General features: G+C 41.0%; 1 protein-coding gene across 4 annotated transcripts; it reads left to right on the plus strand.

Moving 5' to 3' along the window:
* Positions 1 to 7,833: 7,833 nt before the first annotated feature.
* On the plus strand, positions 7,834 to 43,473 carry EHF (ETS homologous factor). 4 transcript variants are annotated; one of them, XM_039866819.1, is made up of 9 exons: positions 7,834 to 8,053; positions 27,068 to 27,167; positions 30,832 to 31,077; positions 33,304 to 33,366; positions 36,075 to 36,143; positions 36,264 to 36,332; positions 41,367 to 41,426; positions 42,698 to 42,893; positions 42,997 to 43,473. In XM_039866819.1, exons 2-9 carry the CDS (start codon positions 27,071 to 27,073, stop codon positions 43,094 to 43,096), a joined length of 900 nt encoding a protein of 299 aa, XP_039722753.1. In that variant the 5' UTR covers positions 7,834 to 8,053; positions 27,068 to 27,070; the 3' UTR covers positions 43,097 to 43,473. The 4 variants fall into 4 exon arrangements, with proteins under 4 accessions (XP_039722753.1, XP_039722728.1, XP_039722747.1 ...); XM_039866794.1 differs by having other exon boundaries at positions 7,843 to 8,053; positions 41,364 to 41,426; XM_039866813.1 differs by lacking the exon at positions 7,834 to 8,053 and adding an exon at positions 8,156 to 8,175 and having other exon boundaries at positions 41,364 to 41,426.
* The last annotated feature ends 28,616 nt before the right edge of the window (positions 43,474 to 72,089 follow it).

Below are 72,089 nucleotides of genomic sequence, written 5' to 3' on the forward strand. Positions count from 1 at the left end.
TTAAAATAAAAATTATTATTTGCACTTAAAATCATCTTGCATATCACCTTCGGTAGGTGTACTTCCCTTTGAGAAACACAGATTCAAGGAATGGGAAACTGGCAAAGATTCTTGAATAAGGGAATGATCTAGTTGCTTTTTGAGAAGGCAGCCAACATGAGGAATGGGAGTGTGTCTATAAAGTTCTGGTATAGCTGTGACTAAAATGGTTAGAAATAATACCCAGGTGAGGTTTTTTTTTTTTTTTTTTTGGTGGGGAGCATTTCTATAGTCTCTCTTTAAGGGCATCAGGATAAAATGTGCAGAAATTGCTCTCTCTCTCTCTGTCTCTTTCTTTCTTGGTCTCACTTTACCCTCTTTCCCAGCAACTCTGCCTACTGCCTGGTGCTTCCTGCCAACAGCTCTGAGGAATGCAGGAGGCCTGCAGTTAGAGAAATGAATCGTCCACTCTATGGGCCCTGCAGTGACCCATCGTGGGTCTGGATGCCTGGCAATCGTGTCCATATTGTCACAGTGCAGTGGCTTCCTAGGTTCGTCCTACCTGGCTGTTCAAAAAATGTTACCCCCAGCCAAGACTCAAATTCACGGAGCATTGACCTATCCTCTAGCAAGTCTATTTTTTCCCAGCTGTGCATTCAGCTTCCAAGTTAAGGTGACCTGCCAAGCTGGAAATAAAATGGATTAGCAAATATTGGACATTTGTCAAGGGTACCCCTCCTCCACCACAACCACACACAATTGTGAGATCTAAGGTTGAACTCCCTGAGGTTTTCTGCTCTAGTGGTCTTGGAAACTCCTGGAGAACCACAGACTAGTGAATTGGAGAACTGTAAACCCTGGGTAGAATTTGAAGTCTTCTGGTTTTGATGAAAAAGGTCCATCGACGTCGGACTTTGGCGTGGATGAAGAACGTCCACAGCAAGCTGACCATGCCCTTCTCACACACTCCCCTCGCCGGGGGTGGCTCCCTCTCCTTGTCCTCCATATCCACTTCTTTCCAGCATAGCAGAGCTCAAGGGCCTCCAGGCTTTCTACTGTCTGAAAGGGATAGACTGCGGCTGGTACCTTTCTTTTACAGCAGGCCTATCCTCTCAGGAGTTTTCAGATGAACCAACTCTGCAGGTTTTGTGTTCTGTTTGCAGAGAAGCAGTTCCTTATTTCAGTTTTACTGTACACTCACATACACAATATTTTTTGGTTCCCAGAATTTCAGATGTTAACCTCCAACCTTAAATCAAGATTCTCATAAAACTTTCCTGAGACACTGTCATAAAAGAAACTAGGTCTCAAAATAGGACTGTTTGGTATACAGCTCTTGTCCGGAAAGACAGATTGACTAATTCCAAACCCTAAACTCACATGTGGTTGCTAAGAATGGGGGTGGGGGAGAAAAAGGGGAGAACAGTCATACACATGCCATGATACATGTGAATCATGATTTCACCTGGATTTCCCCCAAATATAGAATTATACAGAAAAAATTGCAAGGGCTTCTTTCTTGACTTTTCACCAACATGCAGGTGCATATGTTTTGAATGGACTGAATGGATAATTTATTTTTGCAAATGAGTTTTTTGCATAGTCCCAGGGGATGTGCTTGTCAACTCTCAGATATCATTTCCAGGAGGTTTCTAAATGCATTCTTTCTAGAAGCATGAGCAGGTCTAGAATCCCTAATCTCTATGTGGAAGGCATTTAGGAACAGAATCTGGTTGATGAGCACTTTACATTTTCTTGAGGTACTCTCAATTGCTTATGAAACATGGGGATTGAGGAACTGATTTGATGGGGGGCAACTCTCACCCCCAACTAGGTTCTACTACTGCCTTCAACCTTCATATTTAATCCTTCATCATCACTCCAACCCTTCGCTCTATTCTCTACCGTTTCTGGATCCGGATGCCTGTTTCTCACTGTGGTATTTAGCTTGCCTGGTGATTTAAGGCCTGGTGGATGGCAGAGTGACCTTTGTGTTTAGAGAGTCTCATGAATTCCCAGGCAAGACGAAGTCACAACATTTTCCAATGGGTTTCCCCTCACTTCTTATTCTGAACTTTTAGCTTTTTAAATATTTGGTATTGAATGACAGGGGCTGAATACTATTCTTTAAAATCCACACCTTTTTGCCTATTTCATACTTTGTTTTATTTCAACATTACGATCTCACTCTTCTGAGTGAGAAACATTAACGTTTCTAATGGCCTTCCAGAACTGAGTTTGCTTTTCCATGTCTATGTAAGATATTATAGTCCAAATTTCAACAAGCTTTTAAGCTTTTCTTTTTTGAAGAGGGTCGTGGTTGAGAAATCTTCTTTTGGAATCATACTGACCTTGGTCTGAGCTCTGGTCACTTGTTTGACAGCGTGATCTTGGCCAAGTTACTTACCAGGCTTCTGAGGCTCAGTGTCCTCATCTGTAAAGTGAGAATAGTAATAGTGCCTTTCTTGTGGAGTTTACTGAAGATTAAATGAGATGTGCAAGTTAAATCCTTAGTCTAGTGACGGGGACATGGTTAAAACTTAATAAACGTGAAAGGTCATCACTGTCTTTTTTTCCTATAACTTTTCCAGCTTCACCCCCTTCTCCTACTTTGTGTTTTGAAACACGAATAGTTAGTTCCCTGATCAGTCGTATGTAACTTCATATATCATTAAAGGGGTCTCTTGGAATTCAAGCTTAGAAGCAGGGGTAAACATTTTCTGAGAGCCCACCAGGTGCTCTGATGCTTTATACAACTTCTCATTTAACTTTCCAAACAGCTCACTGAGGACATTTATATCCCCAATAAATAGATGAGGAAAATGAGTTTAAGTGAATGTGACGAGGTTGTCCTGGTCTGTCTGGCTCCAAAATCTATGTTCTTTCTACTACACCAGGCTACTTCTGAGAAAGCTGAGCCATCTTGATTTTTTTAGGGTGAAGGAGTAGGTTCTGAATGCCCTTAGTCTTCCAATACCACAGGTTCTCCCAAATAATTAGACATTTAAATGGTGATTTTACACATTTTCTAGTCGGGTCTCAAAGTTTGCTATTTCTCATGGTCCCTGGGCACTGAGACCCTCACCCAAGGAGCGCTCCGTTAGAATTTCTCCTTGGACAGTAGGTACTGAGTCTTCTGGTTTATCATTAGTGGAATGATGTGGGAGTCCACAAAATATAAATGGATGGTGATAGATGCAAAATTGATTATTGTCTCTGCTATCACCCCCGGAGGTGCCAATTCGGTAGAGGTAAGCAGAAACTCAAGAATCTGAACTCGTAAAGTTGATTCTGATACTCCATTGGCTTAGAACAAGGACACAGAGTCGGTAGGATGATATAGCAGAGAAGGCTGAGTGCCTGAAGGTGAGGGGCAGGGCAAGTGATTAGGGGAGGCTGCAGCTGCCTTGCTTTCAATCCTTAATGCAGCAGCATCTCTTCAATCTGTTTTATATTTGGGGTTCCATGATAGTGGAAAAGAGTTCTTATGCTAAAATAATGTGTAAAAACGACAGCTCTAATTATAAGAAACACTTCCCCACACACAAAATACTGGCTGTGAGAGGTTGCCTGGAAGTGGCCAGCGTTCACCTGGTCTTTCTTCCTGCTTTGAGACTGAGAAATGAGCCTTCTTGAAGACCTTGATGGAAACACTGTTTAGACTCCCAAGACAGTTTGATTCAAGAACCAAAGTAAAGTTGGCATCAAGTCATGACACCATGTACAGCTATTTGTGAGGAAAGATAAGGCAAAAAAAAGAATAATAAGATATAGGTAGGTGGAATGAATAGAACAAGAGTGAGTTAAGTCAGGCATGAATGAAGGTTACTCGAGAATAATAAAATATAAAGAGGAGTTTTGAAAATTCATCTTTGGTGCATAGGTAAAATTGGAGATATATTGAGATGTCTGTGTGTGTGTGTGTGTGTGTGTGTGGTAGGTGGTCTCATGCTGCTGCTGCATGCATGCATTTGTGTACATGCATATATATATGCAATGGATCATTCTTTCCAGAAACAGTGGGCCATCCTCCGCTACTCTATCACAGAGGTTGTCCCTCCACCTCAGCAGTTCAGTTGTATGTGCCATTGATAGTGCATTTGCTCAGTATGTAGGCACAGATGTGATGGCAAAGATACAATCAGAGGGTGCTATGCAAATCTATTAGGACAGCTGTCGATGTCAGACCTCCCATGCAGAACTCAAGTACCACCTTCAGAGGCATGATGCTACTCTCAAGAGGATTTGGAGATCTTCAAGAATCTAATCTAAGCCAAAATCTAAAGATTTTGGAAATGCGGCTTTTAGTGAGGACTAGGATAAGAGGCAAGATGATATTTATTAACCTTAATTCTTTATTTGACTCTGTCTAAAGTAATTAATGATAATATTCTGCTCTACGTAATCCCCTCCCCAACACTAGACAGAAGTTCTTGGTCCTGTCAGTCCTACAGTAATATTCTCATGTGGCTCTCACTAAATAGTTGTCTTGTTCTACCCGGGAGGTAATTCATGTCATCAGGAGGGGATGATAGACAGAAACATATATAAACACATACTTGCTTTCAAAAATAAATATAGGGCTTCTAGTTCAAAGGCGCTGTGTAAAATAAGCAAGCACCCTCTTTCTTGCAAAGCAAGCAGACAGCTCTTATTAACCTTGTAACCACAGCCTGTGTTGGTATTAAGACTCAGACCCCTTAGGGCTTGATACTTGGCTTAACGAGATTCTTTGTCTTGGCTTTGATTTGAGAATTAAGGTCCCTGGGCTTCTTTGGTTCTGTGATGTCTATCTTCTAGTTGGCAATCCAACGAAATGCAGGGTCCCCAGGCTGCTTCACACGACCTGGTCTGGTTTGCTCCATTCCCTTTTCCTCCATGGAAACCAGCATCAGGACTCCATTCAAATCCTCCATGTTTTTTTGTGCTGGTCTGAGACAGTGATAGGGCCTCGACCTGTAGGGAAGACCAGGAAGATTTCTACACAGCGCAAATGAAGTAGTGTTGGTTCCAGTTCCCAGTGTTATCTTGATTTTGACCTGAGGACAAACTGCTTTGCCTCTAAGTCTTCCCTTTCATAAAATCCAGTCAGCATTGTCTCATCACTCTAGTCACTTCCTTCCCTGTGTCTTTATCAGTCTCTCGGAGAACTCTGGAATCTTAGAACAAACGGAATCTATGCTACCCTTGGAGGTCTGACTTGACAACAAGGTTCTTGCCTGATTCCCACTTGAGAATGTTATGACTTTTAGGAAACTAACAATATGTCTGTATAAAGGCTCTGGTGTGTTTGATGTTATTGTGGTTACACGTTTAAAATTCTTATTGAATACTTGAGGTTCTTGCAGTAGAAGGCCTCAGTGTCAAATCCAACTTTTAGCATCCTCATTTAAAAATCAGGACATCTATCTATTTATCTGTCTCTATCTATCTATCTATCTATCTATCTATCCATCCATCCATCCATCCATCCATCCATCACTTCCATTCATCTATTTCCATTCATTCATTCATTCATCTATCTATCTATCTATCTATCTATCTATCTATCATCTCTATCCATCCTTCTAGTTTGATGAAAGAGCTGTCTTGTTGAAGTTGACCATAGGGTAAAAGAACTCATACATACACCAAAAGGAATTTTTTTTATGCATGCAACATTCCTAAAAATCCAGCTTTTTAGGAGATTGGGTTGAGGATGGGGGAGGAATGTTGTCTTGTTTTTGCTTTTCTTCTAGAAGTTTCAATTAAGTCCCAAGTAAAGAAGAGAATCGATACTTAGTAAGGACCCACTAAGTACCATACACATTGTTAGCTATTTTATATACATAAAAACTCCATTAATACAGTGGCCGGTGAGGATGAGGTGATATCGTTCCATCTCCTTTCACCTCCACCATCCCAGAATGACTCTTCTCTGGAGTGCCTTAATGGATCAGTCCTCAGATATAAAATGGGCAAGATAAGATGGATAAAGGAATGGAGAAGTACCTGGAACTCTTCAGCTAGAAATTTAAGGGCCTATAATTAAAGGTGGTTGGGACTGGACCAAAAAGTGATGTCACTTTTGGGGCTGCTTTTGAAGTTCACCACCTCTTGACCACACAACCCCTGCCCACTTCCCCACCTCCCTACTTTCCCACCTCCTGTCTTCAGGTTAATCTCAGGCAAAATTGTGAAGGAGTCCCTCTGGCACTAATCATACCCTGTCTCCCCAAGGCACACGTGTACACACGCACACACGCCTGCACAGCCTGTAGTGGGTGGAAATGCTACTTCAGATTGCTCCTGATTCATCACTCAAGCAAAAGAAAACGTCACCAGGCCATTCCTTCAGGGCCCTTCTCTCAGATATGGAGCTGATAGACTAATTGGGGCTAATGTGATAATAGGCAATAATGACATATACTGTTTTTACCAGACATTTGCATTTTAATAGGGCCCTTGGGAAATACATGGTTGAAGAGAGAGAATAGAGGGAATATATAGTAAAGAGAAGGAGGCAGAGGGGCTTTTTAGAGCCTCCTTAAACTGTACTCCCAAACCCTCAAAACCTTCCAGACCTACCTGAGTTCCCAGACCCTTCTGGATCCACCCCTGCCCTCCCACCAAGTCTTCCCCGCCTTCAGAAACCTCTGCATTTATGTCGCATAAACTAGGAAAACAAGCAAGAAAGGAATGTCACTACTACTCACTCACCTTAATAATACAACCACTTATTTTTTGTTTGATTCAGGCTTTGCCCATATACAGACTTCTTTTTCTACACAAAGAACTTCTTGATTTTGATCGCAAAATCTTTGTCCTTTGCCAAAACTCAATTTCCCTTTCCTCTCCCACAGAAGGGAGGCCTGGTGAGTTAAAGTAATCTGCTTAGATGCTTAGCTCATGCCCAGCCAGTGTCCAGGAAGACCAGAGAATAAGTTAATGGTTAGGGGAGGGTGCTTTTCCTTGCCAGGAGCAGTATTTCACCTGTGCGAGTGGAAGTACATTGGTGGCCCTGTGAAGCGGGCCCTTAGCCCAGGGTAATGGAGATTGCATGAGTATTTGGAATCCATAGAGCCTCCCCAGGATTCCACCTTCTTCTTGCCAAACTGTGTTGTTTTATTTCCAGTTTCAGCATCTTGGTCTCTCTCTCTCTAGCTCTGACAGGAGTGTCGATAAATAGTAAAAGAGACCATGTAAATGTTAAGAGGAAGTAAAGACCCTGGATAATCCGCCAACAGGATAGTCAGCCTTGGCACTGTTGAGAGTTGACTGTTTCACCTAACAACTCAGAGGGGACCTCTGTCCTGGAACCTTCCCTTCAAACTTTCTCCCAAGGCCAGAGGAGACTGGCTTTTCAAAGTCCATTGAAATTGCCAAGGGTAGCTGTCAAAAAAGCAATCATGGTGCCTAAAGAGAGAACCTATGTCGTGGGCCACCTGGCTGAGAGCCTCACCAGAACCTGGTACTCGCACAGCCGGGGCAAAGATCTTGATGCCAAAGCAGAGTGGACTAAATATAGATTAGTACCTGAGACAGATGCCACTCCTCTATACCATCATCTCCTCCAGATTTGAATTTCTGCTCACTTTGTTTCTACATTCTCCCTTCCCGGTGGTGTCTTGGGGGAGCACGTATGGTGTTTTTCACCTGAAACAGCCTCTAAGCCGAAAAGAGCAGTCACCACCAGATCAGTTCCTCATCCATTAACAGGTTGTCTCTCTGTTCCTGAGGCACAGGCATAACCTGGTTAGACCTGTTTTGTTTGAACACTAACGTGTGAGTTGGCCAAATGCAAATGAGCCAATGTTTGTAATCCTTTATTTTATTTTTTTAAAGGGCCGGGCAGCCAATCAGAAGAGGGGGAAGTGACTTAGGGAATTCCCGGTTGGTGGCTTATTGCTTAACATCCTACAAAATGATTTAAAATTATTGTCATATGTATTTATCTTCACTCTGATGAAGGCTCAGATGTGATAACACCCCTGGTTCCCCATCCCTGTAGGAGCTGGCGTGAGGGCTGCCTGCTGCCTCTCCTCCATTAGCCACAGCTATTGGATTTCCCACCCAGAATCGTTAGGTAAATGAGGTAAGTCCTTATTTTTAGACCTTCTTTTGAATCTGGAATTCAATCACCTGAGTGGAAAGAGAAGCCTGCTTTGAATCAGACAGACGAAACTAAAGCAGACTCCTGGAGGCAGCAGGCAGGAAGTAAGCTCAGTTCACTTGTGCTTACCTCACTGGGTCTTATTAGAATTGTGTTTTGGGGGACAGCTGGGCTACTTTGGATGTCATCTGCATTGGGTCTGAACTTCTAGTCACTGTGAATTTAAAAGCCCCTGGTTTCTTTCCCTCTATTTGTGTGACAAAGCCACCCTGGGTTGAATTCTGAACCGAAGAGTCAGCTAGGGATAGGTGATCCTGATAGAGCTTGGTGAAGAACCGGTTGGCTCAATAGCTATTGGGGCTCAGAGCACATGTTCTCACTTTCTAGAGATATTTTTGTTGGTTATTTTTACTGATTCAGTTGTAGGGAAAGGCAGATTCATTTTTAGCATATTCCAATGTCGGAAAATGGCTGGAAACAGGCTGGGGTGTTACGCATCCACACTGGAAAAAATGGTCAGGCAGACAGGTAGGCAAGGGCATTGGGGAAAGCTGCACACCTAAAAATGACTCTGTCCAGTTTTGGCGAAGAGTTTTGCCATATTGCAAAGTGACAAACTAACTCTTTGTTCCATAATGGGGTACTATGACCATGCAGACAGACACGAGTCAGCAGCACCAAATTTCTTCTAAAACAGGTACTCTGTTGATTTTGTTTGGATACCATGGAGAAGTGTTGGCCCCAGGGTGGATGGAACTGGGAACAGTGGGGATTTAATCTTCTTGTTGGTAAATAAAAACACTGAGTCAGGAAAGTGACATTTTCACCATCCGTCTTTGCTGAGATTTAGTATACTCTCAGTATTGTGGGAGTGTGTGTCTTTTAAGATGAAGCATAAGATTCTGTGAGCCTAAGTGCACACAGGTATCTCTGTTGGTTATTTCCACTGACCCTAGTAGCAGAATGAAAATGAGTGAGTGTTTGGATTCTGTGAGCTTTCTGATGGAAGGTCTAATTCAGTTGATTCTGCAGGCATAGGTGTGAGGTTGTGTTCAGATAGAGTCTTTCGATGTATAAAAGGGTAGGTAGTAGGGGATCATGACTGGCCATGTGCTAATTCCACTGAGGGCAAGGGAAAAGTAAATTTTCAATAACAAAGACAAAGTCATGTTATTAGGATAACCTTCATGGAGAAGTGATTCTATCAGAAAAGGCTCTTAAGAGATTTTAAGAATGGCTTTAATAGCTATGTTCAGTTTCCAGAAGGCTCTGCTCGTCTTCTTTTGGAGACCTAGAATTCTGTGTCTATGAAATAGCTCATCAATTCCATCTTCTTTGAATCTGAACTTGTGTAGAATCACGTCACTTCCACACCAACTGCTAATGGCTCATGTGGATAGATTTGAAAAACAATGATGAACATGAAATGAAGGTCATTTGGAAGTTTGTAATTACATTTGAAAAATAATAAATATGATGGAGACCCTCCTCCTCCATGTTGCCAAAGTATTTTACAGAGGCATTTTAAAAGAAAGTAACTTCGAGGGAACAACTGTACTGTAAGTTCTCTTGAGTTACTCTTCAAGATGGCGGCATCAGTCAAAACTTCTTTAGGGTGATTGTGGATAGGGTGATACATTTGATCCAAATCTCAAATCTAAGTATATTTTTTCTTTTGTGTTAAAAACCATTTATTTGTTAAATTCAAACAATCCCTTTTCACCCCCATTTTTTAGTATATTGTGAGCTCCCAAATATGGAAATAACTTGGGCCTTTGTGGACCTCTACATTAACACTTAGGATTCCATGTTTATGCTCCCACTAATTCACTCCCACTAATTCACCCAGTTTCTTAGATCCTCTTTTGATATCTTTTTGAATCCTTGAGAGGCTGAGACAAAACGAAAACTGAGAGAATAAATATTTACTCAAATGCATTCAATTAGTGAATTGGAAACTAGAAGAGACTTGTTATCAGGTATCAGGTCAGAATTGTGAGAGCTTTAGGCCAAATTTCACCTTGGCGAAGTAGAATTGAGCCTTTTAGAATCTTGTAATGTTCTATTTCCTCCTCATCCTCACCCTCTGTCTCCAAATTATGGAATTTTAGCCCTTGGTTGTGTGTTTTAGACCACTTTGCTTTTCTGAAAGCATAGTGTAAGAACCCTGTTCAACGTTAAAGCATCGAACACATAGAGGTTTATACAAATCATTAAAAAGTTATTCGGTCTTTTCCCCTTCCTCCAGATAGAGTCTAAGTCCTTTAAAGAAAATGTGATTTTCAAAAACCTCTGGAAAATAAGGTGGAATAGATACCAAGAATGCCATGATAGAACCTGTAACACACTCGAGAAGCATTGCCATAGTTTTAAGGAAACGAATATAAAGTTGGAACCTGATTTGACACCTTTTTGCTGCATTTCAGCCCATTTCTTTTGTAAATTTCTTTTGCTTTCTGGTAGAATTCAAGTGACCGTCATTATTGTTGTGGGTGGGGCCCTGGTCAAGAGATATTGACTCCACTGCAGGCTTGGTGTTTAGAGATCACGCTCTCTCACCTTCGCTTTGTTACTGGGTAACTGATGGAGCGCGGGGGCTTTCAGCTTGGGTAAGCTGAATCCGCGGTGAGAATTGTCATCGGAAGACAGAGGCAGGAAGGCGGCCATGTCATGCAAGGGTCCTCTTAAATGTATTGCGGAATAACTGAAGAGATGGGGAAGATAAACTCTATTTAATGTTTTCTGTTTAATTTTTAATAATAAGATTTTTAATAATATGATTTGTCCTGAGGAGCAGGCAATTGTTCTCTTATTAGAAATATGTGACTATTATGTTTATTTAAATTGGACCAAGTTTTAAAGGGCCAGAATGTTAAACTGTGCAGGAAACAGTGCAGTGGGAAGAATGGCATCAATATTTGAATGAAACATATGTTTAAGCTGAATGGCATTGATGTCAGGACCCGAAACGTGCTGGAGTAGATACTTCCATGGATCCCTCAGAGTTATTGGATGAAAAATTTATTGGACTTCAGAGGGGGATAAAAAGATATTTCTCTAAGAATTTCAGATTCACCTTTTGAGCACACGCGGACAAGACAGTGCGCAGGAACTGGCAGTCAGGAGACCTGGTTTTCTACCTCTGGCAATGCTGTGTGCCCAGAGCAACACAGAGCCCCTCTCTGGGCTTTAGTTTCCTCATCTAGACAAAGGAGTTTGAGCCCGATCATCTATATGACCCATTTCAACACTCAGATTCTGATGACCAGAGAGAACCACCTATGCCTAAAGGTCACCAGGTTTAACTCAAGTCTAAAAGCTAAGAATGGGGTGGGAGATGCTCTCCTAAAAATGAGACAGGAAGGAAAATCAGTAGGGGCCTTTATAAATGGCTTCCTCGGGGTCTTTGAATTTTGGCTATGGGATATGATGGCTGGTGGAAGTACTAAGACTGAATAGCTGGGGCCTTTTCTGGAGGTGTTACGGTCTGCTCCCGTGACAACATCCCATCTTTATCAATTTGCCTCATATGTCCAAAGTTGGTGGGAGTGTAGAAGTGGGTGAAGCTGACTGTTTTGTGACCACAGGGAGCAGTCGCTGTGCACGAGTAAGCACTGTGACGACGTCATCTATAAAACACCAGAGCAGCCTGCTGAAAAGTGAACATTCAGGTACCCATGGAGTTGACTCAGTTTGTGTAGTGCTGATCAGCTCGCTTGACTGATTGTCCATGAATTATTGGGTAGATTTGAAGGACTGGGACTCCTTCTCCTAGAGGAGGACCCTAGGGGAAATGGAAGGGGAGCATGGCCGAGTCACTGGGCAGTCAACCTGCAGACTAGTTTCCCTAGAGGGCCTCAGCCTGTATCTAGGGCAACCAGCACTTACAACAGGATCAAGCAGGGTGGCCCATTTAAAGAAGCTCCAGAGATTTAATTGGCCTTATTTTAAAAGAGACACCCTGTAAAAATACGCTTTTAAAAACTGATTTCACTAGCATCTAACCACACTCTGTCTTCGGTTTGTTTTACGGGGCTGGGTCCCTTGTTCTGGTTCATTGGATTCACATTATCTCTTTTTTTCCCCCAATCTTCCTCCACACCCTGGCCCCCAGAGCCTCCTTCCCTTCCTTTTTCAGAAAAGTCTTAATGGTTATTAAAGTTATCTGCTTGTTGATTTAAAATATAGCCAGCATAGGTACATTCAAAACATGCTTTCTGATGAAAACAAAAGCGAAAATTAAAAGGAGTCCAAAAGCTTACTATAATATTTTGATTATTAGACTAATAGACCACCTCATTAACCCCAGCATTTGAACATAACTAGTTGTTTTTACCTTTGTATGACCTTGTCTACATGCACACTGTCTATGATGTTGCAATTGTGGTAAACTTAAAATTTTATATTCTGCCATTTCCCCCTCACTCTAAATCACAGATTCAAAATAACCAATCTTGGGAGTTGGCCCTCATTTGCCCAATTATGGATCTGAGAAATTTCAATCACCCTGCTAGCCCTTGCTTAGTCTGACATAAACTTCTTCCAAAAGCCTGAGTAGTCTCTTGGAATATAAAGAAAGTCTATTTTTTGTATATGACAATGGAGCTTGGAGAATATGGATGCCTTGTAGAGATTATTTTGGAATCCCTCTTAGGAACCTTTAAAAAAATACCCTCAGTAGGGCTAATGATATATTCTGGTGGTTGAGGTAAATGGGGATCTGAGAGGTGAGGCTGTTTTCAACCCTATCTTTATGGTGACTACTGACAAGACATGTTTTGTCTTTGTAATGGGCTTTAGATTTGGCCTAAATCAGCCTCTGTCTCAATTATATTCACTTATAAAATTAAAGAGCACATGGGTCACCTTTCACCCGTTGTAACTCCACTGACCACAAGTCCTGAGTTGAAGAACGCAGATGAAGAGCAGACTTTGCTTGTGTGTCTGAATGGGCAGTAGGCTGTGAACTTTGGTTGCCTGGGAGCAGCTGGAATGTGGTACAAAGAACACTGGGTTTAGAGTCAGAATACCTGGGTTCAAGTTTGATACTGCCTGTGGGTGGCTTGGTGACTTTGACTGAGTTATGTAAGCTCTAGAACCTAAGTTTTCTCACCTGGAAAATGGGGTTAATGACATCTGCACAGGACCTGTAAGGAGTAAATTAGACAAAAAATCTGAAAGCACCAAGACAAATGCTTTTGAGCAAATTAAGTAATTTTGAGCAAATTGAGTAATTTATGGAGTGGAAATTGAGGCTAGATCCTCGACGTAGATGTTTTCAGTGAGTTCCTGTTGAGTTGAAGTGGATGAATAATTCTGGGATTGTGTTTTTCAAAATGATCAACTTTGGTTCTGCACTGTGACCTTGGGAAAGAAATGCAAAGAGGTTTTCACTGCAGATGGTGGACAGCAGGGAGAGGAATGAATCGTGGTAGTGGGGAAGCTCCAAATTGAGCTTTGTCTTGAGCTGGCTGCAACTGCAATTTGTAGAAGTTCTGGGGAAGACCCGAGGGGTAGGGAGGGGGCACACAGCACATTCCTATCCCTGTGTCTCGATGCTTGGCATATAGGAGCTTCTGGAAGATACTGATCCCCCTCTAGGAAGTTCACATGACAAACTTCAATTTCATATACCGTTGCCCACCCCTAAAATTCTTGAGAGTGTCTCCAGCTAGCTCCTGACCACTGCAGCTAAACCATTATTACCCTGGCATTCTAGAGGGTTTGAAAAAAATTCCTACTACTTATTATGCCAAGACACGATGGGATATGCCTCCTGTAATTTGTTCAAATGAGGATTCTGGCCACATGGAAGTGGTTTTCAAAAACTGTTTGAAATTGAACAAGCAGCCTTTGTTGTTAATAAAATAGCAAGTATTCCTAACCTGGGATTCAGCATGGGGATGAGGCTGGTGGTCTCTTGGTGTTCACAGAGAGAATTTAGGGAATTTGTGAACATGGATGTGAAAGAATTACATTTTTGTTTTCAGTAATCTAACTAAAATTTAACATTTTCTTTCAATATGATCGTAGGCAAAACACCACAGTAGCATTAGCTGTAACTGTGACTGTCACCAAGAGAAATTACAGACATTTTCATGTCACATTATACTCATTGCAGATTTTCTTAACGTATTGACATTCATTACTACTTATATATCATGGAGGTTATTAGACTTGCACTAGATCCTCTTATTTAATGTGTTAGTTATTATGTGTTAATAAATATTATCATGACATTACACATTTATTTTAAAAAGTATTTTGATCATTGTGCTTCAATTGGAACTTCCTTTCTAATTTTATCTATTTTATTTTTGTCATTTAAAAACGTTTTGAGAAGAGATCCATAGACCTTATCAGACTGCAAAATAGGTCCGTGTTATAAATAAAATGTGGAGACCCCCTAATTTAGAGCATTCTCTCACACAGAGCTAGTGAAATGACTTCTGAGCAGCCTCAGCTGATAGACGGTCTCTGTGAAGAGTATATATTTTTCCTACACGTTGTTCCTACCTATGGTTGGCTTTAGAGTTGCAATGGCATCTTGGCATAAAGAAGATAATGACAATAATATTAACAATGGTAACAACAGCTAACGTTTATTGAGTGTCTACCGTAAGCCAGGTACCTTTACAGGCATGTACAATGTCATATTTTATTTAATTCTCCCAACTACTTCAGATGGTCATTCATGGGGCAAAGACAGAAAAGATTCCCCTCCCTTCCCCTGTGGTGATAGAGCATTGGTGCAGGTGAAGGTAAAGGTTGGGACTGATTCCCCTGGACAGGGCTGGTGTCATGAGTATGCAACCTGTGCAGTCACACAGGGCCCCACACTTAGAAAGGCCCTGTGCTCGGTTTCATTCTCTGTTGTTACTGCCTTGAAATTCTTAATACATTTTGAACAAGGGTCCTGCATTTTTCTTTTGCATTGAGCCCTGCCAGTTATTTAGCTGGATGTGGTGAAATTGTTTGAACATGCGATGACTCCCGATGCCAGGATGCTGCTGTGGAGAGCCCCTGCTCATTCTTTTCTTGCTCATTTAGCTGACCTTTGGTGGAAAGCTGAGGCCTGTCATGCAGGGATGCTGTCGTTTTTGAGTTGGTGAGTTTTATAATTTTGTTTGAGCACCAAAGATTTCCTCTGAAGCAACTGGAGGAATGACCAAATAATCAGCTGGAAGGGATTTGATTCCTTGGAAAACCGTTCTGGTACGAAGTTGCTTGCCTTGCTGATGAGTTTTCTTCATAGACCAGTGAGCTAGGAGAAGCAAAGCAAAGTATGTCCTGGAAGGGAAAATGGGACCCAGTGGGCCGAGTCTATCATTCTTGTAGGAAGGCATTGGAAAAAACTCGGCTCTCTTGCCTGCTGTCATTTAATGATTATCTATACAAAAAAACCAAAACAAAACAGAACAAAACAAAACAAAAAAACACAATAAAAACAAAAAGCAAAGCCTAATTCTTCTAAAAAGGAGATTTTCTAATTTGAGAGAAAAATCAGATATCACTTGCTTCCTAAGCTCCAAATGTGAACATGGAATAAGACTTAAGAGGTTCTATCTATGTTTTACGACTAAGTTTTTACAAACTCTTCCAAGGTTCGAAACAAGGTCATGAACTTGGCAGAAGAGGGTAAGAATTTTCTTAGGTTTATTTGTTGGAGTGACGGAATTCAGGCTCCTCAAATGACATACCCACAGTCTTTCTCTCATCAGTGTGATGTCAACAACATGTCAGTTCTGTCATCAGGACTCATGAGTGACAGCTCAGACATCAGGTGCTTTGCTAAAGAAGCCGTAATTTCCCCTTAATTTTCCAACAGTTTTACTCCCTGTTATTATTACTGCTCTTTTATCATGGCTAATAAGTCTGAGATGGCTTCAGGCAGCCAAGCCCAACTTCTGAGTCAATCTGGAGCTTTCAACAGAAGCCAGACTGAAGTTCTGATGGTTGGGTTTGAGTGGCCGTGAACTAGTGCTTCTGGAGTATCCGCACTGTTGTATGCTAAAAGGGAATTTTCATATTAGAGCACAAGGATAATTAGAATGCCTCCTATTCACATTTAGGAATAAAATTAGGGGAACTATACTTCAATAAGAATATATGATCCTAAGAGACAGCCTCTTCCTCTTTAGAAATACAAAGATCCATTTTCAAAGCTACAAAGAATTACATTGCACTTTCCCCCCACCAATATATTTATTATAATACATCCATCCTCTGTGTCTTTAGGTAAGTTGTTTAACCTCTCTGTGCCTCCTCATCTGTAAAATGGAAATAATATTAGCTCCAATATCTGAGGTTATTGCAAAGACTAAATGAGATAATTCACATCAACCCTAGCTCTATTCCTAGCACTTCGGGAATGCTCAATAAATGTAAACCGTCTTCACTGTCATAGTTTTGGTTGTTGTTTTATAATTATACGGTCTATGAGATTCCGAATGGTGGCTGTTGATCTTTCCTTAGCTGGAGCACCTTGGTCTTTTTTGGGAAGAAACTTGAATCTCAAAATGGTCCGATCAATTGTCCCAGTCCATCCCAACCCCTCCCTGGCTCCAATCCCCACCTCTTACCTCCCTCCACCCTTCCCGCATTCCTGCACAGTTGATTTTATTTATTTTTCAGTCAACTGAGGGTGTTGTTAAACCTTTTATTTTTTTGGCTGCCTGCTTTGATTCCGAGGCACTCCACTCCCTGCCCTGCTCATGACAAGAATGCTGGGCAATGCTCAGCCAGCCATATCCCTCCCCTGTAGGAACACCCTGTTCTTCGTGCTCCTTGAGAAGTAGCATTTCAGAGGCCTTTCCCCTCTGACATGACTCTCCCACGAAGCCGGTGGTCTGGTGGTAATGCAGGCCCAATGGCCAAGAGAAAGCCAGGGGAAGGTGGTAATCTAGGGGAACGTCGTGCATTGCCCACATCTTGTGCTTTCTTCTCAAAGCTTAGAAAGAGATATTAAGAGGCTTCTGTCTCTGTGTGTTGAAGGCTGGATGATGATGCCATTGCTTAATTAGTGTTGTCATGATCTGCATTTGAGTGATTTGTTTAGTTCTTTGTGGCCCTTTTCGGCTTGAGCTCATCACATGATATTGACAGCGATGAGAAATGAGAGTGCAGTGATGCTTAGATTAATCCAGAAATCACACCCTGACTATCTCAGGTCCTTTCCACCCAAGACCTGGGACTTCAAGTCACTTGGCAAGACATGGATGACTCTACACAGCTCACCTTTGAGGCAGGTACGGGAGCCTCATTTCCCCAATGGGAAAGCTATGGTCTAGTACTGGGATTTTCAAATTATGCCATTTGCCCAGGGATGGACATAGGAGATGTGTGGGCAAGGCCAGACTGAGATTCAGGCACTCTGAGTCTCTGCTTTAGCAGATAACCCATAGACCACACCTACTTCCTGAACCATTTTGACTTTCAGAAGTCAACGATTTGGAAGAGTGTGGTTTGGGTCTGGATCCCATGCCGGCAGCCCTCTTCTCTGCCCTAGTTAATCTGATTCATGATCGTAACCTGGGCCGGCTGGAGGTTGGCCATGTCATTTTGCAGATCTTGGACACCCCTCAGTGCCCTCACAGAGCCAGCCGATGGAAAAGTACAGTGTCTTCTGGATCCTTGGCTCTGCTAGCTCTGGCTGGTCTACTTGATACCTCTTTTACTTCTGAGGGAGTGGGAGGGGAGCATTCAAACTGAAAATGCAGGGTTTGCGTGTGTGTCTGTGTGCGCGCGTGTGTGGTGGTGTGTGTGTGTGTGTGTGTGTGTGTGTGTATTTTTGGTTTTATAGGAAAAACAAATTGGCATTAATGCTCAGTCAAACCAGCTCAGGCTGTTTGGGCAGATGCCTTTCTTTGCCTTTTTCTGTTTATTTTCCAACAAATCAATGCTTAACTGGTTGTTATCGGAGCAGAGCAACAGGTGCAAAAAAATAACTCTGCTGCCAACTCAAATGAAAAGGTAGAGCTTATACCCTCTGGGAGGTATTTGGAAGATAACAGAAGCCCCTGCCAGCAACTGAATTAACAGCTCTGTTTATGGTGGGTTTTATGTTAACAGCCTGCTCCTAACCCTCTTACACATAAACACACCATTGTCTGGGGAAGAGACATTCAGCCACCCAGACAACCAATGGCTTTATTCTGCCTTGAGTGGAGTTGGTTTTGGCTGAGGCTGCTTTGTAAAACTCAGGGGCATTATTACCCTGTCTGCCAACTTGATGTCTTAGTAAGGGTTTCCTGTGAAAGCAAGGGCACGGAGTTGCCAGGGAGAAGAGGATTGGTCCTGCTTTCAAACGTAAAGTTCTTTTCAAGGTTGGTCATTTCCAAAGGCCAGAGCATGTTGCCTCTTTCTTTCTCTGCTCTGGCTCCACTCCATCCCCAACAGGAGGTGGTGTGGAGCTCAGATGACTTTGGAGAGTGCTGCCATTGTTTTGGAAGTGGCATCCTTGCTGAATATCAGGGCAGGGCAGGGCAGCTGTCTGTGTTTTGTTCATTATTGTGTCCCCAGCACCTAGCACTGTGCTCAGTGTCTAGTAGACATTTGAATGTAGATATATTAATTGGAGGAGACGAAGAAATATTTCTAGTAGCAGGACAAACATTTTTTTATGATTATTTCTCTCCACTGACGGCTCAGACAACAGTTTTCTTGGGTATGAGGCCTAAAATTCAGATGGTTAAGTAATGTTTTAAAGGGCTAAGGTGGAGGCGAGATCAGGTAAGGGATGACTCAGCCAGTCATAAGGTTCTCTTCGTAGAAGTAATTGTCATAAAAATCCTTTGCAAATGCTGTATTCTGAGGCTGGGTTTGTTCAGTCTGCAGAGGCCCATACTTGTAAGTAGCTGAGCACTGTTGAATTTGCCAGTTTGGTGGTACCGACTGTTAGGAACTACTTTATTTCAAGTTGTCAAATAATACAGTGACAGAATCTCCACAGATGGATCAGAGCTTGAATTCTCCAGGTTAAATGTGTTGCCTCTGACTTTTCAAGGGTTTCCTGGAGATTATGGATGTTTCCTTCAAGGCTACTATCTCCTGGAGTTAGTTATTGTGTTGTGGGAAATTGAGGGAAGGCAAGTGGGTGAGTCTATGACCTGTTCCTATCTGTGAGAATGCTTCAGAATCAGTTAACGGAGGTTCTTAAAAATGTAGATCCTGATTCAGTGGTATTGGGTAGGACCCCAGGAAACTTCAGGTTTAACCCCTTCTCTAGTGATGATGATACAGGTGATCTATATACCAAACATAAATAAATACCTGCATGGCCTCTTCCACCAAGTAGGAAAATGAACATCATAAGGTAATCCTGGATGCTCCAGTTCCCATACCTGTGCCTTTCCAAAGACCATAATGATCTATGGTTATTATAAGAAATGAGCTCTGGCTCTTTTACTATACTTTTTTTTTTTTTGAAATTTTATGATCATTTGGTTTTAGACTAGAGAAAGATTAGTGGAGAGATAGATACTTAGGTTCAGGGTGGTAGAAAATTTGGTGAATTCTTCACTGCATTGCCAAACAGAGGTCCAGAGTGACCATGCTTGATGAATGATTCCTACTTCGGCTGCTGAACGAAAGGGACAGTGGGGTCCTTCCTAGTGTCCCCTGTAGGGGAATGAGGCAACACCCAGCCCAAGTAAGAGAGCAAAACCACAATATCTCCTCTTACAGGTTGTATAGTAAATGTATATCTCTCAATCCTGACTCCACTAAAAAGTTTTGTTTTAATTTCAAACTAACCTGAGTACAAGAGAAATCCATGATGTCCATAGATCTATAGGGGTCAATGTATGGTCTTTGAAGGGCGGGGACCCACAAATAAATGCAAAACCAGTGTGAATGTACTATTCTGGTAGGAGAGAGACCTAGCTTCTGTTGAGGCCTCAAAAGGCTCTGTGACCTTTTAAGATTCAAAGCTTGCCCTATTCTTCTTAGTTTGTCATATCTGCATGGGATTGATAAGGGCCTCAGGGGTCATATAAGGTAATCTCATCTTTTAATCAACTTTGGTGCCTCTCCTGCTTCTTGTCTGAGTCTGGCACCAAGAATGATAAAGATCAGCATAATATGTATATTTCCAAATGGCTTACAGTCAGTAAAGTGTATCTATAATGGATCAACACTTGGCCTCCCGATACTGCATCACTGCTCATGGGAACGCTTGAAAGCCCAGGAATAATACTTTAGATGTTGCCCCTGGGAGCATGAAATGTCTGCTTCAAAACACATTACAAGTTTATAAAATTACCCCATGATGTAATCCCACGAGGATCAAACACATTCCCCAAGGTGATTCACATTTTGATTCATTTGAAAAACATGAATTATTATCTGTATTACATTCAGTTAGATTTCACATGTACATGAATTTTCTTTTCTCCTTTTTGGGAGTAGTTTGAAATGACAGTCATACTGAAACTAGAAGTTACTGAGCCATTGCAACATCCTAAGGCAAATGCTGTGAATTCACGTGCTGGTAACTTTGATTAAGGACTGAGAATGGTCTGGATATTGCTGTCATTACAAAAGGAATTATTCAAAATGCCTAATTGCTCCTCTGACTTGAAAAGTAAAAATACCCACAAGCCAGCCAGTTTTGTGGCAGTTTGGGGAAGATGTGGTTGAATGAATAAAGGAGCTGGGAAGAAGGCAGACCACGGCTTTGACTCCTAATACCCTACGGCTAGAGACAGAGAACACAGGCACCAGCTCTGCCTGAGAGCTGCTCTGTGGCCCTAATCGCTCCCTGTGTATCTTTACCTTCTCAGCAGGAAAGAGTGCTTTTTTGGCTTGAGGCCTAGTTCAAATAAAGCACAAATAACTATGGGGTAGTTTATTTCCAAAATATAGGATAAAAATAAATTTATTGACTCATAGAGGCAGTATTTATAGTATATATGCATATATATGTGTATATGTATATATGTTATATGCGCGCGCGCGCGCGTGTGTGTGTGTGTGTATGTATATGTATGTATAGATTTGTTTAATGGCTAAAAGAGTATCATAAATTAAACTGCCCCAGCTTTTGAACCACTAACGTATTCCTACCTAAGCATATTGTAGAAGTGGCCAAATGAAGGCAGCTCTTTATTCTTTCATCCTGGGAGCTCTTGGATGGATATACTGAGAAGAGAGATAGCTTCAGATTGCTCTGGCAAAGGGGGAAGAGGGTCGCAATCAGGGTCCCTTCATGATTGAATGGGCCAGAGAATTTTATAGTCTTGGAGAACCATGATAAAAGTGTGAGGCCTCAGATGGCCCTTGGAGAATGCTGTGACTTTGTATGGATTGGGTGGGAGTGAGGATGAGTTGAGGGCAAAATTCTTCACTGGCAAAGTACGCTGTTTTTAGCAGAACGTGGCTAATTTACCAGGGTTTGCTGCTAGACAGTCTAAATTTGAATTCTCTTCTAGCTCCAATTCTTCCTAAGCTACATGACCTAATCACTCAGATCCTCAGATTGGCCATCTGTGAAATAACATAATGCTTTATAGAGTTATTGTTATCTTGACTGAGAGAATATATTTTAAACTATTAGCATAGAGCTGGCACATTTTACTTGTTCAATAAGCCCTAGCTACTGTAGTACAGTTATTATTATGTTTATTGTTATTTTTACAGCATTCGGTCCTAAGTCTCAGTAACCCCACTATGGAGCAAAGGACAGCTGAGCAGGTCTTTGCTGGGAGGCTCTCTCTGAATATTTAAGAGTAGAGGCCAATTAGAAATTTTTAGCTTTGTTAAGAGTGCTGAAACCAGGCAGAGCCTCCTGGGTTCTGGGGTGCATGGCTCCAGCGCCCTGCCAGAGTCTCAGTGGTGCCTCCTTCTTTGCGGTGACTGAACATTCCTTGTGCTTAGGGACTCTGTTGGATAAAGAAATCTCTCTGGCAGGAGCTCCCATTTTAGACGTGATGCTCTCCTTTGCACCTGCAAACCACCCATGGTGTGTGGGAGTGCAATGCAGGGCGATACCCAGAGCCTGTGGGGGTGTGCCCTCCCATTGCTCCTTGCAGCCTCGAGAACAGTATGTCTATGGGAAGAATGGGAGCAGGAGGGATGGCTTTCAGTCTCTCAAGCAGGGACCATGCCCACAAGGGCATAGCATAGCTTCTGTGAGCAATGGCTGACAGATGTTCTTCATAGCTCAGTCTAATGGTGCATCCACACAACAGCCTAGAATGGGGGATGGAGAGGCAGGAAATTCAGCCTTTGGCTCAACTGTGCCAACTAGCTAGAACTGGGGAATATTATGTAGATAGAAGAGGTTAGAGGCCTTGTTTGAAATAAACTTGGTCTTCAATTTCCTCTTTAGAGAGTCAATAAAAGAGACAGAACACAATAAATAACGAGTATTATTATTATAAAAGCCAGCAAACATAAGTACTTACTAAGTGTCAAACACTTTTCTAAGCATTTTACAGGTATCTTCTAATTTTTTTTCAGGTAGCCTCTAATTTTACCTTTCAACAATTCTTTTTCATTTCATCTTTATTTCATAAATGAGGAAACTGAGGCCCAGAGAAGTTGAATTATTTATCCAAGTTTGCCCCATTAGTAAATTAGCGAAACTAGGGTTTACACCATAGCCATCTGACTTCAGAGCCTGGAGCTATCAACCAGTAAGTACCCTATCTTGACTCTGAAGAGTCTACCCTGGCCACAAGAATGTCCCCAAATCCAACCAACACAGTTTAAAGAGAGACTCATGGGCAGACCCTATAACAATAGCTAACATTTCATATCACTTGCCAGGTACAAGATAACATGCTGAGCTGAAGATTTTACAGACATTTCTCATTTAATCTGCACATTAACAGCCCAAGGTCACCACACCAGCAAGATCAAAGCCTGAGCTGTCACCTCCATAGGCTCTATTTTTAACTAGTGTTCTTAACTGGGGGCAATTTGGCTCCAGGGGACATTTGGGAGGGGAGGGGGCAATGCTGCTAGAATCTAGTGGCTAGAGGCCGGGGATGCGGCTCAACGTCTTGCAATGCACAAGGACAGCCCCTGCAACAAAGAACCACCCCAGCCCAAAATGTCTGTCATGCAAAGGTTGCAAAACTCTGCTTTTTACCCAGCCCACGTGGCTGAGGATCACCCCCTAGAATTCCCCCTTGAGCTAGACATAAGGATGGGTGGTCCTTTTCCCAGCTTGCTTTTGGCTTAAAAGGTGGAATCATTCTTACGTAGGCTCTAAATTTACTTTTTCAGTCCTAGAAAAAGTAAAGTGTGTTGGAGAAACACCTTGAAAACTGATGTTTAAAGAAAGGAAAAGAAATTGATTCTCACTGAGGGCGTGAGTGCTGGTACCAAACTAGATACCTTTAAATCCATTATTTGATTTATCTTTCAAAACAGATTTTAGGCTCAGTTTTTAGTCATGTTCCCCATGACTCCCCCTTTTAAACAAGGGAAGAAACTGAGGCTCAGAAAGGTTTGAGCCACGTAACACACTCGAGGTTACGTGGCTCAAAGATGGAGCCTGGATTCTAATCCAGGCTTCGAAGATTCCCAAGTCTCTACCTTATACCCTCGATGCTTTTTTCCTTTTTAATAGGAAATAATAAAAGCTATGCTGAAGGTAAAGTAGAAAGGTTAAAGAAGAGCATTAAATAATCCTCCTACTTTTTAATTAAAAGGATTACTTTTACACCATAAAGTAACCACCATGTATCAAAGAAAGTCTACATTAGTATATGGGAGTGTGGGTGGGTTAGTTATAATAATTTTTTTTATTTTTATCTTTACAATTCTCAAGGCACATTTATTATCCATTATCTCATTTGATCGCCATAACAGTCCTGTGAGGCTGTTGGGGGCAAATGTCCTCATTTTACACCTGAAGAACTGGGCCTCAGAGCAGGGTAGGACTTGGTGAAAGGCTTTCAGCTGTGCCACCCTCAGGCCCCTTTGTGCCCACCTTGAGGCCACTGTCCCTGCAGTGCTGTGCTGCGTTAAAGACGCTGACCTTCTTTCCTTACAAGCCTGGGTGAGCTCCAGTGAACTCTGACTCACTAAGAGTTAAGCCACATAAACTCTTTTATGAGTAGTAACCATTTACTGCACCCTGTAAAAAAGGGCCCCTCACCATGCTGGCTGCTTTCTCTAGGAAAGGGGGTGCCAGGAGGGAACAGTGCTCATGCACTCCAGCCTCTTGTGGGGCTGGATGGTGATGGGGCCCAGCAACCTTGTAATTTTTGAGGCTCCTCTGTGGGTTCACAGTGGTTCTGGATGCCTCCAGGAGGTCATGATGAGAAGCTACTTCTGTCTTGAGTAAAGGGGCTTGTGGGCATTGAGCCCACGTTATCCTGTGGCATTTACTATATTCTTTTTACTACCTGTTAAGCTCTCTACATTCATGACCTCATTAGATTCTTACAGGACTTTGAGTATGGGATTGTTCCCATTTTCCAGGTGGAGAAAGTGAGCATCAGAAAGTTTTTGGATAAGCAGACTTGGAACTTGCACAGTGAGCAGAAGAACTAGGATCTAAGCCTACATCTCCCCAACTCCAAAGCCAGGGTGCTTAGCCCTTGTACTACCCTGCCTTCCGGTTTTTGGGGGGAAGTGGTTTTTTTGCGGGGTAGGGGAGTAGAAGCTATGAGTCAACCAAAGAGATAACTCAGAATTGGCCCGGGCAAGTCTTGCTTCCACTGAAATGGCCACTTTGAAATGGCCCTCCAGGCAAATCCTTGTGAAAGAATTTCAGGGAAGTCTTCCCTGCCCAACCCCCAAGCCTGGAGGGCCTATTCCTCCATGCAGATGGGCTGGGCTCTGAGCTTCAGCCCTTTCAGGGTTAAACAGTAACCTTTCTACTGCTTGTGGTTGAGCAAATGCTGGCAGGGAACAAGCCCAGCCTTGAGCAAACAGGAGACCGGCCATGCCCCTTCCCTTCCAGAGCCACCCCTCTGGGGACTGGGAGTTCTTCTTTTGCCTTGAAGTCCCTCATCTGATTTCTTAGGCAATTGCTCTAAAAAGTTGGATGGGAAAGAGTCCAGTTATTGTGACAAAGAGAGGAAGATTTGACTTGATTTGGTTTTCCTTCTCTGAGGGTGAGAATCAAAGGGGTTTCTGGAAGGGTACTTAAAAATCAATTTAGTCACCTCTTTTTAGATGTTTGTGTGGGGAAACTGAGGCACTTGGTTGTTTCTGGATAAGGTTATCCAGGGAGGTAGTAACTTTCCTCATAGTAACACCTGTCATGGAGTCATGCCATACTTTGTGCCAAGTTCTCAAGGTGTGTAGACATTCATTTAATCTCCAATCAATGCACATGGTAGGTATGATGATTCGTATTTTGCATATGAGGAAACCGGGGTTCAGAGAGGTTAACAACTTGTCTAAAGTAGCTCTACCTTTAGCTAGTAAGTTGTAGAGCTTGGAGTCAACTCCAGCTCTTTTTGGCTTTGAAACTTACAGAAACCACAGCTCTCCTGTCTTCCCATGCTGTGGCCCCTTCCCTGTCACAATGGTCATCATTCCCACGCTGCCTTTCCTTCTCCACCTTCTACTTAGGCTGGATTCAGGCCTAATTATTTGCCAAACAACCATAATGATGATGTTAATAATCATTGTGGATGTTTCTGTTTAGCCTACGTTGTTGCTCTGTCCCCAGTACCAAGAACAGTGCCCAGCCCATTAGAGGGCTGATAATTTTTGTTGAATAAATGAATACGTGAATGAATTTTTATTCTTTTTCTAAGCTCCTCTCTTCCTTCCTTAGGCCCGACACAGAACTAGAGAAGATGTAGTCAAATCAGAGGAAGGGGTATTGAGGGCTGTAACTACTCTGGGTGGACAATTTTGATCCTGGGGACATTGGTGACACTCAGGATGCAAGATTTCCCCTAAACAAGCAGAAAAAATTTCTGTGATCTGCTGCTATAAAGCTAGCTTTCTCTCCCCACCCCAACATTTTAGAAAGCGCAAATTACCTGTATAGTCTCTGGGTAATGTTCGAGCACCTTCTGAAAACAGGTTGCTCTTCTTCTGAATGGTCTCACATTCATTCAAATGGGGCTGGAGGCTGAAAGGTGGAGGTACCTGGCTTAGGGGTGAGAACATTATAGATGCTGGAGAATTGAAACAAATATTTCTAAAGTACAAACATTTTACATTGTTTAATAAATTCAAGCACACTCCTGGAAGAAAAGTGGTTCTTCCGGGTCTTTTACTGAGAACATGAGTCCTCAGACTGAGAAAGTCACCTTTCGGTCAGCTACGAAGCTTGTGGTATTTTCCAGGTCTCTAAAAGGAAAGGGAAACCTAGTCAGAATTTTCACCAGGAAGGAAGGGGTGAGGCAGAATCTTGTCAGGGAAACAGATTGATTCCCGATATTATTATGGAGCCAAATACTGGAGGAGCTCTAGGTAAAATATGACCGAAGCCCACTGACACTAGCCCCTCCATGGCAGGTATCTGAGCTGAAGAAATTTACTGGGTGCCCGGATGAGGGGCTGCCCCTGTGTGCTGGGATTTGGGAACACCTGATTTCAGGTCGGGGTTCCAGCACGTATGTTGGGTCTGTGCTACCACAGGTGTTGGCTTGGATTTTCATTGATTGCAATTCCATTTTAAACAAAATCTCTTTGACATTTTCGCTTTTGTAAAAAAAAAAAAAAAAAGAGAGAGAGAGAGAGAAAAGAAAAAGAAAGAAATCTTGGCTGCTGGCCAGACGCGCCCTGTGAACAGGTATTGCATTTTCCCTCCGCTTCATTCCTGATCAAAGATTATTCATTTATGAATGGGTGGCTGTAAAAACTTGCCTCATGCATATGAAAATTGAACCTGGAAATTTTTAATTGCCAGTGAGTTTTGCTTTTACTGAAAGGGCTGTGGCAATATGCTTTGGAGGCAATGGTTGGAAAAACAAATTCTCCTCTTTTTTTTTCCCCCTAAATTAACTCTGATCTGTATTCTCAAATGACGTTTGTCCTGGAGGCACTGACTGAACTGGCCGTTTGATCCTCTTACAGATCATGATTCTGGAAGGAAGTGGTGTAATGAATCTCAACCCCAGCAGCAACCTACTCCACCAGCAGCCAGCCTGGACAGACAGCTACCCCACGTGCAATGGTAAGGGGGCTGAGTGGGTGTCACAACCCATGAGGATTTTTCTTTTGCTTTGATTGGATTTCATTTCCCAACTTAATGTTTGGAAAATACAGCAGGAGGTGTGAGGGACAGGGGGAATGGAGAAAACTCTTCATGCTGGAGTTTTCTATAGTCTCTGGGGCTCTGAAGGCCATTTGCTATATTTCATTGTTTCCTCTCAATATTCAAGGATCTGAGTGGGCAGCCTGGCAGAGAGGGTTATAGAAGAGGTGCTTAAAGGGAAGACCACCTGTCGAAGCTTTTAACAGTATTTGGCTTAGGATATCAAGATAGGATAGGAGAGAAAGGTACATTTGTGTGCGTGCCTGTGTGCGTGTGTGTGTTCTGAGGAAGCATGGAAGTTGAGGAGGGGAGGATCATAGCAGCTTAATCGGTCTTTCCATTTCATCTTCCAGTGACCTCCCTTTGAAGGGGAGGGGAGCCCGTGTGCCCTCCTCTAGTGCTTTAATCTAGAACCTGTTGATTAGAAGAGGGAGGGCGTGGTGGTGGGGATTATAAAGGGTTTGGTGACCAAGCTTATGGCGAACTGTAGAAGTGGAACCAAATAAAGTCATTGCTGAATCAGGGCCCACGCCCCGCTATGCAGGCATTCGGTTTAGGCAGACTGCTGTGCATCAAACTGCAGTGGGCTTAAGAAGCTCTGGGTCTTCTCCACCCACCTGCTGCTAATCTCCTCGCCAGAGACTCTGCCGCTCTTGATTCCCCTAAAAAATGGAAGTGGTCTGTCGGTGAGCAGAGTCTGAGAAGGAGTGGGAGGATAATGGAAGGACCGTAGTCTCCATGCGGACCCATGTGCAGCTCCACCTCTTTCAGTTTAGAAGCTCAGCCGAACACGGTTGAAAGCACGAACAGGTGACCTCCCCTGACTTGATCACCTGCCCCGCCAAACTGCTGCCTTTTCTGGGCAGTGACATTTTCTGTTGCAGGCCTTAGATTGCCTGTGGGGACCTCAAAGGAGGATTCCGAATAGGACAGGAAGGCTCTTCGGATTGGAAAGTCTTCAGCATCCCCAGGTCCCTAGACCCTCAATTAAGGCAGCCTTCTTTCTGTTTGCTTTGGAGAAAGCTGGGGCAATTTGTTTAGCAGGAAGTACAATTGGGTGCCACTTTTACTTCCAGAGCCCCCAAAGAAAGCCTAGCTCCTTGATGGAGTGGGGGAAGTCATTTGAATGACAGAGAAGACCTGAACTCATAGGGTTTTCAATGTTTCTCCTGAAATTTCAGGAATCAGAAAAGTCCCCTGGCCGATGGGGATAATTTCCTAGTCGATTTCAGATAAAGTTCTCTGGCTCTTTCAAGTTCTAACAGGATGCACTATCAGGAACTAGCCTTTGATCTGGATCATGTCGAGTCGAGAGAGAAATTATTCCATGCCAGTTGTTAGATCATTGAGAGTTATTGCTTCTCATTCGCACACTCTGAGCTGCACTGACATAGCACCACAACTATTTTAGAAAAAAAGTACAGACTTGGAGAACCACAAAAAATATATCTCATCCTTGAACAGCTGTATTTGTGAGACCTCCAAAATTGAGAGGAAATGGAAACATCCATTCTAAACTCTGTGAGTTTAAATATTTGGAAACATTTCTATGTAATTAAATTTTTGGACTAGATTTTCCCAGTCATTTTCCCTGTTCCTCTCCATCACTGGCTTCCCCACCAGGGCCCAAGCTGCTGGTTTAAGGCAGCTTTTACCTGCCTATGAGGCATGAGGAGTAAAGCCCATACCGTGAGTGGCCGGTATTGCTCAAGGTAGTCACCTTTGTGCCTAAATGATCTCGACCTCCTGCTCTTAGTGCTTCTGCAGTCTGGAAGCAGTAGATGGAAGCAGGGGTTGGTTTGGAAATGTTCCCCCTTCACCCTTCCCTCTGAGGGTGTTATGGGAATCCAACCTTTTAGGGTTCTTTGGCTTCTTGCAACTCAGACTGTATCCACAGACCAGCATCATCATCATCATCAAGTGGAAGCTTGTTAGGAATGCAGAAACTCAGGCCTCACCCCAGATCTGTGGAATCAGAATCTGCATTTAAACAACATTCCCTGGTGGTGCATAACCATATTAGGGTTTGAGAAGTACTGATCTAGTGTGATCTTGAAGAAAGAGTTAGGGACAATTTTTTTGCACTATGCATTTCTCTATTGATCCATCCTTGAGTTTGTGGGAATTTCTGTGTGTCATATTCACTTGGATTTCCCCTCCTTCAGCTTGGTAGACTATAGTAGTGTCTTTCCCTGACCCCTGCCCCTCACCTTTCCCAGAAGAGAGCTCTTCCCCTTGACCTCTGTTTTCAAGGGGACTGTAAGGTCTCTCAGCCCCGTCTATGCCTTTGGAGGCTGGCTCTCTCTTCTCCAACCCCCAGGACTTTAAGCTGACTTTGTGATGCTCTCTTAAGTGACCATGAGAGCGACATACATAGATGGTTAGACCTCAGCAGCTTTTATTGGATTGAATAAATTTCACTTCTTCACTGCTTTTGAATTAACTATTTAATTAACTATTTAATTAACTATTTAATATTCCTATATTATTTCTTCTTCGGCAATGAATTCCATTGAAGAAATCTGTAGAGAGCATCTATGGTAGCAAAGTCTCTAAGGTAGTTTTTTTTTAGGAGATACAAAGGTGGATAAGACAGAGTTCATGACCTTGAGCATACAATTCACAAAGGAGAATAAGACAATACTTAGATACTTGTAAAGAAAATCAGGACATGACAAAAGACATTAGGATAAATATTCAGCACGTCTCCTGGAGATTCAGAGAGTAGCCCTCACAGTAAGTGGGAATCTGTGATGACTTTGTGGGGTGGTCAGAGTTTGAAAACTAGGTAGGAATTCAACAGGGAGTGATTGGTAGAATACAAACTCAAAGAACAACATGGAAAAAAGACAAAAGTTGTAGTTCACTTGAAGAATAGCTAGTGAAGAGCCTCAATGCCTGCTTTGGCAGTTTTATGCCTAATTTCAGTGGATAATGGGAAGCTACTGAAGGTAACTGAGTAGGGACATTACATCAGAGTAGCTATAATAACCATTGTGGGGCCACGGTATATCGGCACAGTTAGCAGATGAATGATCTGGACCACTCTGGAGAGAAGCAAAGGTGTCAGAGAGAAAAGAACCTTACTCTCTTGCCTCATTTTCACCTGCAAATGGTCTGAAATTGGGGTGTGTGAGTGCGTAAGAGAGAAAAAGATGGGAAAGAGAGAGGGGGAAGGAGAGAGGAAGAGAATTATGTTGGGATAAGCAAAAAGCTAATACGTTGCTGAAACCGTAGCAATGCTCAGCTTTCATGGTACTTTGGGGAAGATGGGGAATGAGCTTACAGTCTCAGAGCATTTCAGGTCTCATGTCCTCATTCAGCTCCCAGGGGTAAGTCTTGTACTGGGGAGGGCATGCAGACACACAGAGGTGGAGTGATTGGTCCCCACCACAATTGGGAAAGAACCATATTTCCAAGAACCTCCTCTTCTGAGATTGTCTCATGCTCCAACCCCCACCGACACACATGCACTGCGGTTGTGTTCCCCGTGACATCTGGCAGCCAGCAGTGCATCCCCTCGTCTGGGATTGTGCCCGAGAACAAACACGGGTCACTCACGGAACCACCTCCTGTTTTGCAGTTTCCAGTGGATTTTTTGGAGGCCAGTGGCACGAAATCCATCCTCAGTATTGGACCAAGTACCAGGTGTGGGAATGGCTCCAGCACCTCCTGGACACCAACCAGCTGGACGCCAGCTGCATCCCTTTCCAAGAGTTTGACATCAACGGCGAGCACCTCTGCAACATGAGCTTGCAGGAGTTCACCCGGGCGGCGGGGACAGCCGGGCAGCTCCTTTACAGCAACTTGCAGCACCTCAAGTGGAACGGTGACTATCTCTTTCCCTATCTTGCTAGGAGCCGGCTGAGAAGGTAGAGACTTTGCAGCCAGCAGGATTCCTTGTCAGGGGCATCAGAAGATGGTCTCACTTCCAAATTACTGTTTCCAAGACAGGGAAGTAGGAGGGAAGTGAGAAGATAGGCATGAAGCCTAGAATGTAAGATATGTCTAGTTCTCTACAAACCCAGTGCAATTTAATTCTTTCCTTATGGTTAATCTTCTGGGACACAAGGGCTAGCCGGGCATTCACAGAATAGTTGCTGCTCTCAGAAAACCTTTTCTATGTTCCCTCACAAACAGGGTTTAATAGTTTAATTCCCAATTATACGCTTGTTAAGATCATCATAGCTACTTGTTTTTTTTAAAGTCTAGATCTAAGTTCTTAAGATAGAACCTAAGGGTGGTAAAAAGATATACAAAATTGGATCTATGTTTGCGTTTTAGAAGGGGAGAAGGCTTACAATATTTCAGCAGATTTGTAAAAGTTCCATTAACTTAAAAAAGCAGGGGCGGGAGGTGTAGAATTAATGGTCTGGACATGTGTGGGATGTTTCTGCAGTGATTTCTGGAGTTGGCACTGCCCTAGAACCCCAAATGTCTCTTTTGAGGTCTCACTTAGCACCCAGATAGGCATCATTCAGACTCTGTCCTTTGTTGACAGTTTATTCACACACACGTACATTCTATACAGGCTTGTAGGACATGATGGGCAGACAACTCACCTTGCAGAATGTCTTCGATACTGTCATAAAGTTCCCCTGATAATGGCTGTAAAAAGCTAGCTCTTCAGAGAACTGTGAATATTTTGGAAAGCAGTGATGTATAAGACTAGTGAACTGTCCTGTCCACGTCAGAAGGAGCAGGTCCGTTTTAGCAGCACCTGTGTTTAGGCAGGTAGCTAGGGCTGTGGAAAGCACGAGTTCCAGGGCTATGAACCACGTTTAGACCCTGAGAGCTCTCATCGACACTGTGGAGGACCCAGAGTCTGGTCACAAAGGTGGCAGCAGTAGTGGCCATTTTGGATGACCTTATTCAGCTCCTGGGCACTTCCTTCTTCCCACCCACCTTACAGAGGTGGTTGCTCATTTTTCTTTTACTAGAACCAAACCAAACAAGGCTCTATAAATAACCCCCAGGAATCTTCAGAAAGAACAGACTTACAGTTGAAGAATTAAAAATATTTACCTCCCACCTCCAATGAAATCTAATCCTTTAAAGCTTTGCTTTGATTGCAGCCTAAGGCAGGAAATCCTGAGAGGGGATGCGGCCGTCTTTGCCTTTCCATCTATGACCTTCCATCTTTGACCTTCAGTGGCTTGTTTGGCCCCACTGTGTGCTGTCGGTGCCTCTGCAAATGCCTAATGACCAGATTTCTCACCTTTGTTTTGTCGTTTGTCTTTTTGTAGACATTCTATTAATTTACAACTGTTAAGTGTTTACTTATACTAGACACTCTAAGTGAATTGATTCATTTAATGACCTTATGAAAAAGTGTTGTTCCCGTTTTACAGATGAGAAAACTGAAGGTCAGAGAGGTTAAAGGCATGACCCCTGCTCCCAAAATATTTATAATCTGTCTGGGGAAGAAAAACATGAGATTTATTCATAGATATATACATGCTTTTACATATGACTTATCTAGAGAGAAGCTGCAAGGCATAAATAAGGGAAGAATCACTGCATTTATCCACATAGCACATAGATTGGATCGAATCAAAATGGGTTTTGATTACATTTAGGATTAAAAAAGAATCGTTAGTTAAATTAAAATGATTTTCCTTATATTTTTGTTTTCATTTTGTATCATATCTTAGTTTTGGAAAGCACCTTAGAAGTCATCTAATGACTTTATCTAGTTTAATCCCCTAAAATTACAGATGAGAAAACCAAGACCCAGAAAAATGAAATGCCTTGCAGTTGTTAGTGGAAAAACTGGCCTTCTGATTTTTGAAGTTCTAGTCCCACCGTACTGGATGCCTTCCATATTCAAGCCCCAAAATTCCATCTGATGTGGGTGCCCTAGCTACTGATTTTCTGGACCAGGGACCCAGGCTTGGGTTTGTAGATGCAGAGAGGGAGGCCCCTCCCATAAGCACATGGAGGTGATCAGGCATGGGATTGACAGAAACTCTTCCAAGAAGCCAGCTCCATCTTTGTTTAAAATCAAGTTTTGGCTCCATGCGAGCCCCCTCTGACCTTCCCAATCTGTTCACAGGCCAGTGCAGCAGTGACCTGTTCCAATCCACGCACAATGTCATTGTCAAGACCGAACAAACTGGTGAGTGATAACAGACAAAGAGAGCCAACTTGGTAGGCGAAGCCCTGGGGAGGACGGTTGGGAGGGAGCACAGGGGAGTATGAGAGCAGGACATAGCCAATATTTTGGCAGGAGACCCAGGGATGCCTCCTCCCTGTCTGTCTCCAATGGGCCGTGAGCCTCATCGCTTACGCTTGGGATGAGTGACTGCCAACTATTTCTGATACCTAGATTGATGGTGAGCCTAATTCTGCCCACACTTCTCTGCTCCCCAGTATCGGTTAGGGCATCAGACAGGCTCTGGTCCAGGAGCTGGGGAAAACGCCAAGTCTAAGGGGGCCTCCTTCTCACCACAAAGAGTCAGAGGACTTGGACAAGCTAAGAAAAGCAAGAGGAGGGAAGAAGAAGGGTCGTTGTCTCCTCTCCCCATCTTCCTTTGGTGGGGGTGTTACACACACAAAAAAGGAAGATGTGAACTTGCTGTGGTACCTGCCATAGGCCCTTGGAGCTTTTGCAGGGATGAACAAAGGTAGCCGTGGAACCCAATTCCTGCCTTAAGTGCACTTTTAGACAAAAGACACCATTCTGGGCTCTGGGCTCTGCAGTCCCATAGTATCTACATTCATTCCTGGTCTTCTTCTCCTGCCTAATCATCCCTCCTTTCTCTGTCCCAAACTCTCTCCTGGGGACTTTCTATCTCTCTTGGAGACTTGCAGGGGACAGTAATTTCCTCATGAAGTTGTGTCCCATGGCCTTGCACCAATCAGAGCTCCTTGCATATCGACCACTGGCCTACAGCCTCTTAGTCTGGGGAGAACTGTGTGAGTCCCCCAAAGTCCACTGGCCATGATAAAACTGTGCAGCTGCCACTACTGCAGGCTCGCTTCCCAGGTCTTCGTCAGTGAGACCGTGGGACGACTGAGTTTGCCACAGGCCTGCCTGAGGGATGCGTGCCAGTCACCAAGGGCAGAATTTGACCCAGGAGTGATTTGCGAGTCACTCAGAGCTGAAATTGTCCTCATGCAGTTATTTACTCTTTTATAAGGGGGCTAGTCTACCATTATTAAAGGAAAAAAGAAGAGTTGCTAAACATGTTAATTAAGAAGCTCTGTCCTTCCCCGACAGACCAGGGGTTGGGGTTCCTATATGATCTGTACTTTATGGGTCTGACTGCCCTAGAGACAGATACAAGTCTTGGCAGAGAGATGGTGCCCCCGCCCCCAACCCCACTTGTTGTGACCAAGCAGAGAGCCTCATCGGAGAAGCCAGGGTGGTATGGCGAGGTCACGAACCGCCTGATAATTCCTCCTTGACCATCCAGACATTCTAGTGTTGCCAGTTCAGAAAAGCTGAGCCGAAGGGTGGAGAAGAAGGTCCACCCTAGGAGGAGGGGAGAAGAGGCTCACAGAGGGGCCAACACCTCCAAACCTTTTGGTTCAGTTTGTTTTCAGAGACAACAACAGATGTATGAGGTGATCCAACAAGGAGAGAGGGTGTAACCCCAAGAGATTGGGCTTGGGGTGCCCAAACATGTAGCTATTAGTTAAAATACCAGCTAAATCCCTATGTCGTAAACAGGAGGACTTAGCCAGTGACTCAGGTTTTATACGTTTTATGTTATAAAAACAAAATGAAACTCGGCCAGTGGTTTACCACCCCGGCCCTGAAATTCAGAACCCAGGCAGGAGGGGAGCTGAGGGCAGCTTCCATCTGTGAGGAGAAGAAAGCAGGAAGTTCCTGGTGGGGATGAGGTGAGAGCTCCTGCCAGATCTTATAGCTCTTGGCCAGCCAGGAAAGAAAATGCTTCTGTTGGAGACTAGCCCAGATGTGGGGGTTGCGTAGGAGTTGGGCTTCATTTGGGGTAGGTGGAGGGGACTTTCCTTTGAATCTGAAAACTGAAGAGTCACTTGGAATGAGATGCGTTTACCCAGCACACTGGGGAGACAGGGAGGAGAGGAAAAGAGACTGGGGAGGGAGACGGGGAGGGAGAGGGGAGAGACAGAGAGACAGAGAGAAATGCTCTTTTAAGATGAGGCAGCGGGGTCCCACTCTCAAAAGTTGTTTGATTTGGTAACACTCTCTTTCCCTTCTCCTCAGTTTCGTTTTGAGAATTTTATGCCGCCCCGTAAGCTAATTGGAGAAATCCTAGAGAGACGGGGCCGTCACCCAATTTGAGGAGAGATCTGTCTGGATCGTAGCAGTGAAGACACTATGATAAAACTGACTAGACTTTTCTTGAAAGAAACATCATTAATTCTCCCAGGAGAATATGACTAGAAAAAGATGCTCATTAATCTTAAATTTATTTGTCCCTAACAATTCTTTTTTTGTAGTATAAAAATATTTTGGTAATTATATAGTAGAATGAAAAATAATACCAGGCTTCTGAACCCATCCCTGCCCTGTGCACACTGAGAAAATTTCCAGGAAGCCAAAGCATTGGTCTAGGACAGAATCTCACTGTCGCAACTTCTCTCACTCCCCTAGAGATGTGACAGGTGTAGAACACACGGAGAGAGCCATACAAAGTCCATTTCCCTGGGACCCTAGAAGAAACATGGAGTAGCGTTATTATAAAGTAACATATGACTGAGGCAGAATCATACCCCTTCTCTCCGAGGACGACCCCCTATGTCTTGAGCTTCTTTGATGAGCAGTGAGTTAGAAAAGGTGAACTCTTCCCTCAGGGACGATGATTGCTGACTTTTCTCATTTTCTGTCCTTTGCAGACCCTTCCATCATGAACACCTGGAAAGAAGAGAACTACTTATACGACACCAACTATGGTAGCACAGTAGGTAACTAACTCCCTAACATTTAAGGCCCCATTGCACGCTTATTCTGTTTTTCTCACAGTTTCAAAAAGTTGTATTACAAGGAGGGTGCTCTTAATGTCCTTTATCTTTTTATTGCTATAGATCTGTTGGACAGCAAAACTTTCTGCCGGGCCCAGATCTCTATGACAACCACCAGTCACCTTCCTGTTGGTAAGCTGTCCTGACATCAGAGGCTAAGTGTGCCTCATGCAAGGGCTTACTGAGCATTAATGAGAATTACCAACATTCTATGTTTTTACTTTGCTGGAGTCTTTCTTATTAAAAGGTCAGGAAAGGAATGAATTACTATTTATAAAAGATCTGCTTTTGAGCCAATATTTGTACATTGAAAATGGCCATCAAGGATGACTCTAGGAAAAATGTCTCCTGTGACACTGAGTCACTCTCTCGTGACAACAACCTCTCTTTTTAACAAAAACTTGCTTTTGGGAAATTATTCACATGTGAGTATAACTTATAATTTAATTTCCAGCAAACTATATTTGGCTTTAGAGAAAGAATATCTAACGGTGGCATTCGGAGCTCTGTGAAACCAGTGGTGATGGTCTTTGGGTAGAGAGGTAGCAACTGGAAAATTTTCAGGACCCCAGGAATCATACTATTTTGTCAGTTTTTGAAATCTCACCCCGATGGCATCTCAGGATTCTCCAATCAGAGAAATTACACTTTATGAATTATGGTTAAGGGGTGGGGTGGGGGGAGGGCGGTGGCTATCCATGATTCAATCACGGTTACACTGAATGAGAAGGTTGGACTGCTGGGATTCTGGGAGAGGGGCTTCCGATTACATTCCCTCCCCCTTTTATAAATAGGCACATTGGCATGGACCGTGCAAGAACGAATGTGCTAGGGAGGTGAATAGAGGGTGTCGTCTTGTCCCTTGATCTGGGTACAGACTTGTGGACCTGTTCGTGTGTATGAAATGGAACTTAGACGTTCCCTGGAATTGAATTCGGGGCAATATAGATTTCAATGACTTTATGAAAGAAAGCACAGAATCAAACAACAACCCCTCCCTCACTGCCTCCTTTTTTTTTTTTTTTTTTTGTGTGTGTTTTTGAGAACTGAAATAATGAAAGCTTTTGGTTTGAGGTTCTGTTCAGGTCGAGCCCCTAGAATGAGAGGGCTGGGAGCCAGTGTAAATGGTTCTAGAACTGAGGTTAAGAACTGAGGCCAATTGACTTCTCTCTTTCCTCCTCCCCCCAACGACTCATAGCATAATGTGTCATTCTAAGTATTTCTTGAAACTAGGAAACAGATCAAACACTGGCTCTTCAATGGGTTTGCCCTTCTGGGGGAACTGAGCCAACTGAGGTAAAATTTCTGTGGCAATTGTTGCCACTCAGTCAAGAGCAAGTGTTTCAGAGCTGAAGAAACAACTCACCCTGCTCACCCTCTGACTTCCTTGCACACTTCCTAAGGTGTCACCTCCCACGTCCCTCCGGTTGGGTCTTTGGCTTATGGCAAAAGATTCCAACTAAAAATAAAGTTGAACCAACCACTTCCTGAGCCTCAGGGGTTGTTAGGTCTTGAGGCACCTGTGAAACCTAAAAGCCATAATCACAGCTCTACCATCCTCACAGCCAAGTCACTCTTCTCTTTTCTATATCCTGACTTACCTTCTAGAATCTCAGAAGCTCTAGAGGACTTAGAGGCCGGTTTCTGCTTTTATATTTGCAATTAACTGAAAACTCACTGAGTCTACCTATCCCGTTTTTGAACAGTCCCTCTTAAAATGGGCTTTATAAATCCGCTCTACATTATCTCTCTTGATACTCCATCCCCTCAGCCCTCATTCCTATCCCCAAATTGTAACACGGACTGGAAAATAAGATAAGCAAGCCAGGCCCTCTATCAGAATTATTACTTAAAGAATCAATTCAGTGTCAGGGGTTGACAAATTCTTTGGAGTACCAGCCCTCCAGTAGGATATTTAATTACAGCTCTATATGAATCAATTCCTTTCAGAATAGTCTCTATTGTATGAGACCAGACCCCTATCCCCCTCCTACCCGCCCCAAAACAAAACAAAGACCTTTGTCATTTGTCTGAGTCTTTAGATTTCAAGCTCCCATTAAATTGAATGCAGTTAAATATCTTTCTATGTTTTAATGCAAGTTACAAGCTGAGCTAAGGCGAGGCCCAACATAAACTGATGCCCTCTGTGATAAATGCAGGTGGGGAAGCGGCTTTGTTTTGATTTCTCTGTCATCTACCCATTTCATAAAATGGCCGCCGCCAGTGTTCCTGATCTGCCCGATAGTCCTTGAGCCAATCACGCCAACTCAGGCTTGATGTGTTTATTCATTGACTTGTTGAGCCTAAAGCTAGGGTGGCACAGTCTATTATAACACTGAAATTTGTATATCCCGTAAAGAAATGGCTCACAGCTGAATCATATGCAAATGCTTCTAATCTTTGCTTCTTGCGAAGCAGCTTAACTGAAGTCAAGATCTGCGACTTGCATCATAAGCCTGTGGCGTGGTGCTGCCCCTGCCCCATCGGGCCTTGGTCCGAGATGTCTGGGAGCTGAGAGAGAGAGAGCCAAGCTGGACTGCTTCCCCAGAGCAAGCTATTCTTTTATAAACATGAATCACTTAACCGTATAGTTACCTTCAAAGGTTTGGACTATTATTTGGGGGTGAGGGGAAGACAGAGGATGAGAGGCCATCATAGGAAAGAGAGGTTTCAGATAAAAAAAATTAGTGCTAAGGCAGGTCAGTGATTCCACAGCTTGCCCTCGCACACTGGTAAACGGGACAAGGAGGCTGGAAGAAATTCAAGTTTCATTTTGCCTTTGGCTGCATGTTCCTCTGTACGATGATGGGAATATTTTTATTTGGGGATTTTTTAAAAGTTTGGTCTTTCCTGAGCTGGATAGAGGTCTCACCTAGGTAAATAGCTGACATCACAGAGGAAGAATTCCCTCATGGTCTATCTGGTCTGGGGTTTTTTAATCTGGAGTCCATGGATTCCTAAGTGAACCACAAACGCCTGAAATTGTTTATGGATTGTTTTGTAAGTGTACACATATTTGCATTTTTCTGGGGACAAGGTCCAAGGTTTCCATCTTATTCACAAAGTTACCTTAACCCCAAAGTAATTGATTCTACATCAACTTGAAACCATACACAACAACTGAGGACAATAAGCTGAGAGACACTGGGGTTTTCTGAATTTAACCCTGCCTCTGAGGTAATGGCCCTGCACCCCTCCCGGCTGCCATTAGAAGAAGAGCTTTGCTTGTGGCCTGCTGGGTAAATGCCACTCTTTGTCTGCAGAACAACGTGGCCCTGTCAGAGTGATGTATCACTTGGAAATCAGGGTGGGTGCCAGATCTGTTGCAATATTGTCACATCCTGATGGGATGTTGCAACCTCACCCCGAAACCTGCAGGGAGGGAGAGTGGAGTCTCCTTGCATTTCCTGTGAATTTGTCCTTCTAGATTTCAGAGAAACCCGAGTCAGGTGCAGGTCTCCTGCTGACAGTGCCTGAGGAGACATTCTTAACCAGAATAAGAGGTTTCTTTTCTCACCAGATCTTATTAAATCCCTTTTCTCCATTCCACCATGACTTTCAGAGAAACTGCTGGGAGCCCTGAGTCGTGACAATCTATGTGGTCAGATAGGTGGATGTGTCCATGCACAGTGGGAAATATGGGATCATCGTAGGAGTTGTCTTTTCCCTACTAACTAGAGCATTATAGAATTAGCAGGGAAGACTTTTGTGAAATCTGTTATGTGCTACCAGCTTTGCAAATGACATAGAATAGTGGTTACGGGTAAAACCTTTTTGTGTTCACATCCTGGCTCTATTCTCGGGTTGTGTGACTTTAGACAAGTCGTTTGACCTCTCTGTGTCTCTGCTCCTCCGCAGCTACAAACTTCGGACCCTAATAGTACCTGCCTCATAGGGTTATTGTGTGAATTAAATAAAGTGATTCAGGTAAAGTGCTTAGCACAATGGGTGGTATATAGTAAGTGCTCAGTAAACAGTAGTTATCCTTCTCGAACATTTTAGTTACGAGCTATAATGGTTATTCAAACTTTTTTGAATTATGGACCACTCTTGACAATTGAATGAATGCTGTGGACCCTCTCCCTTTGCAAGTAGTTTCAGTCAGCCTGCATTGCCCTTAAAGACCACACATGCATGGGTCAGTGAACCCTACGTCAGGAAGCTCTGATGTAATGCACGCAGAAGGGATCCATTTCACTGGCCCAATTTCTTAACAGAATTGTCTTGCATTTCAAAACTACTCTGTATTAAAATTGGTGGATTTTTAATTATGGGATTTTGAGGTAATATCTGCCTTGGTCCTCCTGACACCTGAAGTGTCCACTGACACATACGTGCGCGCGCGCGCGCACACACACACACACACACACACACACACTGCTGGATCATTTAGTGTTCTTTTCAAGAAGTTTTATTTCACAGATCCGCCTCTGTCATCTCTTTGGTGATAGTCACAAAGGTTACCATAATGAGTTATTTGTTAAACTAATCTGTGTTTCCATAGTCCATGGTGGCCCTCTGTACTGAGCTCAGGCCAGTCAATGGCCTCTTTGTCAGGCTGATTAAAATGTAACTTTGCATGCCAAAAAAGGCACTCCTTTGGCTTAAAAGTCATTTTTCTTTGTTATAAACGTTTACATTTTTGTATTATGAAAAAAAAAAAAAGAAAAGAAAACTACTTTCAATGACCTAGGTCCTTCAATGACTTTCCATCTCTCTCCAATAAAAGCTAAAATCCTAAAAGGTCTCACAAAGCCTTAATGATCTGAACTTCAGTTCCTACCCTTTGCCTCTTACTCACAGCCCACTTCCTGCTCTGTGGACATACCAAACACACAATGACTTCAGGGCCTTTGCGCTTACTATTGTCATTCTTAGAAGACTGTTCCACAAGCTCTCTGCATGGCTGTCTCCTTCACACATCCTTTTGGTCCTCTTATCCGAGAGGTCTTCTGTGACCACCTTATATTAAATTACAAATTAGCCCCATCTCCACACTTTCATTCTTAGTTCTTTCCCTGCAGTATTTTTCTCCATAGTACTTATCTCTGTTTTGTTTTGGACACTAGGCATGTAGTACATGCTAAATAAATATCAGATAAATGAGTGGATGAATGAATGAAGGAAATAGGTAAATTAAGCAGCTCTCATTTTTCTCTTTAGCAGAGTCACCTGATATAAAGAAGGAGCAAGACCACCCTGCCAAGTCCCACAACAAAAAGCACAGTAAGTTGTCTGGCTTTCAGATGGAGCTGGGCGTGTCCCTTCATGTTGGGTGTAACCCGAGGTCACTAGTTTTTAGACAATTATTGCCTCTGCCTACTGACCCCAGTTCACCTCAGACTGAGGAGGGTGAGAAAATAAAGGCATCACTTGCTGACAAAGTAACCCCCACGACAGTTGCTTCTCAAAGTGGAACTTCAATGGGTATTTCCCCCTCATTCTGTTCTATTTGTTTTAACAGAGATGCTCAGTGAATAAGAACTGCTTGCAGGCATGGAGTTAGAGGTTTCCCCTTCTCCAGGAAAAAAAAAAAAAAAAAAAGCGGAAGGAGGAGAAAGAGGGGAAGAAAGAACTGATGTGTATTATTTTTTTTCTTTTGCTGAATGTTGGCTTCCTACCTTTGTGGAGTTATTATTCCGAGAAATGACTGTTTATTCTTAAGATTCGACAGTGCTACTTGAGAGTTGCATTTTCCCCAATAATAAAACCTTATAAAAGTGTATGAAATATCAGAGACAAGGCATAGGGGGAGGCATAGAAAGAAATCGAGATAGTATAACCTAGAAATTATAGGGAATTGGACATCTATATTTATCTGCTATTCCATGTCATCTCGCAGAACAGAATTAGCACAGCCCCTCAAACTGGAGGACTCGGGGTGGGGTTGTGTGCCACAAGTCTAGTGCGGGTAAAATTGAATTTGGTTACTAATCTCATTAAAGTAGCTGCTTCATTTTCAAATTGCCTTCCTTAACCTCTGTGAGAGCTCACCTGAATCTATTCAAGGAGTTCAAATTCTAGAACCCAACTGATGTGCATTTAGCTAAAACACAGTTGCTGGGTGGGAGCGATTTAAATGGTTGAGGTACTAAATAAAATTGGTTGAAAGCTGCTCCCTTGGGAAGCAACAAGTTGAAATGAATCCCCAGCAATTTGTCAACAATATTTAGAAGATACTCCTCATGATGCAGGGCACTTAAGACCTATTCTTTCAACGTGGCTTTGCCATTTGTTAGCTGTGTAACCTCGCCGAGTCACTTAAATTCTCTGTGTCTATTTCCTGATTTGCAAACTGGAAACTTTGTGCTAGTTCTTTCTCAAACACCTTTTTAAAAAATCTAATATTTGGGAATTCTGTGATCTGGCTTCACTGGCGGGTAGGGGAGAACTGAGTATCTCCTACTCTATGGAAGATACTCCAACTCTTTGGTCATTCTGCCTCTAATTCACTGTGACTTGGGCCATTACTAGATGCCGTTTCTGCTTCTCCTCAGATCCACGAGGGACTCACTTATGGGAATTCATCCGTGACATCCTCCTGAACCCAGACAAAAATCCAGGGTTAATCAAGTGGGAAGACCGGTCTGAGGGTATCTTCAGGTTCTTGAAATCCGAAGCTGTAGCTCAGCTATGGGGAAAAAAGAAAAACAATAGCAGTATGACCTATGAAAAACTCAGCCGAGCGATGAGGTGAGCGGTTTCTAGTCTCTGAACGTGAGAAGGCCACACGACCAGCTGTTTCCCTGGCAGGCTTAGTCTGACGAGCCACCTTACACAATGTCCTTTGTTACAGATATTACTACAAAAGAGAAATTCTGGAACGTGTTGATGGACGAAGACTGGTATATAAGTTTGGGAAGAATGCACGTGGTTGGAGAGAAAATGAAAATTGAAGGTGCTGACACTTGGAACACAACCTGAACGTACCCCAAATCATAACAAACCAAAAACTTCTGGACATAAATATTTCAAAGACTATTTTTCTCTGATATTTATGTACCATAATGGGGGGAAAAATCTACTTCTAACGGGAAGAAGGAACACTACAGTCGAAAAATTATTTTGTTACTTTGAAGTATGTTCTATATGGGGAACAAATGTACACAGTTTTCTGTGAACTATGATGCTGTATGCGGTTGTGATTTGTTTTTGCCTGTATTGTGAAATTCTTTTCCACTACAAGAAGAACCAGGTTTGCTGCCCTGTGCTTCTTGCTGAGAGAAAGAAAAAAAAAATCAGAGGGCATTAAATGTTTTTATATGTAAAATGATTTAGGAAAAGGTGACGTATCCTTCGCACATAAGCATCCACACGGCTTCATCAAAAGAGGTGGGCAGGTTGCTAAGATGAACTCCAGGGTCTCAGACAGACAGGATGAACCAGAGGATGCTGGGAAGTTTAACCTGACCCTTAGGAGCCACTGAGTGGAGAATGAGGATTTCCAAAATCCAGGAGGACTAATCACTGCATAATCACATGACTTGGCAATGTTTAAATCAGTGAGAAGAGTAAAACTGGGGCCTTTTACTCGTTCGGGAATGATTTCCCTGATGCCAAGGCTATCTTTGCCTTTCCCACCTGGGTTATTGGTAAAAAAACTTCAATTGCCATCTCTGCTCACTTCTAGTTATTTAAGACAGGGTCCAGCCTTGTTTATTTTTATCTCAATTGCTTAAAAATAAATGGGAAAAGGAGATGGTGATGAGTTTGCTCTTGTATTCTTATAGTCCATGGTTTCTCAATTGGCACAATTGACATTTTGGGCTGAATAATTATTTGTTGTATATTAGTTGGCTGTCCTGTGCATTGTAGGATGTTTAGCAGTATCCTCTACCCACTAGATGCCAGTAGCACTCCTGTCCCCAAAGTTGTGACAATGAAAAATGTCATCAGACATTTCCCACTGGCCCCAGGAGGGCAAAACTGACTTTGGTTGAGAACCACTGATTTAGCCAGTTAAGACAAAGATAGTGATTTATTCTCAGAACAAAGAGATGAATAAGATCTTTTAGTCCCTAGAAAGAGGCAAAAGCAAGACTTCAAAGTCAGTTCATTTTTAATTTTTAAAATATTAGGGACAGTGAGTTTAATATCTAAAGGAACTTCTTTTCAGAAGTCCAGATTAGAGCCAAAGTTAGATAAACAAGATAATGTACAAGAACTAAAAAAAAACATTTTCACTGGAATCACAAAACAGAGTAAAAATTGCACTGTAGAAGAAAATGTAGAGAGAAAAAAAAATATCCAGGGAAAATCTTTTTTGCAGATGTTAATTCTTATCATCTTTCCTCTTTTTGATCATCTCTTTCCTGCCTCATATGAGCTCATCAAAGTGAAAGGCGTGTTGCCTAGATTTCCAACCAAAGAAATGTTTTTGTTTTTTGTTTTTTGTTTTTTTTAAAAAAAAAGACATAAGAAAGGAAGGATGTAAGAGAAAAACAGAAAACTCAGCTCAGGAACTATGAGCAATAATGACCTGGAGACTTCTGCGATGACACGATGGTTCTGGAGTGCCTGGAGACTTATGCTTGGGCCCTGCGGTCTGGGAAGACTGTGAGCCCGTAGACACTTAGCTAATGGGTTTGAACATCCAGATCCCTTTTGCAACTTTTCTTTTTGGCTCCCCATGTCCTTGGCTTTCTCCTTCCCCTCCCTCTCTTGAGCAATAATATGTGGCTGAAGACACGTATCAATAAGAGGGAGTGCTCTTCATTAACTAATGGAGCACACGCCACAGTGCCTTACCCAGCGAAGGTGAGCAATTCTTAGTCAATGGTTGCAAGGTGTTTGCAATATAGTCAGAAGGCTGAAAGTAAAAAGAAATAATAATTTGTTCTAATTATGAGAATCATTATAAATGGTAACCTTGGAGAACTACCTTAGTGAGATGAATGACCTTCTGAAGGTACGACCAAGTCCATTGTTACTCAGCGTTGTCAAGTGACAGTTACTGGGGGAACTGAGAAAAATAACAATGAGCAGCCCAGATCCTAGACATTCCTGCAAAAAAGACTCACCTTGCTTTTCAAGCAAGACTAAAGAACCATTTGACTATACTTCACACAGAATGAATTCAACATTCAGGTATTTGATATAGACATGTGAATGTTTGTGTGTCTGTGTGTCTCTGAACTGTGTGAGAATATCAGGGACATCTGCTAATTCTCTCTCTGCTATTCCTTCCCTGGCTTTGCCTGTTCATCATCCAAGGTGGCCAGATTTTTTCTGAGTTCACCCTTCCCCACACCTATAAGTTCCTCCATATTGGCCTTGGCTCTTTCTGTACCTTCTCCATTGAAGAGAAATCTTTGCTAAGTTGTAAGTGAGTTTGGGGAGTACCAGCTGGAACAGTTCTGCAGATAATTACCAGATTGTGTTATTTGTTGAAAGTGGCAGTTTCTTGGCACCAGTTCCTATGTAAATAGGCTGGAGGATTAAGTTCTCAGCATCTCTCTCTATTGTGTTGGCTTGAATTTGCTGCATTTTTCTATGTGCTGTTCGTGACTTGGAGAACTCAAGGTAATCAAGCCATGCCAACTTGGGGTGTGAAAAGAATACTTCCCACCACAGTGTTGAAAGGGAGAGCCAAATCCCAGAGATAAGCCAACATCAGGTGAAGCCCCCTTTCTTTTGAAGGATACACGGCTTCTCATTTGAGAAGCTCATCTGTGCTGAATGCTGACGTGGTCATTACATATGGACTCCTTGAACCCTCCTTAAGCTTGGGTGCTTATTTATCGTTTTCATGGGAACTTGAGGCAGGAAATGTATTGCTAAGATTTTGCCAGACTTAGATTGCCCGAGCTCCTAGATAGTTGACTTGATGAAATCTGAGTAAGGCCCTGGCTCCCAGGGACATACCTATACCTTCTTGTACTTGCCTTCTGAGCCAGGCAGTCCCAGATTATGAGTTTTCCTTTGGACATGCTGGTTCTTCCTCCAAGTTTTGCCTTCTAGACTGTAAGCTCTTTGAGGGCAGGGACTATATCATCACTATTTCTTTCCCAGTACCTAACATGATACAGGTACTCAATAAATATTTGAGTTAATGAATGCAAGTCTTCTGGAAGACTCTTCAGATTCGAAGGCCATATCTATAATTGGGATGTGAATCATTTCTTCACTGGAATAAGAGTACAATGGCCATACCTTCAAGAACGTATTATTTATTAGATGACATTTTACTGTGAGACTCCTTACTTTGCCTTCCTACTTGTGCTGAAATGAAACCAAACGGGCTGTTTGCTTCCTCAAGTCACATGTTGGATGAGAATTCTCTTGCCTTATTAGGAACTGTGAGATTTATCTGGTATAAGAAGCCAGTAATAAACCTTTGAACTCTTTTAACCATGAAGATTATGAATGTGTTTATATGATGTAAATTGCTATTTAAGTGTAAAGCAGTTCTAAGTTTTAGTATTTTGGGGTTGGTTTATATATATATATATATTCTTTTTGAAAAATATGGAGAGATCTTGTGATGAGTCATGTGTATTAGATTTTAGTTTTGCAAGTGTGTTGTTTTTCAAATGTATAAAATATAAGAAAAGGTAAAATAGTAAGAGGGAAAGGCAATTATATTATTCTTCTAGAGTTGAAAAAGCATTTGTTGAATGCCTACTAGGTGCATGGCACAAAACCAGAAATGTGCTTATCTAACTATATATATATATATATAGTTTTGTAAATACTTCATGTGAACCTATTGGATGAACACTTACTGTATGAAAGAAAGACCAGCATGGCAGTCACAATATCAGAGCTGAATTAACCTCAGCATTGGTTCTCACGATTCCATTTCTAGAATAAGAGAGAGAGCATTTAATAAAAACCTGTCGAGGATATGTCTTATGAACCACTGAGATGTGTAAGCCTTCACAAATTTAGCTAAATTGGGATTAATCTTTCTGTAGCTACCTGCACAATTCTTGCTTTTCTTCCCATCTGACTTCTGGGTTGACAATTTGTGGATAACGGCCCACTGCTACTATTTTTTAAAAATCAGAAATCTTGCCCTTTAAACTATGTTAAATTCAAATTTCTCTTTTATGAAAGAATTATATTTTTCAAAATATGGCTTTTTGTTTGATGGGTCCCCCAAAACACTAATAAAAACCACAGAGACCATCCTGTAACTGAGTGTTTCATGCTTCAACAAGCCATCCATAACTGGACTTAGAGGAAATACACTTAGTCTATAGCAACAAAATGTATGCAGTTCCCGCATTTATTTATTCAATAAGCATTTATTGAGCATCTACTCTGTACCAGGCACTGTCCTAGGCACTGACTTATGGCAGAGAATGAAAGAGATAAAAAACTCTGCTCTTACGAAGTTTATATTCTATGGGTGGACACAGATGAGAAACAAAACACTAACGAACAAATAAACAAAATATAGCTTATCGGACATGTAGTCAAGAAATGAAGAGCAAGGAAGAAGAGTGTGCTGGAGTACGTAAGGATGTATTGCAAGTTTAGGCAGGGTTAAGAAGGAAACATTCCAGTAAAGATCTGAAGGATGTCAGGGAAGGAGCCATGCAGGTAACTGGGGGAATGATGCCTTACTGGAGGAACCAGCAAGTACAAAGGTTATGAGGTGAGTGTTCTCCTCACGTGTCCAAAGAACAGCAAGGAAATCTGTTTGCCAGAGTGGACGAAGCAATAGTAGGAAACAAAGTGAAAGAGGCACCGACGGGCCAGATCACACACAGACCTTGGAAGCCATGAATGAGGGCTCTAGTTTTTCTTTTGAGTGAGAAGTGGGGCCACAAAGGAGTGACAAGCTTCAACTTCTGGCTTCAAAGGACCTCTCTGGCTGTTGTGTTAAGAATGAATTGCAAGAAGGCATTCAATATTGAGTGTACATTTTTACTCAAGGATGAACAAAGGGAGGTAGAAAAGATCGCTCTCACATTTGCATTTCTAACACAATACTTAAAAATATTTCAAGGCAGTAAGTGAGTTCTACCAGTTCATAACGTATTCCAGGACCCAGAAAGTCTCAGTCGTTCAGTCACTTAACTTCATAAATAATAATGAAAATAATAATAGCTAACCATTTTGAGAAGATCTCCTTGGTCCCAGGAACTGCAATATACTCTTTACGTACATTTAATCCTCATGGAAGCCTGTGACACATAGATATTATCCCTAATTTTCAAATGAAGAGAAATGAAGCTTAGAAGGGTTAAATGACTTTCTCAAGGTTACACATCTAGTTAATAAGTTGGAAGGTTGGCATTATTCACCCAGTTCATACACTTAACCCTAACATTTCTCTAGTTCATCAGGATACTATTACTACTCTCACACGCACATGTACACACACACACACACACACACACACACAGAGTTTTATGATGAATACTGAGTTAAACAATCTGTTACAAAGTTATTCACTGCCATGATTTCTCAGGGCTTTTGTTGTGATGATGGGGACTGTGAATCTATGAGAGAGAAAAAGTGTTCCCAATCTCCCAAACCTATCTGACAATGGACCCTTTTCATCAAAGAAGATTTTGTGAAACCAGTACCCTTTAAAACACACTCGGGGAAATGGTCACCTTTAGTGATTTCTTCTCTGATGTAGAAGAAGCAGTATTTTCATGTCTGGGCCAAATTAGTATGCTGACAATATTCATGCGCATCAAATTTGACCAACTTTGTATATCTTTCTCTGCTTTTCTCATTTTGAAGAAATTCCCTCACTGCACCGAGCATTATTTGTTTCACAAAGAACTTGCAAAGTGACTCTTTTTGGGGAACTATGAACTCTCCTGAATTTTAACTCTTCAGAACTATCTGTTCAAAATGATAGGCACTAGCCACACATGGCTGTGTAAGCTTAAATTAGTTAAAATTATATAAAAGAAAAATGTAGTTTCTTAATGGCACTACCCACATTTCAAGGGCTGAACAGCCACATATGACTAATGGTTACTGTATCGGGACAGCGCAGATAGGGAACATTTCCGTAATCAAACAAAGTTCTATTGGATGGCACTGCTCTATATTCTGACCTGGGACGATGGGGTAAGTGTAGAAACGGTAGTGAGCAAAACTAACCAACAGTGAAATGAGATCCAGTTTGCCTTAGAAACCAAAGGTGACTCTGAATTGTAGAGAACAAAAAAAAAAAATGTCCAAAGCAAATATCTCTGTGTTTGCTGGAATGGTGACAGTATCTGCGAGTGCAAACAAGTTTAGTGCTGTCAGTGGAGCCTTAGATTTGATTATTGAGGATTTGACGATTCTTATCCCCAAACCCCACAAATACCCTACAGTCATTAATATAAATGTTCCAAGGATGTGGCTTTCTGGTTGAGAATATTGGCATTGAGTGGAGATCGCTGAAATAGGAAGGAAAGTAAAAGATCCCTAAATAGAAATGGCTGGCCCTGCCCACTGTGTGCTATAAATGGCACTAATATAATCTTCCTTCTTTTTAAGACCACCTTCTTGAATAAGTAGTCTACGCCATAGGCCGTGTCCTGATCAGTCAGTTCTTTTTCATTGACTATCATAATCTGGCCTCTGTTCACATCAAGGCACTGAAAATGTCCTCTTGAATGTCACAGTTAGTCATCCCAGTCTCAAGGACTGTGCTTAGTTATTCCCTGTGCCTAAAACTTTTTAAAAAATAATTAATAGATATATTTTTTTGCTACAGTTTTAGATTTACCAAATAAACGAACACACAGAGTTCCATATACCCACCACATTAAATTATTTCTTTTTCTTTTATCGTTTTTTAGTTTCAGGTATACAGCATAATGGTTAGGCATTTATATAATTTATGACATGATCCCCCGATTACTCTAGTACCCATCTGGCACTATACACAGCCATTATAATTATTGACTATATTCCCTATGCTGTACTCTACATCCTCATGACTGTTTTATAACTACTAATTTGTACTTCATCATCCCTTCACCTTTTTCATCCTGTCCCCCAATCCCACTCCCGTCTGGCAATCACCAGTTGGTTCTCTGTATCTGTGAGTCTGTTTTCATTTTGCCAAACTGCTCTTTGGATCTTCATGTAGCTGGCTTCTTCCAGTCATGAAGGTCTCAGTTCAAAAAGTCACCTTTGCTAGTCACACTGGCTTCAGCTGCTCACCTACTCCCCATCACTTCTTGTTATATTATTCTCATTTTATCTTCTCAGGACCTACACTATCTGAAATTATATTTGTAACTTATTAATTTACTTTTCTAGTATTTATTTTCCTTTCCAGAAAGTAAGCTCCAGGAGAGCGGGGACCTTGTCTGCCATGTTCGCCAACATACTCCTAGAGCTAGGCTGTGCCTAACATATGTACCTGATTCCATAAATATTTGTTGAATAAGTGAAGGATCCTTTTATTTTCAAGTTCTAAGGCCTTTCTTTAACTTCATGATTTTTGACCTCCCTCTGTACTTTAGGAAAAGATCTACTCCCTTGTTTTCTGCAAATGTTTTCTCCTGCTTTCCTGAGCTCTCATTCTTCAGTTCTTATGCTTCTCATCCTTCTAACTGCATGTGTTTCCTCAGATTAAACCCTCTTCTCTTCCCCCTCTGCATTCTTTCCCTCAAAACTTAGCCTTTCAAAGCTCAGTTCAGAGACTTCATAAGGATATGGAGGAAGTACAGGCTTTTTTTTTTTTTTTTCTGGTCCTGACTTCAATTCTAACTAGCTGAAGACTGTGAACTTGTCACTTAACTTTTTCACTCCTTAGTTTCTTCATCTCTTAGATGGGAATACATACCAGCTTCCCAGTGGTGTTGGGGAAACGGAGTGAATAGATTCCAATATTTGATCAGTCTATAATTTATGGATGGTTTCTACCTGAAGACACTATGCCAAGCACTTTGCTTTTAATTTTTTTTCTTTTAATGCTCACTCTAACCCTGTGAGAGAGGTTCTACTGTTACCTCCATTTTGCAGATGAGGAAACTAAGGCTCATGGAAGTAGAGTATCTTGCCTGAACTCACCGTGCCAGTATGTTGCAGAGCTGATATTTGAACCTCTGCTCAGCTGAGTCCAGAGCTGGGGTCTTAATCATAATGCTTTATTGTCTCTCTTGGAAAGTGTTATAAAAAAAAAAAAAAAACCCTGAACAGAGTAAAGGAATTGTTACAAAAAAAAAAAAAAAGTATTTAGAGTGTTTAGTCTGGGAACACAATGATATCTAGCCAGCAGGGATGTCTTCGAGCCGTTTAACCCTGTGTTAAAGTCTTCCCCGATCATCTCTAGCCAAGGTCTAAGATTTGGAGAGGATTTGATGTCTGATCTGCCTTAAAATCATAGTCCCAGAGATGCTTAGAACTGGACGATTATTTAGTGCAAACTCCTATTGTTTGAGCACAGATCGCTTAACGCACAGATTCAGAATCACCCAGGCTCTTAGCTGGGAGAGGAAGCCAGCTTTCCGGTTTTCCCATTCATGCATCCTTTCATCCAAGTGTGAGCTTCTGGCCATGGGTTCCTCATCACCACACAGGTCTTCTATCTTCAACATGGGAACAGCCTCAGGAAGCTCCTTTTCATCCTGGCCTCCATGGTGATGGTAACCTTCCTATGCCGATTCTTCAAATCCAGCCAACATTATCTCACTTCTGGGTCCCAGCCAGGCCTGGGAGGAAAAACTGCATATCCTAGATGTTAGTGGAAAAGCAGATGTGGAAGCGAGTGACCGAGTCAAAGTTGCTAAGAAATGACGAACACAGAGGTCCCTAGCACTGCTGCACAGGGAGAGAGTATGGAATCTGGTGAAAGATCCCATTAATCATAAGCTTCCACCGTCTTGCTCTTACTGTGTGTGTGTGTGTGTGTGTGTGTGTGTGTGTGTGTGTGTATGGTGTGAAAGAGAGAGAGAGCTGTAGAGAGAGAGAGGAGAGAGAGAGAGAGAAGTGAGAGAGAGAGAGAGAGAGAGAGAGAGAGAGAGAGAGAGCTTGCCTGTCCTCCTCTCCTCTGCTCTCTGAGTCTCTTGCAGAGTCTCCATTTCTTTACCATACCCCTCCTTCCTCTTGCTCATCTGTGTCTTTCAGACTCCTTTTTTCTCTAAACCTGTCTTTCCAGGTTGCTAAAAGACAGAGAGCTGACAAGAGGACAGTCCCGGACCAGGAATGGTGCCACCTCTCTGAAAGCCTCAGTGGTGACAATAACAAATGATATTTACCCAAGAGTTATTAACACATCAACCATTCTCTCCTTCACTGTTTGGTCATGTCATTCAGTACTAATGGACTTTTCCAATGGCAAACAGAAAGAGAAGAAGAAAAACAAATAGTGTATTCACACTAGGTAGAGCTGGCGATCCTTCCTGAAACTGTGAAAACAGAGGCCATCTCTTAAGTTTGACCTGAGGACATGTCTCACCTGGATGAGAATACATAGGATTCTGGGCCCATGTTGGATTCTCCACTAAGGTTCCCCATGAGAGGGAAAGCAAGAAGTAAATGATGTGGCTTCACATACTCAACAATTTCAACTACGTATTGATCACAATCAAGGCTCCAGGCACTGCATCAGCTGCTGCCACAGTGTCCAAGGCAGAAAAAAGGCAAGGTCAAGTGACTGGTCCGAGTTTGCACAGCAGCTCAGTGTGAGAGCCCACTTGACTTCCAGTTCTCCTTCATTGTGCTGCTTCCATTGATGCCCATTCTTTCTTTAGGAAGGAGATATCCTTCAGTCACCGGACTGAAAAAAACAAGCTAGCAGAATAAAAAGCACATGCTTTTGAGTTGGATCAACCCCATTTCCAAGTATCATACTTTCACTAACAAGCTGGGGCACTTTGGACAGGTGACTTAACCTCTTTAAGCCACAGCTTCCTCATGAATAAACAGGCTTTATAACTTGGAGGAGATAGCCAGATAACCAGGTTATTATATAGCAGTACAATCAATAATAGCAAAATGTAGGAAGAGCATTTGTTCTAGTCATGGCTGCACTACTAACCAGCCATGAGTTTTTGGGTAAGTTTCTTAAACTCTCTTGCTTTGGTTTTTCATCTGTATATCAGCAGGTTAAACTAGATCATCTCTGAGGTTGTTCCAAATAGAATTTATGAAAATAAGTTTGAATCTAGTCCAAATTTTATTTAATTGTTTATGATTCTGCCAAACTATTTATTTTGAAAATCAATTGAATTACATTTGTTAAGTAACTCATAAATTCATTTTTATTGAATAAATTTGACACCTAGCATTATGTAAGTTTAAGGTGCACATGTTACATTTATACATTAATATATTGTAATATGATTGTCGATGTAGTGATATTGATCACATTACATAATTATAGTACAATATTATTGTTTATATTCATTGTACTGTACATTAGATTTCTATGGCTTGTTTACTACTTGTACCCTTAAACACCATCGCTCTCCCCCTTACTCTCCGGTTTTCACAGGTTTAACTTTTTTAGGTTCCATATGTAAGTGATACTATATAGAATACCTTTCTTTCTCTTTCTGACTTACCTTGTTTAGCATAATTGCTCAAGGTCCACCCATGCTGTCACAAATAGAAGGATATCTTTCTTTCTCATGGCTGAATAACATTCTGTTGTGTATTTCTGACAAATTATTTAGAAATGGCCCCCCTCATCTCCCTGGCATGAGTTGGGGAGCTGAAAGGAACATGGAGTCATCTCTGATGGTTTTCTAGTACTATGGAGGTGGGAGGGGAGTGAACACAAAAGCAGCAGAGCCTGGGTCCCTGTATATTTGTAAACAATTCCAGGGGAGCTTGCCCTTTGATATCTAAGAGTTGAGTCTCCAACTGATAAAGCTGCCTCCTGGAGATATGCTCATAGGTAACAGTGATGGCTGGCTGGTATTTATTTGGTGCTTATTCTATCAGGCAGAGGACCATGCACTTACTAGTATGATCTCATTTAATCCTATGAGGTAATATCATTATTACGATCTTCCCCTTGGGGTGAGGAAATTGAGGGTCAGCATGATTAAATGATTTGTTCAAGTGGCAGATTTATGACTAAAACTCAGCTCCCAAGCAAGGACACTTCTATCATACGAACTCCTAAGTTGCTAAAGGAAGCACCATCTGAGGTTTGAACAGCTGAATGAAATTCCCACCCTCACTTTTTTTTTTTCCAAGTAGGCTTTCTTAGAAACAGGAAGTAGAATTTAGCCAAAAATAAACAGATCCCTGGGGCACTGAATGTAATTTGAAATTCAAAACTCATGAGAGATATTGTCTTTTCTTGAGTCTGATTGGTCCCAGTTATGCTAACAGTAGAACCACAGATTGGACTCAGAGTGCCCGCAGTAGGAACACATTACATGTCCACAAACAGAACTGGTCCTAGAGAGTATGTGTGTGGTGTGTGAGTGGTGCAGTCAGGGGTGCGGGCGTTGGAGGAGAGAAAGATAATTCCGCAAACTCTTCACAAAAGAGTGAGGTTTAATTGGCCATTGAAGGAGAGGGATTATTTTCACTGTTAATATAATAACTTTATAAACAATGTCTGATGATTACTTGAAAGAAGAAAAATATAGAAAAATAGTAAGAAAGTTTTAAAAAACTCAAACTCCACTACTTAAAATAACCATTGTATACATTTGGTGGACATGATTCAAGGCTTTTAGAATAATAAGATAAAGGGATTGAAAGCTGGGAATTAAGAGAGAGGAGGATATAGGTGAAAGAAAGCAAGACTTCTCACTGTATAACTTTATATCTGAACCATATTAATGTATTAGCAATTCAACAAAAAAGATACATGTATAGACAGAAATAATTTTATAAAAATGTGACCTTGTATACTATTTAAAAATTAAAAACCATTCAACTTGGGACATAGAACTCTCTTCCTCAAGACTGTGTGATATGAGGATGTGACTCACAGAACTACTGCAACTTTTTTGTTTGTTTGTTTTGTGTTCGCTTCTATAGGGGAAGTTAGCCTGAGGATAAAGTAAATATACTGGGAAAGGAGGCAGATAAAATCAAATTTCAGAAAACTGGTGCTGGATCCCAAATGAATTATGGGCCCCTGGATCAGGCTGCACCTGTAGCCCTCCCTACTAATAGATCTTTCATTTACAGGAGACAATGAATCCTTATTTTAGATTTCTGTGTTTTCTGTTGATTGCAAAATGAAGAGAATGACTTAATTCAATGGTGAAGGTAGTTGGTGACAGGGGCTAATGGAAAGAGTATTCCTGTAGAGAAAACAGCATGAACAAAGCGTTGGAGGCCAGAGAGCAGAGAGGATATGGCCTACTCTTCGGGAGTTTAGCTTTTTTTCAAGTTACAAGGGAGCTTATTCTTGTTGAAGAAGAGCAAAACATTGTGGTGAGAATTTGCCTATCATAGAATAAGTTTTCTTACAAAAAGAGTTTACCTGGGGTTAAAAAATGCAAAGTAACCAAGAAGTTAAAATTCTATACCCAGCAGAAATATTCTTCAACTGTTAAGACCGTATAAAGACTTTTCAGAACAGACCTGGAAAGGACCTGGAAATATCATCTAATCCTTTCTTCTGTTTCTAGGAACACAGAACTCCCTGCTCTCAAGTAGCTTGGAATTCAGTGATAATCTATGTAAAGTCTGTTTATTGAACACTCGATATGTGTAAGGGATAAGTGCATTGTCACTAGATTTCATCTAAAATCTTTACCTTTCTGGTACCGTTGGGTGAAGGATAATAGAGAAGTTTCTTTGTTCAGGTAAAGCCTTAGAACTCTATGTTGTCTAAATTGGAAGGGTACTGATCTGGTTCACCACTTCAGGGCAAATAGATCGAGGATTGTATCAGCTTCCAAGATGGCCTTCCAAGGATCCCCACTTCTTGATATTTACATCCTTGTATAGTCTCCTCCCACAATGTACCATGTTTTGTCTGTTGAACCAATAGATTATGGCAAAGCAAGAATATATCACTGCTAACATTAGAGCAGAAGTTATCGAGGCTTCCATCTGGGGCATTCTCTTTCCTTCTCTCTCAGATTATTTGTTTTGAAGGAAACCAGCTGCTATGTTGTGAGCAGCTTCATAGAGAGGCCCACATGGTGAGGAGCAGAGGCCTCTAGACAATTTATATCACTGAACTTGGAAGTAAATTTTTCAGTCCCAATCAGGTTTTCATATGAATGAAGCCCTGGCTGACAGCTTGACTGCAACTTTACAAGAGATTCTGAGCCAGACCCAGCTAAGCAGCTCCTAGACTCCTAGTCCTCAGAAAATGTGTGAAAATATGTTTGTAATACTAAGATGTTAAGTTTTAGAGTGATTTGTTATTCAGCAATATATGTTGATACACCCCTTATAGGCACTTGATAAATATTCGTGGAATAATTTAATACACTCGTATTTGGTTTCTTTTCCTGAGTTTAAGACATTAAGTTACTTTCTCAAGGTCCCACACTTGTTTCTTACTTTCCAATGAGTTGCCTTCTGCCTTCTCGATCATGCTGTTTCCCCAGGTCTTCTTCCTGCTCACATCCTGTCCTTAGCCAGATGGAGCAAGATAGACTACTGGCTCCTTGAGTTGAGTGGTCTTTCTCCACAGCAGTGACTGAGCCTATATTAAGAGATAATAATCCTGGCCTTATTATGCATCCAGAAGCTACGGGAATACTTGTTTCCTTCTAGGCCTATTTTCATTACAAAGTTCAACACATTAACTAACAAAGCTTATGCCTGAGCTCTTGAAGAAAGCATTCTTTTAAAATTGTTGCATTCTTATTTTTATATTTCTTTCCAGAGAATAGGTTGGGGTGCAAGGGCACTTGTGGGAAAGAACAAAGGTTTTTCAAGTCATCCTGTTACACCAGGACCTGGCCAAAATCAAGGCAGAGGTTGATAATAAATCCTGGGTTTGAACCAAGTCCAGGAGAGTTACAGACCTGAGCCGTTGAGACTCTAGGGAAGCCTGACCCATCTGAGAAGCCTCTGGTGTTTTCTGCTGTAACGAGAACAGGACAGAGATTCCTAAGCTGCTGCATTGCCATAAATTGCCACAACTTGCCACACTGAGAAGAGTTTGGAGTGTGTGTGTGTGTGTGTGTGTGTGTGTGTGTGTGTGTGTGTGTGTGATTGTACATACACTGGATTATAAACTCTAGCACAGGCACTAGTCATATTGCCTGTTCCATCTCAGTACCACACAGTTCTGGATACGGTAAATGTTGAATGAAGGCAAGGATATGCATTTTCCAGCCTTTGTGACATTACATGCTTGTTTTAAGATATGCTTTCTTCATTCATTTTTACCTTTAAAAAATGTATCCCTTCTTCCATTAAAAACAACACATAATAAGCCAAAACAAAAACCCAGATTAGTAATCTAATAACTAATAATTGTTTCCCTTCCGCATATCATTTATGTTTAAGGCCATTTTCATCTATTATTGTATTTTTTTCCTCAACAACCTTCTTAGATTGGGATCAGAGCTCCATTTTACACAGGAAGAAACATGCTCCGAAAGGTTATTTTCCTTGCCCAAATCATAGACATCATAAAGGGCAGAGATGAGATACAAACCCAGGGATGTCTGACTTCAAAATCCCACACACTATCCACTATCATATTATCTCTATCCACAGGCTGATGACACAGTCCCTTAGTCCCCAGCTGTGTGGCCACCCTTCTTGAAGTAAGAGGGACATATGTCTGGGCTTCTTGGAGGAGATGAAGATCTGGGTCTCCCATTCATTTTCAACACAGTGGTTCCACTTTTACTGTCTTTACACTTTGAGCTTTTCTATAAAATTTCATCTGAGCAAAGTGTTCCAAAGCAAAGTTAAACCAAATCAAACTGGAACAAACAAATGAGTCCACTGACCTTGACGGTTAGGTAACCTCTAAGGTCCCTACTGTAAAAATCCACTCCCGTTCCTTCCTTCTGAGCCATTAGTCTTCAGTTTCAGAGGCCCGTGGCAATGAGGTTAAATATGGATCCAGGCCTTTTTTTTTTTTTTTTGCACAATACAGCATCTACTCCCCTCTCGTTGTGCTCAGTTTCAGGGCTCAGGCCCCAAGGGGAAGGGGACACTCAGGCAACTCTAAACAGACTGCTGAGCAGGTCCCAACTTTCACTAACAGGCCTGTGAGCCTGCATATCCTAGTGGTTAAAAACACAGGCTTTGGACTCAGATGTAGTGTTTAAATCTTATTTCTACCGACTGCCAGCTTCTTGACTATGGCCGAGTTCCTTTACTCCTCCCCCAAATCTCAGTCTCCTCCTTGCTAAAACAGAGACAATTAACAACCATTTCACAAAGTTATTGCAAAGATAAAGTGAGACCTTGTACATAAAGCACCACCAGCTACTATTTGTTGAGCACTTATTACATGTCACAAGCTCTACTAAGTGTTATAGGTATGGTGCCTTATTGCAACTTTACAAAAACCTTGTGAGGCGGAATATTTGGCCTGTCACTGGCTTCATGAGAAGTAGTTTAGTGGGAGTTGTCAATACATGGTAATTGTTGTTACAGTGACATGGTATTGGATCAGCTGTGCCAGGTGACTGCTGTGAGCACTCACATGCCATGATCCTGGGCTGGACCCTTCCATGTGCTGCCTCTGCTTGATTCTCTGCCTGGGAAAGACAGCAGTATCACAGAGCTAAGGGCTTTTCTCAATGAGTTCTTCCTGTTGAGTTTTCTCCTCTCTCAGAACCTGGGCTCCCCTCCTCAGTCTCAGTCCCACTAGGCCCTGACCAGCTGACATTAGTAGGTGAGAAGGCAAAAGAGGATTTTCAGTAAATACATTAGATTTTAAATCAGAAACTAACTAGACTTTAGTCCCAGTTCTCCGACTTTGCAGACAAAGAATGGATGTCTGTCATTCATCATTGATGTGGGAGACTCTTTGGCAGATCATAGAATCTCTTTAAGGCTAAATTTTCATATCTTAAAAAACTGGAAAGAGAATGGATAAGGAATAAAATGTTCCTTGAGCACCTACTACATGCCAGGAGTTCCATATAAGTAGTCACAATTGTTCATCTCAACACCATTTTAAATGTCACCATTTTACAGATGATGAAACAGGCTCAGGGAAGTTAAGAGACTCGCCCAAGATGATACTGCCATGCAGAACTTGAAGGAAAGTTTTCTGGAACCAAATCATATGATCTTTCTGCCATGTCAACCAGCAATTTCGAAGGTTGTCTTAGAACTGCCTTCCACCTGCTCCTCTGGGTATATGGAAAGACAAAATCTCATTTTTTTCCCCAGCCTTTTTATAGGTAAACATCTCTTTGCAAACTACCCACTAAACTGGGGACAGGTGCCTGCAGCTTTTCAATGGAGTTTCAAAGGTTAACCTACCTCTACCTGAACACACCTAGGACCCTATCTTTTGCAGATAATTTGGAGAAATAGAAGCCTCTGATTTTCTCCTGAGATTGTTTATTCTCTGAATCTGTAAGCTTGGATGGATACAAGTGTAGCTTTGGTCTCTGTAAACAAACACAGTGACACAGCCACATGACTCACATATCAGTCATTTTCAGTGGCTTTCCAAAGCATGGACATGGAATGGCCCTGACCACTCATTCTGTCTCCCAGGAAACTGGCTCTTAGGGCATACCTAAGAGGACTAGTTCACGTGTTAGTCATGCGGTGTGCTATCCTGGTAAATTAGATTAGAGGAGGTGAGGAACAAAGTCTGAGAATAAGGAGAATTCATGACTTTGCTGGGAAAGAATAAGATCTCCTTTTTGCTACGAGAAATTGATCATTGGACAAGCAATTGATTTAGGATCTGTTGAGATTCAGTTGCCCAGAATATAAAAAGGGTTGAGTTTATGAGAACTTAGAAGCAAAACCAAGGTTGGAACACATTGCCTGACCGGTTCAAGTGGTAAAAATTTGATATTATGACTGTTTAGAAAAATCTGGAATTCTGCCATAGGTTTAAAACATGGGACTCTGCCATTAATCTTAGAATCTTTTGGTAAAGGAAAATGGAGTTGTTGGGATTGAAAGTTACCTTTTTTAAAACTTTACCAAATATTGGCTCCATAAAATTCCACCTTGAGTTTTTGTCTTTAGCCTAAAGTTTTGATCTAGTCATCAAATATATTAACAGCTAACATATAAATATCCTGGGAAGGAATAATGCAAGAGGCCAGAGATAGGCTTCACCTTTGTGCTATTTCAACTGATTAGAAGGAAAGACTATTGTATTGAGAAGGCTTGTAAGTCTCAGGTAGGATTCAGGGGAGAATCACAGGAGAATGTGACTGATTAGCAGTGTCCTTCTCAGGTTGGAATTAGAAGTGATAGGATGGATGCTTTGTAGGCATAGTTTTGGCCTTCCAATTAGGGCATTTGTTTACTCATTCAATGGCAGTACCCAACTTGATTTCTTATTCCTACTTATCCTCAGGCCACCTTTCACTCACTCCAAACAGTCACTATTGTGGTGATCTATGCTTTACCTAGCCAGATTTCCTCGATATTTGCAATCAATCCAGCACACATTCCTGTTCATGGACCAGCTTCGATATCCTTGATGTTCTATTTCTGACCGTCTCTGAAGGAAGCAGGGGGAGGGCTTGTGGGCCAATGTTTAAAAAGTCTACAATAGTGTGCAGTTATTTCCTAGGTCTTCACATTCATGTACTGCTCACTGACTCACCCACAGCAACTTCCAATTCTGCAAGCCCCACTTGTGGTAAGTACCCTATAGAGGTACCATTTTTTAAAAAAATCTTTTATACTATATTTTTACTGTTTAGATATTTTCTATGTTTAGATATTTTAAGATACACAAATATTTACCATTGTGTTAAAAATTGCCTGTAGTATTCAATATAGTAACATACTGTATAGGATTGTAACCTAGGAGCCGGAGGCATACCATATAACCTAGATATGTGTAGGCTACATCATCTAGGTTTGTGGAAGTACACTCTATGATCTTCATACAACTACAGAATCACCTAAAGATGAATTTCTCAAAATATATCCCCATCGTTAAACGATGCATGACTGTATACTTATACCTAATCCATTGTTTCTTATTGCTACATGATCCCCAAAGTGTCCCCCACAATCTACCTCTCTCTTCTTCCACTGATGAAAATGCTGGCTGTGTCCAGTGTTCTGCCATGATGGAAATAATACTGAAGTGAACATTCTGGTATTTGGTCTCATGGGATTGGGTAAAAAACTCATTTAAGATATACATCTAGGAGCGGAATCACTGGGTCTAAACTCTCACCCATAGTGCATAAAGGTCCCTATGGCTCCTTGTTTTCACCAAGACTTCCATTGTCCAGCTTTAGGAATCTTGTTGGTAGAGTAAGTATAAAGTGATACCTTGTTTTAAATTGCTTTTCTTTGGTTACTAGTGATTTTGAGTGTCTTTCATATACTAAATAACTTTTTGTGTTTCCTCTTCTGTAAAGTGCCTTTTTCACACCCTCTGCCCAATTTTCTACTTAGGGCTATTGTATTTTACTGAATTTCCTTGAAATTTTTAGATATTGGTTTTATAGATTGCAAATATCCTCTCTTATTCTGTCATTCACCTATTACTTTTGTTTATAGTGTCCTTCAGTGAACAAAAATCCTTAATTTTGTTATAGTCAAATCCATCCTTTTTATTTTTGCCATAGCATTTTGTTCTGGAAGTTTTATGAGCCCCCTTTGGTCAACTCCTAGGTCACAAAGATATTCTACATTTTCTTTTATTACAGTTTTACTGCTCACAATTAGATTTTTAACCCATCTAGAATCTACTTTTGTTTATGGAGTTAGATAGAAATCCAGCTTTGATTTTCTTCCTACAATAGTCAGTTTTTCTAATTTCCCAATACTATTTGTTAAACAAGTTTCTCTCTCAGTGAATCTTTGGGTCTATCTATCAATCTAGCTACCTATCATTTATCTAGATGACACTGGCTGATTTGTCTGTTTCTGAACCAATACCACACTGTTTTTATTATTGGTTTTCTAATGTCTTAAAATTAATGATGTCTTGATTATTCATGAGCCAATATACATGTTAGATGATCAAGTTCCTGAAAAACAATACAACTGAAATTTTAATTGGGATTGCATTAATTTTACAGGTCCTCATCTGAAGCCTAAGATGGTTTTTGGCTGTTGCTGACCTTGTGACCGCTGGCAATGGGCTGGATATGACACTCGGTGTTAGGGGAAGGGTTGGTGATGCCAGCACATCTGGTGAAGCCAGCACTTCAAGGCACTCCTCAGGCTCCTGGAAATCTTCACAGATAGAGATGACTCATGGTTTCGTAAAAAGCTGCTGATCTCATTAGTTTTAGAAACGATTGCATGGCTGGGCAGGGCCTCTCAGATAGATGCAATGCTTACTGGGGGCCCTGGAGCAACACCTCTCACTTCTCCTGAGGTGGTGAAATAGCCAGAAACTGGTTCTTATCCAAACCCTGGAAACCACCGTAGGTGAGGTCATTTCACACATGCCAAGACCTTTATGAGATTATTATCTGCATAGTCCAAAATAAAATCACCTTTCTACCAAATGTTCTAGATGATTGATGGAGAAAAAATGTCTCCAATTGTATTAGCTGTCATGGTTATTAATAAAGGACTATGTGCTATATCACACATACACACATATACACACACATCCAAACTATTCAGATGAAGAAAAGGCCTAAATTTTTCATATTCAGAAAAAAAAATAAATGCCTTCTGAACAAAACAAAAAGATTAAAAAAGGAAAAGAACTCCTAAAACAACAACAAAATTAATTTACACACCTAGAGATGATCACTGTTAAAACCTTGATTTTACTGTCTCTTCTGGATTTTTAAAATGATTGCGAACTATTTCAAATATTAAGAAATGTATAGCTTTTTCTCTTTTTAAGAATTAAAGGATTATCATGACAAATACAGTTGGAGATTGCGCCCTACCTCCAGCCCTATTCTCTGTCTTCTTTCCTGAGTTAACTACTCCTGAATTCTCATGCTTGATTTTATTGTTTTGTTAATCTATTTATCTACCCTTGAGCTGTAAGTAGCAAAGTTCTGCACATTTAAAAACTTTATATAGATGGTGTTACGCTGTCTCTATCATTCTGTAATTTAAGTTTTATCAATATTGATATATGATGCTCTCTCAGCTTCATTTTAAGCGGTGAATAGTGTTCCGTTGCATACACATATCAAAATTTATCCATTCTTCTATGGATAGATATTTAAAGCATTTCTAAATTTTTGCTCCTATGAAAAAGCTGCAATAAACTTTTTTACACATGCTTCCTTGCGCATGTGTTAGAATTTCTCCAGAATGCAATATTGGAGAGTATGAATGTCGTCTGTGTTCCCAGGTAATACCAAAATGTTTTCCAAAGCAGTGGTATCAATACCCTCCTACCAGCAGGCATGAGCATCACCACTGTTCAATGTCCTCACAAACACTTGGCATTACTATAATTTTGAATTTTTATTAATATGATAAATGTGAAATGGTATGTCGTTAAAATTTGCATCCCACAAAAATTAATAAAGTTGAGCACTTTTTAATATATTTATCATCTTTTCAGTTTTCCTTTCCTATAAATTGCCTATTAATATTCTTGGTTCATTTTTCCATTGCATTGATTACGCTTTGTATTGTTTTGTAAGTATTTTTAATATATTCTGGATATGAACAATTTTTGGCTATATATACTGCAAGTACCTATTCTTAGTATATAGCCTGCCTTTAAAAAAAATATTCAATTGTTTTTAGAGCAATTTTAGGTTCATAGCAAAATTGAGAGGAAGGGCAAAGATTTCCCATATACTACTCCCTTCCCCTACATATGTGTAGCCTTCCTCATTATCAACATCTCTCACTACACTGGCACATTTGTTTCAGCTGATGAATCCACACTGACATGTAATTATCACCAAAGCCCATAGGCTTCACCTTAGGGTTCACTCTTGGTGGTATACATTCTATGGGTTTGGACAAATGTGTAATATATGTATTTTCACTTCCCTAAAAGTCCTCTGTTCTCTTCCTACTTATCCCTCTCCCTCACATCAATCCCTGGAAACCCCTGATCTTTTTACTCCCTCTATACTTTTGCCTTTTCCAGAATGTCACATAGTTAGAATCAGATAGTATATTTCCTTTTCAAATTAGCTTCTTTCACTTAGTAAATTCATTTAAGATTACCCCACATCTTTTCATGGCTTGGTAGCTCATTTCTTTTTAGCTCTGAATAATATTTCATTATCTGAATATACCACAGTTTATTTATCCATACACTTACTGAAGGACATATTGGTTGCTTTCAAGTTTTGGCAATTGTGAGTAAATACCAAGGTACATGATTGGTGGATCATATACTAAGAGTACATTTAGTTTGTTAAGAAATCACCAAACTATCTTCAAAAGTGGCTGTATCATTTTACATTCCCATGGGCAATAAATGAGAGTTCCTATTGTTCCACATCTCGTCAGCATTTGGTGTTATCAGTGTTCCAGATTTTGGCCATTCTCATAGATGTGTTGTGGTATCTCATTGTTGTATTAATTTGCATTTATTTAATGACATATGATATAGAGCATCTTTTCATATATTTATTTGTCATTTGCATATCTTCTTTGGTGAGGTGTTTGTTAAGGTTATTGATACATTTTAAAATCAGGTTATTTGTTTTCTTATTGTTGAGTTGAAAGAGTTCTTTGTGTATTATGAATAACAGCCTTTTATCAGATGTGTCTTTTGAAAATATTTTGTCCAAGCCTGTGGCTTGTCTTCTGAGTCTCTTGACATTATCTTATGCAGAGGAGAAGTTTTTAATTTTAATGAAGTTCAGCATATCGGTTATTTCTTTCATGGATCCTGCCTTTGACATCATGTCTAAAATGTCATTGCCATGCCCGAGGTTGTCTAAGTTTTCTCCAATGTTATCTTCTAGGAGTTTTATAGTTTTGTATTTTACAGTTAGGTCCGTGATCCATTTTGAGTTAATTTTTTGAAGGATATTTATCTCAGTTAAATTTGAATTTCAGATAAACAATGAGTAATTTTTTAGCGTAAGTATGTCACAAATATTACACAGGACATTATTATTATTAAACTAAAAATTATTATTAAACTATTATTAAACTAAATTGTTATTATTATTAAACTAAATTATTATTAAACTAAAAATTATTTGTTGTTTGTTTTCACCTGAAATTCAAATTTAACTGAGTATCCTCTGCTTTATCTGGCAACCCCAGTCTGGAAACAGGATAAAAAGATCACAGTGAAGAACATACTGTCTCTGAAAACCACTTCAAAATAACACATCTTATTCTCGATTGTGTTTCAATGACCAAAGAAGTCAAATGGCAAGTATAATGTCAATAATTCAGAGAAGTGTAATTATTCCATGGGGAAAGAAACCTCATAAGAAGCAGAAAATATGTTGAACAGAGTTATAACTTGCCACACACACTTAACTATATATTTTTTCTAACAAAGTCTAAAGTTAATCAACACACTGTATGTCTACCTTTCCATACACAAGATTCAGAACTTAACTCATGTTAAATTTATCCATTGTATATTCCTCATCTTGTTTGTGTTGTCTGAATTTTTAGTTTTATTTTACCTTCTAAAACCCACAAAATATAATGTTTAAAATAACAGTTATTAGTGAATTAAAAGTATTGTCATATTTTATACTGTTTTGTGTTCATTGTTGCTGTCCTCTTTATAGGTCTGCTTTTCTTACTGAAACATATTCTTTAATAGTTCTTAGAGTGAATGAAGTAATTTTTCTTGATATTTTAATGTCTAAAATTGTCTTAAACTGACAGGTTTTTTCCCTCATTAGTTTGAAAAGATTACTCTATTGCTTCTGAAAACCAATATTGCTAATGAAATTATTGCTGTAGTCTGTTTTAATATTTTTAAATTACCTTCAATGTTATGAGATTTAACTACATTTTGCCTAAATATAGATTTATCTTTATCCTGCTTAATATTCAACCTACATTTTGAATTTGAGGTTTTTCTTTGGTTATGAAAATTCTTAGTTATTATCTTTTCAAATATTGCTTCTGTACCATAACTTCTTTTCTCTCTTTCTGCAATTCTTATTAAATGGTTTTTGGAGTCTTAAAAATACATCCTTCAGGCCTCTTAGCTGCTCTCTGAAATTTTTAAAATATTTGTCTCTCCTTCCTCAAAAAACTAAGAATTGTTCTACCATAAGATCTAGCAATCCCATTACTGGGTATTTATCCCAAAGACTTGAAAATCCATATCTGAAAAAGATATTTGCACACTGATGTTCATAGCAGTATTATTCACAGTGGCCAGGACATGGAAGCAACCAAAGATAGATGGATTGGCTGAAGAAGCTATGGTACATATATACAATGGAATATTACTCAGCCATAAGAAGAGAGGAAATACTGCCATTTGTGACAACATGGATGGACCTCGAAATAATCATGTTAAGCAAATAAGCCAAACAGAAAAGGTTGAAAATCATATGATATCATTTATATGTGGGATATAAACCTAAAAGCAACAAATGAACAGAGCAGAGACTCATGAACATGAACTATAGACTAGTGGTTACCAGAGGGTAGGGGTTGAGGAAGGAGGGGGTAGATACATGGTTAAAGGGGGTCAAATATATGATAGCTGAAGGAAACTGGACTTTGGATAGTAAACACACAATAGAATATACAGATGTCAAATTATAATGTACACCTGAAAATTATATAATTGTATTAACCAATGTTACCCCAATAAACTTAATAAAAAAAATATCTGTCTCTCTGTGCTATGTTTTGTTTGGGTTCCCCAGCACAATATCATAATTAACTAGCACTCTCCTTGGTTGTGTTTAATCTAAAGTTGATCCTATCTTTTGTATTTATTTTCATTATGACTGTATTTTTATATTCAATATTTCTATCTGCTTTTTTTTTTCACCCTCCTACTTTTCTTGTTTCATTTCTATTTTTTGTTGTGTAATTTTTTAACTTTTCCATGGGAGTTATATTTTATTTAACTATTTGAGTATCTTAATTTCATTTGGAGTGAACCTGTGTCTTGATTAGTGATTTTGATTGCTGTCTTTTTTTTTTTTTTTTTTTAGCATTTGATTTCTGTTTGCTGGTGGTATTTTGTTATGAAGACTTATTTTGTGTGAATGTTTTATTTTCATTCTTGGTCTCCCACACTTCAACCTCTGTGTCCATACTGTTTTGTGGTTTTGCGATTGCTTCCACCTGGCTTTCCTGAGCCTTTCCATTCAGAATAAAGTTCTATAATGGCATTTTGAAACTCTTGCCCTACCACATTCAGGATCTCATAAATAGAATCACCCACTGTAGCAGATGCTGTTTTTGCTCCACCCAGCTGCTCTGGGTGTTGATACTAACAGATCCCTTGCATCCTTCTCCAGCCAATTGCCTTGACTGACAGAAGCTCTATTCTTGAAGGATTCACAACTTCACTTTGGGAGTTGGCATGTGAGCACTGACTGATTAAAGCAAGAGTGTAAAAGTTTATCCCCCTTCCCTCTGAGGAGGACAATCTTTGCGACACGATTTATACCCTAAGGCTCCTTATGGGATCAGACTGAGATTAGACTTCTCCTGAAATGATATCTGTGCCTTATTTCTTCTACATTATCCAGCTTTCCTCATGTTATCACAGGTTTCTCCTGAGAGTACTCTCTCACTTAATTAATCACCCTATCTCAGACTTTGCTTCTAGAAGCCCAACACAAGATAGATCTATAGATGGCTTGATTTACTTCTAGGTCACAAGTTTATGTCTGTTTTGTCCCTGGGCCCACAGCTTGTCTAAACTATTGCCTCAAATGGTTAGCAGTAGTGTTTGAAGGAAAGTTATGTGAAACACCAGTGAGAGAAGAAGCCCCTGCCTGCCTCTGCATAATCTCAGGATATCAGCAAAGGTAAGTAAACCCATGAGGATTCTCCATGTTTTCAGATCTCATATCGAACTGAGAGAATGGATTCTGCTACCTAGAACTCATATAATGATAACATCCAATAAATACAAATAAAAGGCATACAGAGTGAACAGAAGTAATGAAAACTACATTTCAAATGAAAAAATTTCATACATAGGAAATCTTAAGAAATTTATAAAATGACCATTATAATTAATGTTAATTTAGTAAAGTCACAAGATACTAGCTTGATATACAAAAAATTAATTGTATTTTATGTACTAGGAGCAAATAGCATGGGCTCTGAGACTGCTTGATATAGTCAAATAAAAGGAGACTAGTGTGGCTGGAGCAGGGTAAGAGAGGGACAGGATACATAGGAATGCAGGCAGGCAGGTAGCAGAGCTATCTGACAGGGCCTGTTGGTTATTGCTTTCTGGCTTTCCCTTTGAATGAAATACAAAGCTGCTGTTTTGAGAAGAGGAATGACATAAGGTAATGTTTGAAAAAATTTAATTTGGCCACTCTGTTGAGAAAAAAAAAAATGATGGTAGGGGGATGAGAAATGTAGAGTGCAAGGGTAGAAACAAGAAGAGCTCAAGGGTATTGCAATAATCCCAGAAAGAGATGATGGTGGCTTGAACTGCAAGGGGTAGCAGTGAAGGTGATAAATGATCAGATATGCAATCAGATTCCAGATATATTTTGAAGATAAAATGTTATAATTTGTTGTGGGATATGAAGAAAAAGAGGAGTCAGGGATGGTAAGGATTTTGGCCTGAGAAAACGAAAAGATAGAGTTGTCCATATCTAGATAGGGAGTCTTCCTGAGGGGCTGGTTTAGAGGGGGAAGGCAAGGAGCTCAAGTTTAGACATGTTAAGTGACGTGTCTATCAGACATTCAAATTGAAATAAGTAGGCAGGAGAATATACAAGTCTGGGGTCAGGAAGAAGTGTGAGCTACTGATAAACACGGGGAGTTGTCAGCACAGAGATGATACTGAAGTTCATAAAACTGGATGAGGTTATCTGAGATGTGAGTATAAATGCAGACGATGTTTTAAGATATATTGATCATGGTTTCACTCTCTTGAAGTTTTGGAAGCTGCCTTCCTCTTGGTTACCACTATTTGGTACCCAGATCACAGTCCCTTTCCATGGTACTGCCCTTAGATGCAAGTAAGAGGGGTTCCTGACCCAGGCCTCATCTTTTAGAAGACTCCACTCTGGCCCTTCTCTTATTATGACCCTCCTATAATGTGAAAGGTCCATGGAATCAAAGGAAGGGGCTCACCCTTCCTTTGTTCTTCCTTCAAGACCACACTTCTAGACCAATAATTCTCTACTCAGATGGTCTTGACCTTGCTTCTGGGTCCTAAATAGGCTTCTTCCCTTGGACTAGTCTCCTCAGGATGTGCTGTGTCTCTGGACACCAGTTTGTAAGAGATATGATGGAATTTGGTTGTGTAGGCTAGGATATCTATATAGATATGCATGCAAGAAACTCTTGGTACAATATAGAATCAAGGGTAAGAAGAGAAGGAGGAGGGTTCCTGAAGAATGCCAGAGGCTAGTTCTTCCTAAGCACCATGTTGCAAAGTGCTAGAGAATTCAAAATTGGAACATGGCTTTTTATGTTGTTTTCAAGGTATATTTGTCAAGGTAAGATAATAGGACATATTTTATATAACTGTGTGTGAATTTGCTTTACAAATTTTAAATATTTAAAAATATGGTATGGTATGTGGGTCTTCATTTTATCTCTTGCTTTGAACTCATCTGAGTGTCTTCTTACTCTAGAGACTTTGTCCTCCAACCCAGCATGATTTGAGGCAGATAGTCCTTGGAATCCATTCCCTATGGAAACAGAAGGGAAGGAGTTAAATATACCATCCTAATTCCCTACCAGCAGAGCTGGATAGTTGGTGTTATCCAATATGGCAGAATGAAGTTGTGTGGTTCAGAGCTTTTGATTTCAAGTCAGACCAGTGGGTTAACAATGCTAAGGAACCTTGAAAAGGTCCTGGCTCTTGGATACCTGTCCAAAATCCCATGAACTTGTGGTTTGGCATGGTTGATTTTCCAAAAACTCTTCTCTTGGTAAACCAGTTTGAAGTTCCTTTCTGACGTCACTGTGGTTTCTGGTCTGGCACAACAATCTGGTTGTCACTTTGCCACAGGAATAACCATGGCCAAACTGAGATTCTTCATAGAAGGAACTTATCAAGATGAATAAAATATATCCCTTGCCCTCATGTAGTTCATATACATAGACAGTTGAATTTTGAGATAAACACCAGAATGGAGATACCAAGTGGGAACAAAAGGCAGTAAAATAAATTCCAGACCAAGGAAGACTTCATGGACAAAATCTTTGGGAAAAAAAAGTGGTATCTAGACATTTTTGACAGACAGAAATGGTGGGAGATAGGCAATAGAAAAGGACAGGTCAGACAGAGGAAACAAGTTGAGCCCAGGCATCATTGTGGACCTGTTCAGGGGACGATGATTGGTTCATTGCTGTTTTTGCACAGAGTGAGTGAGAAGAAGGAATGGGTGAACTCGTCATGCTCTTTCTTACCTCATAGCCTTCCTGTAAGCTGTTCCATTATTCTGGGATGCTCTTCCCACCAGCACACCACCACATTTGGCTGAGTATCTCACAGGGCTTCTATCTCTCCTTCATAACACTTATCACAGTGTACTAAAATATTTATATAATTACTTGTTAATATTTGCTCCCTTTTGCTAACATACTCCATGAAGAGGAAGGTCATGTTTGTCCTGTTCGTAGAGATATTCACACTATTTGGCAAGAAATCTTGCACACAATAGTCACTAAAAAATATTTTAATAATGAATAAATATATGAATGAATGAGTTAATAGATAACCTATATGTTAATTAATAATTGAGTAATAAGGCTGGAAGAGTAGGTTGCAGTTAGATTGTGAAGGTATCTTCACAGAATAGTAGGAGGAAGCAGATAAGCAAACTATAATAAAAAAATGTGGGAGGTCTTTATTAAAGTTATGTTTTACGTATGTGAGAACCCAGACAATGGATTGATTTATTCTGCTTTCGGGGGCAGTAGGACATTGAATGTTCCCCAGAAGAAATGACATCTCAGTTAGGAATTTACAGATGAGTGAGGGAAGGGTGTGGGAAACATTATGGGGATTTCTATTTCCAGCAATACAGAGGGTCAAATAGTGTAAAATCTCTCAAAAAAAAAAAAAAAAAAAAAAAAAAAAAAGAAGGAAAGAAAGAAAGAGTGAAGAAATAAAGGGGGTTGGGGGTGCAACTAAAAATACTGGATAAAAATGTAAAGTAAAATCTTTGAAGCCACCTAACTGATATTGAAAAAAAAAGAAAACCCTTCAAATGCTAAATCCAAAGGTGGAATACAAAACTAAAGAGAGAAAGAAGACTAAATCTGGATGCTTCTCCAGTAACCTATGACCTAGATTGTTTTGTTTCGTTTTGGTTTTGAAGCAAGGGGAAGGGCCTGAATACTCAAGGCGGGAGTCAGAACAGAGATGCCTACATAAAATTAAGACCCTGAGAAGGCTACACCCTCAATGAAACAATGTCTAGGAAAACAAGATCCACCTAGAAAGAAGGTTGATGAGGAAGGAGGTGTATCTTAGTTTTGCCTCTGTGTAGAGGAGAAAATCGCTTCCTCTAAGAGTGCTTATCAGCAGGCAAGCCCTCATATAAACTTGCATTCAAATTCATACAGCCATTAGAGAGAAGTACAAGAGACCTCACACCAAACATTAAAAGTAACTCCTGAGTTAGTTCTCTCAAGTAACTGAAAGGAACAAACACTAATCCTCTTTGCTTGGTTGCCATTTAAACCCAACTACTAAGATTACCCATAAGTAATGTTTTAATGTTCACATTAATAAAAATCCCAATAGTCATAAGAAAATAAGCTATGATAAATGAGAAATAGACCCACAAAGAACGAAGATACTTGATTCATAGATAGAGA

This window comes from Pteropus medius, unplaced genomic scaffold (assembly GCF_902729225.1).
Source record: "Pteropus medius unplaced genomic scaffold, Ma_sr-lr_union100, whole genome shotgun sequence".
Classification (NCBI taxonomy): Eukaryota; Metazoa; Chordata; class Mammalia; order Chiroptera; family Pteropodidae; genus Pteropus; species Pteropus medius.

Excerpts from the sequence above, each read along its gene's own strand:
- EHF (XM_039866794.1), top strand. The coding sequence starts at position 27,071 with ATGATTCTGGAAGGAAGTGGTGTAATGAATCTCAACCCCAGCAGCAAC. Across the intron at positions 27,168-30,831 it reads CAGCTACCCCACGTGCAATG|TTTCCAGTGGATTTTTTGGA; the intron begins GTAAGGGGGCTG and ends CCTGTTTTGCAG. Across the intron at positions 33,367-36,074 it reads TGTCAAGACCGAACAAACTG|ACCCTTCCATCATGAACACC; the intron begins GTGAGTGATAAC and ends TGTCCTTTGCAG.